Source organism: Myotis brandtii, unplaced genomic scaffold, assembly GCF_000412655.1.
Source record: "Myotis brandtii unplaced genomic scaffold, ASM41265v1 scaffold26, whole genome shotgun sequence".
Lineage (NCBI taxonomy): Eukaryota > Metazoa > Chordata > Mammalia > Chiroptera > Vespertilionidae > Myotis > Myotis brandtii.
This window is the reverse complement of record NW_005359880.1, coordinates 2,747,203-2,819,291: the sequence shown is the minus strand read 5'-3', so window position 1 is coordinate 2,819,291 and position 72,089 is coordinate 2,747,203. Positions and strand designations below refer to the sequence as shown.

At 45.9% G+C, this 72,089-nt stretch overlaps 1 long non-coding RNA gene across 5 annotated transcripts; it reads left to right on the top strand.

Moving 5' to 3' along the window:
• Nucleotides 1-36,201: 36,201 nt before the first annotated feature.
• On the top strand, nucleotides 36,202-42,207 carry LOC106726391. Of its 5 annotated transcripts, XR_001362461.1 has the most exons (6): nucleotides 36,202-36,287; nucleotides 37,227-37,510; nucleotides 38,491-38,873; nucleotides 39,203-39,231; nucleotides 40,382-40,562; nucleotides 41,032-42,207. It is a non-coding gene; the product is annotated as an uncharacterized LOC106726391 (long non-coding RNA). The 5 variants fall into 5 exon arrangements; XR_001362462.1 differs by lacking the exon at nucleotides 37,227-37,510; XR_001362459.1 differs by lacking the exon at nucleotides 36,202-36,287 and having other exon boundaries at nucleotides 37,071-37,510.
• The last annotated feature ends 29,882 nt before the right edge of the window (nucleotides 42,208-72,089 follow it).

Sequence of the window (72,089 nt, the reverse complement as noted above, 5' to 3'; positions counted from 1 at the left end):
ACAGCATTCGCTCCGAGTTCTTGCTTTATAAACGCAGAATTTTATATCTGGGAAGGATATTAGTGACCACCCAGTCCAACATCCCTGAACTAGTTCAACCCATTGTTTCCCATGTGCGACTGAGGTCAAGGCCTGGGAAATGACTTACTCAGAGAACATGGCCAAGTTAGCAGAGCCAAGACCTGCTCACAAGGTGTCTCCTACTTTCATTGCCTCGAGTGGTAAGTACTCAGTAAGCGTTAGCCATCATCATCATCCTCACTTACTATTAGATGCACTTCACACACCCTGTAGCAATTAGATAGTCTTCCCACTTTGTGGATGATACAGAAACCAGGTAATTTACTGAGGGCGACACAGCTCACCAGTGGAGCAGGCCTGGAACCCAGGTCCGGTTCTCTCAAAGAGTTCTTTCAGTCCACACACTGTCTGTCCTGTGATCTGTATATGGTGAAGCTATGGGCCTGAAAGGCCCCATGATCACTGACTCTAGAGAATAACTCTGCTGACGCAGGGCTATTGGGATGCTCCTCCTGGGGACAAAATAAATAATATCCTCAGGATGGGCATTTTCTTTCTCTCTAGTGAACAACTGGGAACATGCTGTAATGCATAAGCAGCTCAGATATGATGCTGGAGAGGTAGGCAAGGGGAGATCACAGAGGGCCCCTGTCCACATTAGGATACTTATATTTGGGGTGACCTGTGGAGACTTTAGTGGGGTCTAAGCAAAGAAATGCCACGGTAAGATTTGTGCTTGAGGTATTTCATGCAGGCAGTTGAGTGAAGGGTGGATTTGAGAGGGTTTGAGGAGAGACAGGGAGAAGTGAGAGGAGGCAGCTGCTTAGGTGAGATGATGGGGGCTTATGCAATGGTTTTAGGACAGCAGTGGAGGGGCAGATTGAGGTCAAGATGAGTAAGAGGGATGATCCAGGATGAGTCTCGTTTTGAGCTTTGATGGCTGAATGGAATAGAGGAGAGGAAGATGCTGGACTAAAAAGAAAGATTGTGAGTTCTGGTTTAGAGAGTTTGAGATAGAGATGCCTAAGGGGTATTTTAGCCTGGATTTCCCCCAAAGCAAGACCTGGGCAAAGATTTACATGCTGGCTATTTGAGAAATGATCCCAGGGAACAGGAGTGAGGGATCAGGGAGGGTGATATAAGGCAGGATAGAAAGTCAATCAAGAAAGGTGAACACACAATACAATATACAGAGGATGTTTTATAGAACTGTACATCTGAAATCTATATAATTATATTAACCAATTCACCCCAATAAATTCAATTTAAAAAAGCAGTCTTCCCAGTTAGCTAAACATTTCTCACAGATGTAAGTTCAAGGGAAAAGCAACTCCATAGTCCAAAGGTGTAACCAAAGCTTTCCCCTGGGGGCATCGTTCCATTGTCTTTGTATGTATACATGGAAGTGTGTGCTGAGTCTTTAGTACAAATAGTAAATATCTACTTTAAAATACAATACTTGGTCAATAAATTATATGTTTAAAAAAGAATGTGTATCAGGTTGGCCACCCTCATGGGACCTGGCACTGGATCCCTCTGGGGCCTCCTGGGGAGCCTTCACACTGCATCTCAGGATTGCCCACCCAAGAGACAAAAGGGAGAATGCTATGTGCTGGTTCTTATACCTCATTGGTCCAGGGCTTCCCATGGAGTGCTATGCCCACCTCCTGATCCTCCCCATCCCCCTATCTGGGTTGCACATGCATAAATGTCAGCTACTTCTGCAGGCATCTTGTATAAATCAATAGGTGTCCTGGGGGCATCAGAGAAACCCCAAGTCATGAAGCAAGGTATAAAGTCACTTGCCAAGGTAAGTGATACAGAACTGCCTGCCAGAGCTGCTTCAAGACTCAGGGGTGAGGCCAAGAGGCTGCGAGATGATGTACAAGAGGCGTCCCATTCATGGGATCTAGGTGGGGCTGTTCAGTTGGCAGGTATATAAATAATCTAAAGCTCTGGAGGGAGGTCAGGGCTGGAGATAAAGGTTTGGGAATCGTCAGTGTACAGGTGGTGGCTAAAGCCACAGGGAGAGTGTGTTGAGTGCAAAGAGCAGTGGTCTGAGAAGCTTATAAGGAGTGGGTAGAGGAAGAGGAGCCTATCAAAGAGCAGGGAAGGCCAGGGAGATACAAGAAAAACCTGGAAAGTGTGGTTCCATAGGACCAAAGGGGTAGCAAGTGCCAAAGAGATTGGATTTAATGTTCACAATGTGTCACATGCCATAAAAAAAAATCACATGCCTCCAGGCTTGGCAATCAGGAGGCCTTGGGTGCCATAACAAGAGGAATTTCAGCAGAATTGTGTTGTTGGAGGCCAGAAAACAGTAGGCTCAGGTATGTGCAGAAGGTAAGAAACTGGGAAGAATAGGACAACCTGCATAATCACAAGGATTGTCCTCAAAGAGGGCAAGGACAACAAAGAGGTGAGAACAGAATTGATGTCAGAGAGTGAGGAGCTGAGGGAAAGCAAACAAAACAGCCTTAATGTTCTTGATGAAACAAGATTATGTGATGAGACTGTGGGGGATACGTTCCCTAGAGCTGGTCGCCCTCCTTCTTCCACAGGGAGCTTTGTACTTGAGGGTCACAGGATGAGTTTGATCCAGCATTTAGTCATTGCTATTAGTAAGTCAGTAAGTATCGACTGAGCAAGAACAATGTACAAGGCCTTAGTCAAGTAACTGAGGACAATACAAGGATGACTTTAATTTAGCCCCTACTCATAAGGACCTGGCAAACTTAGAGCCTGGGAATTAGCTACATTCCAGAGGAAGTTAGAAACTGGTCTGGGTCAGCAATACCGATCTGGTGTCCACGAGCCTATTCATTGATTTGACAAATTTACTGAGGGGTTGTTATATGCCAGGCACTGATCCCAGTGCTGAGAATACCTCAGAGAACAAAACAGACCAAAACCCTGCTCTCATGGACCTTGTATTCTAAGGGGGGTGACAGACAGGAGAGTCCGATTTATCTGTAAAACAATGCTCCATTTCATTCTCCTTCACACGAAGCCCAGTGTGATTCTCCAGGGCAACTGCCCTCCATGCAGTGACCCAGGAGTCCGGAGGGCTTCTCCACCTCCGCCTGAGGTTCCTTGGTTGCTCTGGCAAAGGAAAAGAAAGATGGGAGAACTTGTCCTGGGCTTGTCAGGACTGCAGCTTGGAAATGACCCACCACACTTTCTCTCGACTAGTCATGTGAACTCACCTAATGACAAAGAGGCAAGGAAATCAGAGCGGGGGAGCAAATGGAGTATTTGGTGAGCATATCTGTTATGTGGGGGCAAATCTTCTATAGATTTGATGAGTAGATGTTATGTGCTATAGAAGGAAGTGGGAAGTGCCACAGGAAGAGAGCAGAGCAGGGCAAGGAGGACAGGCAATGTGGGGAGGAAGGGAGGGAGTATAGGCAACATTTTAAAAATCTATTTGTATTGATTTCAGAGAGGAACGGAGAGGGAGAGAGAGATAGAAACATCCCTGATGAGAGAGAATCATTGATGGGCTGCCTCCTACACACCCCACACTGCGGATAGAGCCCGCAACTAGGGCATACGGCTTGACTGGGAATCGAACCGTGACTTTCTGGTTCATAGATTGACGCTCAACCATTGAGTCACGCCGGCCGGCTTAGGCAGCATTTTTAAACAGGGCGGTCACAGTGGGCCTCGCTGAGAAGGTGGCATTTGAACAAAGCCCTAAAGGAGATGAGGGTGCTTTTGAAATACCTGGGAGAAGAGTGGTCTCAGCACAGGAACAGTCTGTACAAAGGCCCTGAGGCAGGAAGATGTTGTGAGAAGAGAGTGGCAGGAAGTGAGGTTGGAGAGATGGGGTGAAGGGAGAGAAACAAGGTGCAGATAGAGTAGGGCCTGCAGGCCATTTGTCAACATGCTCACTCTAAGAGGAAAGAAACGGCTGTAGAATTGGGGCAGAAGAGTGTGAGCTTTAATGTGACTAGCCTGGCTCTTCTGTAGAGAATAGACTGTAGGGGCAGGGCGATCAGATAGAAGACCATTATAGTCATCCAAGTGCGAGGTGATGGTGGCTTGGACCAGGATGGGAGTGCTGGTGAGAAGCACTTGAATTCTGGAAGTTTTAGGAACTCTGTGCCATGGGGTGAAGTTTCTGGAGCTTCCATGCTTCAATGACTCTGCAGCCCAGAGTCCTGGGTGGGGTGGGGGTTGGGGGAAGAGACAGTGGGGTATCCAGTGCCAGGGCTGAGAAATAGGCAGATTCTGAGCCAGGTCCTGCACATAGAGCCTGCTGACAAATGTGCCTCCAGAGCACGGAACCTCCCCAGGAGTGATCATAATTCTGCAGCCTAGCCATATGTCTTCCATCAGACAAATCACTCAAATACACACTGAAAAGCTAGGTGAAGCGACTGAGGCCTGCAGAGTCAAGATGACCTAAAAAGCCAGAGTCAGAGTCAGAAAGGGAACCCCAGTGTCCTGCCTCCTAGCTTAGAGCTGCTGCTTCTTTCTCCTGCTCCTCTCCCTCTCTCTTTTTAAAAAGACATTTTCAATGATGTCAGAAAGAGGAAGGGAGAGAGAAAGAGAAACATCAATGATGAGAGAGAATCATTGATCGGCTGCCTTCTGAATGCACCCTACTGAGGACCGAGCCCACAACCCGGGCATATACCCTGACCAGGAATCCAACAGTGACCTCCTGGTTCATAATTTGATGCTTAACCACTGAGCCACACCAGCCAGGCCTCCTCTCTCTTTTCACCCATTCTTACCAAGATCAGGAGAATTGGGGCAGGGGTCTGAGATGGGAAGGTGAGGCCTTCTTATTTATTCCCGCTCCTCCACCCCACTCCTTTGCACTTGCCACAGGCTTTGGGCATCTCCACACCCGCAGATGGTTTAGGTCCAATGCTATGAGGTCAATGGAATATATCAGGTGGTATCGCCAAACAGCTGCAGTCTGTATCAACTCCGGCATTAGAACTGTTTCCAATTCCAGTTTTGTCACAAATTAGCCATGGTCCTTTGTAAAGTCACTTTAACCTCAATAAGCCTCAGTTCCCTCATCTGAAAAAATGGAGATAGTGATCCTACCTGGTAGGATCGTTGTAACAGATGTAATATATGTAGAATGCCTGGCTCAGAATAAGAGGGTGTGACAGGTCCTGTGAGTTGGTTCACTCAAAATGTATTCTCAAGTGTGTTGTTCTTAGCCGTCCTCTTCTGGAGAGGGTAGAAAAGGAAACAATACTCCAACTTCCAGGTCCCCTTTAGCTAGGCTGGCCACAAAACCCAGTGACATCCACTGAGGTGTAGATAGAAGTCCTTGACTTTTCCAAATAAAAAGGCGGAGCTTCTGAGCAGCAAGTCCTTACCCTTCTCTCCACACCTTCTTGCCTGGAGCTCAGCTCTGAGGGCAGAGGCAGAGAAGCCATCTTGCAGTCATGAGGTAACCAGCACAAAGATCACAAGTGAAGGATGATGAGGTGGCAAGACAGAACGCACTGGGTACTTAATGACACTGTGGAGCTGCTATTTTAGTCCCTGGCTACCTGCCCAGAAATGTGTTGTTGCGCGAGACAAATATCTTCTTACTGGTATTTGCCAATATTTGTTGGGGTTTCTGCCATGTGAAGCAAACACAATTAATAACAACAGCTATCATCCTCCTCCTGATCATCATCCACATCATCATCATCACCATCATCATCACCATCAGCAGCAGCAGCATCATCATCATCATCATCATCATCATATCTGTTCTCCTGCAACAACCTCCATCTCACAGCTTTAGATTTTATTATCTAATTGGAGATCCAATTATGATTTTTTAAGTAAACCTCTAAGGTATCATTTCCTAGGGAGTATTCCAAGAAACATTGATTCTTCCAGATATTAATAGGTGTTCTGAGAAAAGAAAAAGCTCTATTGCCAAGTGAAGAACTGGTGATACTTGGCGGAGATCTTTGTAACAGTGGTTTCAAGTTGGTACACTATTTGAGGTCTTTCCAAAGGATAATGTGTGAAAGGATAATTTTAAAGAATCAATTTCAGATCCTTCACTGCCATAGGTACTCTTTCCAAAAATTAACCTGAGGACTCCTCATATGATCCCCTCTCCATCCTGTTCTTTCCTCACATCCATCCTCCCACCTTACAAAAGACAGGCACACCACCTGCCCAACCAGAAACTACCCTGGGGCATTGCTCAGCAGGGTAGAAACCTCTGTGCTGCAATGGGACAACTCCAAATATTGGTGTTTAATCGGATTCTAATGACTGAAATAAATCCTTTTGCAAGCCGTGTGGTCTGCAGTTCTTTGCTTTCAACAGAGTTGAAGGATGTCCAATTAAACTGTCAGCTGGTCAATCATTAGAAATATTTTTAATGGTAACTATGTGATGTCTTATACCTCTGAAGTAGGTTAGACGTGAGTGGCAACGCTATTAAATCCATTCTCACCTACTTATTTATGTAAGCACAGTTTCTCAATGCCTGTATCTGTAAAAATAATAAATAGAATAGAATGAATGTGGCACTCTGTCTCATTGTAGTAATAAATAACTCACCCATGGATATAAGAAACAATTGGGGGGAAAGAGAGCTACTCAGCTTATTAATTAATGCAATCCCAATACAAATTTGCTCTTGCTGTTTAAAAATTATGCAGCAAATTTGCAACATTTGTCTGTTGTTTTTTTTACTAATTTTGTGCTAATGATAACTAAATCCAAAAGAAAAAAATTTAAATACTTGGCAGCTCTCAACTTACTGTGTGTGTGTGTGTGTGTGTGTGTGTGTGTGTAGAGAAGTATGGGAGATCAACAAATAAAAGACTTTCAAGCACTAAAACATGATTTTAGAATAAAATTCTGCTGGCAAAATAGATGGTGAAAATGTTTATTAAAGAGAAGCTTGCTCGTGTACTTTTTAACGAGACAGTGATGGATATCAATTCATGGCTATTGGTATCAAATTGCTGTGATGTTTAGAATTCCTTGAGAAGTATTTAAGAGAGTAATATAAGAGTTTTATTTTTAAATGGCAATATTTATCATATGTCATAAATCACATTCTTTGCAACTATTTAAACTTACCATGAAACTTTTAAAATGTTTACTTTATGATGGATGAGGGATATGTAGTTTTTAAAAAATTGGAGGAGTATGCAGGCAAAATGTGAAGATCATTGCATTAGAGGGTCTGCATTCATAAAGAGATAAAAACGGCAAGTAATTAAGAATGATATTGTGGAAACAGTGCTTTCACAACCATTTGTTCTTCTTAAAGAGGCTAATTAAACTCACTGCCTGTATATTATACATGTGTCCAGCAAACCTTTACACACAGATAATGCAAAGATAAACTTTACCTCCTGTCTCTCTCCTACTTAATCACAAAAGACAGGTGTTTGGAATCCAACGTTATTCATTTATTAATATTCCATCTAAGCTATGAACAAGAAGATAATATAGTCCACGATCAAGTAGCTTAAAAGAGAAATACATTTGGAGAACAAAATACAAAAAAAAAGAAAGAAAGAAAGAAAGAAAGACAGGGATAAGACTCATAACAGAAATAGTAGGAAAACTGGGCCGTGCATAGGGAGGACAGTGAAACCTTCCACCCCAATTGTCTTTTGTAGAACACATTGTCTGCTTTTATGTGATACATGCTTCCAGAATTTCTAGAAAGAGAAGGAAAAGGCAAAGAACAGCAGTCAAGAATAATGAAGAGCTGATTTTATGGAAAGTTTTGGATACACTTTAAAGCAGTATATTTATTAAAAGATGTGTGTTTCTTGCTAAATGTAACAGGAAGTCAAATGGTAACCCAGGGGCTATTTTAGAGAGAGTCAGGCTTCTCAGAAGAAGGGAATTACTTGGTGTGTGTGCAGGAAGCATGAACACATTTCGTGAAGGGATTGTTTACTTTGGTAAAGAATCTTTGGCAATCAAAACTCCTGCTTAGATGTCTTCCACTATGTAAAAGGGAAAATGGGATAAAAGTAAAGAAAATAAAACTTCAGGTTAATGTGGCGGCACCACTATTGTGAGATGATCAAATTATAGCTTGAATTTACTCTAATAACTAAAGGTAAGTTTTGGTAAATAGCAATAATAGATGTTGTAATAACCCCATTTGTTAGTTAATAATTAATACTAATAACTGAATAAATTATTCTGTTTCACACCTAATTTTCAAGCTTCACTTAAGCCAGAAATCCTAACACCCCCTTCAGAGTTGTAAATGATATGAAGAGAGAGGAGATGTGGGAAAGACCGGACTGATTCAGCCTGAAAATAAGGAGCCAAGTGAATAGAGCAGGAAAGTGGATTTCCCATCCACCCTACTGAGAACAGAGGGCCTGCCTTACGAAAACAAAACAATTCCCTCAAGTCCAACCCATGCCACCATCACACATCGCGTTGGGGACTGTCATATGAAGAAGAACACTCTTGCCTGGCCGGTGTGGCTCAGTGAGCATGGACCTGTGCACCACGAGGTCGCCAGTTTGATTCCAGGTCAAGGCACATGCCCAGTAGTGCAGGAGGCAGCCAATGGATGTTTCTCTCTCATCAATGCTTGTATCTCTCTCTCCCTCTCCCTTCCTCTCTCTCTAAAAGTCAATAAAGACATATTTTTAAAAAAAGAATGAGATTCTTCTGCACCGAATTTGCTCTTCCTTCTGCATGGCCCTGCTTGTCATGAGTCCACAAGCTACACACCTGCACATGGCAACCCTGATGCACTCTATGCACTCTCCACCCATTTGCCTAAGCTGGAAGCCTGGGAATCATCCTTGCTTTCCTCTAATAGTTCCCTCCTCCACTTCTCTCCCTCTCAACTGCTGCTCTCCAGTCCCTGAGCTGCACCGGGAATAACAGAGCTTCTCTCCTAGCAAAGAAGTCAATAGACACATGTGAAGTAAATGACCTGATTTGGTATGATGTATGACTGACCTCGTTACTCAAGGACTGAGTGCTCTGCCACGAATGAGAAGATGCATACAAAAACTCCTTGTTCTTCGGGCTCTTTAGGTGCCACCTCCTCCAGGAACCCTCCTAGATCCTCTCTCACCCATCAGACTGGGGTTTATGAGCCTCCTCTGATTTTCCAAAGCACCTGTGCTTACCGTTACCAAAGAACTTATCATTCTGTCTTGCAACAATTGATTTCTTTGTGAGTCTCCTCCCCGCCCCAACACACACACACTAGTTAGGGACTTTCATACCTAAGTCCCCAGTGCCTAGCAGCATATCAGTGCAAAGTACAAAACAATAAATGCTATTGAATGAATGGATGATACAGGTATAAGTACAATAAGAGGTACACATGCAGTAGTCCTATAGGGAGACATATAGGAGCAGCTAATTCTGTTACTGGGTGAGTGACAGTGAAAATGCTTTTTAACTGGTCTTGAAAGATGAGTTAGTTTCCCTAGAGATAAAGGCAAGGAAGGGTATTACAAGCAGAAGGAATAGCATGAGCAGAAGCACGTGCGCAAGAAAGCACATGACGTTTTTAAGACGGTGGGAGCCTGCCAAAGCTCCGAACAGCTTTGAGTGGGAGGAAATGGGGCAGATGGGGCTAGAAACACGTTGTAAAAGGCCTGGAAGGGATACGAAAGGGTTTGAAGATTATAAAGTAGAAGTTTTAAGCAGGGTAGTAACATGATCAGACCTTTAAAGAAAAAAAAATATTTTGTTTCCTTTTCTGGGGAACTAAAAGCCATAGATCTCACTTTCCCCATTTTTATACTTCTTATGCTTTGTGAAAATTGGAAAAAAAAAAACCCACAAAGGCACACAAAGACCAGCTGAAGTAATTCTTCTTTCCTTGCCTGGTCTGAACGAGGCATATTTTTTTCTTTTCCTTGTTTTCTGGCCAGTCGTTTGGTGAAGTGAGTGCATCATACAGCTGGGAAAACACGAGCTTCTCTTCTCGAGTTTGTTTGGCTTCAGAGCTATGTGGGTGAGCGCGAGTCTGGGCAGTGTGTCAGCTCCTTCCTGAAAGTCTGGGTCAAGGAAGTGCACAACACAACCTTGTTTATTTGATTTTGCTTTCAGTGTCGAGAACACGGATTCTGATGACTGCAAAGGTGTATGTGGTCGCCGCTGGCTCCCAACCCTGTAATTCCTTTGAAAAGCTGATCTGATTGGGACAACTGGGACCTTCTTTGAATACCTCACTTCCTTTTGAAACACTCGGATGAAAAGTGATGCGTTATTTTCCCAGTGGCTGTTGTTCCTGGCTAAGCATGATAGTGTGTTGGGTCACTGGGAGAGAGTCTGCGGGACTGGGTTTGCTGGGCTGGCAGATTTGGAGGGGTGGACAGTGAATGACAAGTCTGAAGCAACTCCTCTGGCCCAGACTCTAATAAAGTGTCAGTTAATCTACAGCTGTTTACTGAGTACTTGTTATGGCCAAGCTCTGTACCGGGCACTGAGATACCAAGATGTACGAGACAGTGTCTACCAGAGTCTAGTAACTAGACTGAAAACTCTTCAAAGGTAAAAGCCAACTTTTACTTCTCTTCACATCTCCCAAAGGGCCTAGTGCAGTGTCTAACTCAAGGCAGAGCCTCCGTGAATACTGAGTGTCTGAGTAAACAGGTATATTTCAATTGCACCCAACAAATATTTACTAAGCACCTGCTATGGGCTGACATTGTGTTAGGTAATAAAGAGACAAAGATGAGAAAATAGGGCCCATACCTTCTAACTGCTCACGGTCTGGTGGGGAAGACAGATGTTAAAACAACTTTTCAGCCTGTACAAATCTGAGCCTGAAGGAACCCTGGAACCCTGAAAGATCCTCTTGCCACCCTGTCCCTCCTCTGGAACCCCCAGACCTCCTTACAAAAGGGGTGATGGCTGGCATAGAAGAGAGAGTCCAGGATGCTGTCCCAGCACCATGTCCCCTCTGCCTGGTTGATTCCTTTGCCTTTTCAGTTGATAGCATTTTACTATCATTCCTGCAAGTAGTAACAGAGGCACAAGCCACTCAGATATGAGGATCAGAGGATGGAATAACCTCATGATATGAGAAAGGTGCCTGATTACATCTGGAAGGGAATTGTGCAACCTCCAGCATAACCCAACACAGCAAGTGGTGTTATGTTTCTAGGAGTCTCAAAACACCTGCCCCCACAAGCATGAGTAGGGACTCCAGAGTCAAGGAATTGTGCAAGGGGGCACATGACCATGATTTCATGTTAATGATTGTGGAGTCCACATACAGGAAGCCATTCTGAAATGGTAGTATGAAGCATTTTAATTTTAAAAGTTAATTTAAATAGTTGTATTTTTTTCCTATTCTGGGCCAACCATTATCCACAAGCTTACTTTTGTAGCGCTCTTGGTTCTAAATAATCTTGTTACCTGCTGAATCGTCAGACTCACTCATGAGCAGTAGTGATCCAGACCAGAGGACCTTCCAAGGGCCAGGGGAAGAATCTTTAGAGTCAATCCTCCAGGCAGGGGAAGAGGAGTGCTTTCGGTTCCTTTAAATCCCCAGCAAAGCTGATGCTTAGAGCCCAGAAACATTATGGAACCTTCAACGTTGCAAAGAACTGAAAGAAAGAGATGGGGAAGGAGTGAGAGGAAGGAAGGAAGGAAGGAAGGAAGGGAGGGAGGAAGAGAGGTAGGGAGAATAGAAAAATCCAATGCTTCCCAGACCCCTCCTCAGATTTTCAAAATACAGGCTCAAGAAATCCTAGAGCTGGAAGGGCCATTTTCAATTGTGAAATCATCAAACATCACCTGGGCCAGTTTTTCAATAGGAACCACAGAAACATGTCAACAGTTTGTTCTCCACTCAATTTTTATGAGCAAAAACAATGAAGCAAATTCACTTGCCTATGTTCTCTAGATAATTAAATTTGGCTTCTTAAAATTTAGGTGTTGGACTATTGAGAAGAACATGCTAGTTCCTTTATTAATTATTTTGTTTTCACCCCCTTTCACTCAAAACAGAAGTTTATAATGTTGATTATTTTTAAATAAATCCCCGGTACCAGACTAGACAAGTAAGTCTCTAGTCACTTCTCCAGCCTCATCTGTCTTCACCTCTTGCTTTGCACACAAGCTGAAGTGCTCCGTTCCCATGCAGACACCACACCATTTCACCACCAGCCCTTACTCATGTCCCCTCTCCATGGAATGACCCTCCCCCAATTTTCCCTGATGGCAGAGTCTTCTCCAGGATGACCTTCCTCCTCTCCTTCCTCCTCTGGATAAGGAGCCCTTCCTTTGTGCTCCTCTCTCACACTCAGTATCTCCATCATTGCACTTTCCACATGTGTTGTAAGACCATGTTTGTGTAGACACCTGCCTCGTCCTCTCCCCAAACACAGTACCTAGACATCACTCTTTTTTCACCTTCTTATGGCCTAGCACACTACTGAAGAGTAAATACTTGCATCAGTTATCTATTGCTGTATAAGGAATTACCTCAAAATTCAGCAGCTTCAAGTCACAACATTTATTATCTCAGTTTCTGTGGGGCAGAAATTCAGGAGCAGGTGGGGCTTCATTGGGGGATTGTGGCTCAGGATTTCTTACAAGGCAGCACTCCAGGTGTCACCCAGGCTGCAGTCACCTCAGGGGTCAACTACAGAAGGATCTGCTTCCAAGCTCCCTCATGAGGCTGTTAGCAGGCCTCAGAAAATCCACTGTCACCTCAAGCACGTGGTTGTCGGCAGGTTTCAGGTCTTTGTGGACTGTTGACTGAAGACATTATTTACTTGCCACATAAGGCACTTCATAGAGTTACTCAAAATATGGCAGCTGTATTTTTCCAGAGTAAGTACAGAGATAGGAATATATATATATATGGAGAGAGGGGGGTGGGGGCTCACACACAGAGAAAGGAAGTATTCTAGCAAGATGGGAGTTACAGTCTTTTTTGTAACTTAATCCCAGAAGTGACCTTCCATCACTTTTGCTGTATTCTATTTGTTTGAAGCAAATCACTAGGTCTAGCCCACAGTCAATGGGAGGAGATTGCACAAGGACATAAATTGCAGGAGGTGGGGGTCATTGGGGCCAGAGGCTGCCTAGCACATTGCTCAATAAATAGATGAATCCCTGTAGTCAGAATGAGTCTTTTCTTCCCTGAAGATCCATAGTAATAGAAATCCTAATAGGAAACACAGCACATGTGACTTTTTAGCTGAGCATATGTTCCTAACTACCAAGGAATTATAAGCAGCGGTGTAAAAACAGTGCCAAACATATGACTGGCACTCAATATATAATTGTTGATTGGATAACTAAATGAAAGAAAGGTTGGCAGAGTCTAGTACATATCCATCAATATTTGTTCTTCAATAAATAATTTTTTTATTTTTAGCTAGGCACATAAGCACTCCATTGGGGACTATATTTCCCAATATCTCTTACAACTAGAGGTGGCCACATTACCGATTTGTGGCTAGTGGGATGTGAGTGGAACGCCGGGTAAGCATTCCTTTCTCTCTTATCCTGACTGGGATACAGAGATTTGGGTGGGACCCTAAGAAGGAAGATACACAATGAATGTGGCAGGACCATCCTAGCAGACTATCTTCCTCTGGACCAGTACATGAAGCAGAACTAAACTTCTATCTTATCAAAGCCATTGCACTTTAGGGTCTTGCTATAGGATCTAAGAGTATTACCTGTCTGATACAGGATTTAAACGGCAGCAAGAAAAAAGTCTCCCACCACCCCTTCCCCACCGCAGAGCTAGCCCCAGTCTTTCAACATGCTGTAGGGGCGCTCCTTAAATATCTGTTGAATTTAATTGTGCCTGTCCACCCATTGGGCTATGTTGATAAATAAGAAGAGTATTGAAGTCACCACCTTTCCCCTTGGCCAGGCAAGTACAGGCTTCTTGGGTCACCTCTTATAAAAGGCAGAGCTCTGAGGCTTCTCGGAGAAGCAGCCCATGGCAGCAGGGAGTGGCCTTGACTGTCAAAAGTCCGAGGCAGAAAGCCACCCCAGACAGGCATAAGTCAGAATGAATTCTGCTCAAGGAAAACCTGTCCAGACCGAGGTTTCCTCGCAGGAGGTTGACTTGTTTTCCCCAAAAGGAGGAGAGATCTCAGCACAGTCCCTGCAAAGGGCCAGGCCCGCAGCTCCTCCAAACCCCTGCAGCTGCCGAGGGCAGGTGTCCCACTGGGCAGCAGCGGCCACCAGTCGCCTGCTCCTCACTCCTGATCTCTCAGGGAGCCAGCCTGCAGGCCCATCCCGCACAAGCAACCCTCTGCCTTCATCTGGACCTGGACAGGACCCCTGGCCTAACCCTGAATGTTTTTGTTCAGTTTATGTTCTTTTACAGTACACGGATAGGAGGTTCCCACCAACACCATCCTCAAATGCCAAAATAAAACGCTCCCTAGCCGAACCGGCTGTGCTGTGGCTAGCTCACGGAGATGACAAACTCTTGTCAAAATACAGGAAGGAGATAGGAAGGAAGTGGGAAAGCTTTGCTTGCCTGGATTGAAAATCTGTTAATTGGATAGCTATATGTGCCAAGTGTGGGGTAATTTGAAGATATTTATTTTTCATGGGAAGGTGAATTTGAGAAAAGGGGAAGAGAAAAAGGGGTGAGGAACTCCAGGTTAAAGTCTGCAGATGTGGTTGTCTTGGAACATGGGGATGTTTGAAAACACCTACTATTCCTGGGCCTGCAGGAAGCATACAAGGTACAAAGAAGACAACCATGTCCATTACCAACAATGATCCCCTGGGAAAATGTTTTCATGCTGTTGGTGCTTCAGGGGGAGGCAGTGCATCGGACTGAGGGGTGTTTCATGGAAGGGGCTTGAGGACTAAGATTTTCCACATGGTCACACAGGCGTACAGAGGAGGCATGTCAGGCAGGGAGCAGCATGAGCCACACCTCAGAGGTCTGGGAGTTCAAGGCATGTTTCTGGAATTCCCAGTGACCTGGGAGAGTAAAGTCATAGGGCACTCGAACCCAGTCTCCGATAAGAAAGAGTAGAGATGACTTTGATTAAAAATACAGATAAAATAGTGCAAAGGAGACGGATGAGGGTAAATGGAGCAGAGAGCAGGAGATATTCTGTCCCGTGGAACCCAGCTGTCCCAGCAGCACAGGGCTCCGCAAAGCAGCTGTAGAACTTGGTGTAAGTCACTCTTGAGGCAGCCACGGCATTGGGGTCCCAGGGCTGTCGTAACAAAGTACCACACACTGGGTGGCTTAACCATCAGAAATGCATTGTCTCACAGTTCCGGAGGCTAGAAGTCTGAGATCAAAGCGTTGGCAGGGTTGGTTCCTTCTCAGTCCTTTGAGGGAGAATCTGTTCCATGCCTTTCTCCTAGCTTCTGGTGGCTCGCTGGCATCCTTGCCGTTCCTTGGTTTGTAGATGCATCACCCTGTCCTCAGCCTTCATCTTCCCACAGCGTTCTCTCTGTGTTCAGGCCTGCATCTGTGTCCAAATCTCCCCTTTTGGGCCCACCCTAATGACCTCATTTTAACTAGATTACCTCTGAGAAGACCCTCTCTCCAAGCCAAGTCACATTCTCAGGTCCTGGGAGTTAGGGTCTTAATGTCTTTTTAAGAGGACACAATTCAACCCCTGGCAGACATGGAAGTTTGAATCCCAACTTGGCCACTTTACTGGCTGTGTGGTCTTGGGAAAATTACTGGCTGTGTGGGCTTGCAAAAACGTCTTCATGTCTCTCACCCCAGGAACCTGTCTAAAATGGGATGAAGAGCACCCTTGGTACAAGGATTAGCACAAACTAAGCGCCTAATAAACATGGGTGGTTACCAGGTACTACTGCACACAACAGAGGTCAAGCCCGGCATCACTTCTAATTCAGGAATGCAGACAGAGGGGCCACTGACAGGCCCCGATTTGACTCATCTTGTCTCCACCCTCCACCCCGGGTGCCTAGCCCAGTGCCAAGGATCTTAGGGACTCGGTAAATATTTTCAGCAGCTTATGACTCTGTAACTCGACTTAATGTTAATTTTCAGCCACTATACCCCCAGGGTGAAAGAAACTGACACTGTCAATTTGGGGTTTCCCTCTCCCTTTTCCTGGGGTTGTGGCGACATTTTAGTCAATCACATCAGGCCAGGACCTAGAGCAGAGGCCTGGAAGCTGGTTTTTATTTCACTGGCCCACCAGGCTACTGATGGGACCCCCCAGTATCCTGATTGGTCCTGAGGCAGCAGGCCCCATAGACCTTGCTCCCCTCCGAATGCCCCCCAAGGTCTGGCCGGGCTCTGTAGCAGCTCCAGGCCGCTCCTGGCACAGGACCCCTCTGTGCCCTGAGCGTCAGGCCCAAGCTCTGAAGTTTCTCTGGGTCTGTCTGAGGCTTCTCTCTGCAGCCTCCCCGTCATGGGGGCTCCCTGTTTCCCCCAGGCCTGTGCCTGGGAAGGAAATGGGGCACCCCTGCCTCTGGGATTCCCAAAGCTTTTGGAGGACCCACAGCCCACCCCACCCCCATCCCACCCCTTCTCTCATGAGCTTCCCCATCTACCTCTGCACGCCCAGCCGGATTGGAGGAATCTTTTAGCTCTCGTTACTGTATTTCCCCAGACATTTGGGGGGTGTCCCAATCCTCTCCGTTCCCTTAAGGCTTAAGGACTCCTCAGGTTTTGGAAAGCAAAGCCAGGAAGACACCTGCCTCAGGCTCTTAGGGTCTTCCTCCTGTACTTCCCCTCCCCAGGCATGGACCCAGACCAGTCTATTGCCTCAAAGGGGAAATACCAAGAAAAGAAGAAGAAAAAAGGTTAATATTTAAAAAACATTATCCCAGCTTGTTTTGGTGAAAAAAAAAATACATGAACACATGGTACTTAGGGGAGCTCTGGGGAGATCCTGAGCCAGCTTCCTGGAAAACCTCTCTCCTGAGGTGCCACTAATACGTGTTTCCCCTCCCCCCTCCCCCCACTTTCCCACCCAGAAGTCTGAGCTCCTGCTGCAGCGTCTGAGGGGAGAGTGCGCCGGTCCCGCTGCCCCTCGTGGGCCCACAGGTTCCCTCCCCTGCTCCCAAGCGTGCCTGGCGGTCCTAACGAGCAGTCAGCCCTGCTGCCTGGTATGATTACAGTTAATATTTTACATGACTGACCTCCTTCCTCCCTGGAACCAGTTCTTACTCAACCTCTGCAGCAAAGTGAAAGCTTTGCCACCTACTGTCCAGGTGACCTTGGGTGACGCACCCGGCCTCTCCCAGCCTCGTTTTGCTCATAGGTAAAATGGGGATACGAACACCCACCTGCGTGATTGCTGGGAGGATGAAGTAACATGACCTAAATAGAGCCCCAGCCTGTGGCCTGACAGGCGGCGGCTGCTGCTGTGAATAACTGTGGTTGTGGCCTCACCTGTGCAGAGGGCGCGGGGGCCGTGCCCACAGTGCGGACTCTGCTCGAGGGCCTCACCCTGCAGAAGGGCAGGCAGGAACACCCACCCCTGCCTGAACCACCCCCGATCGAGACCAACGATGGTCCACTCAATAGCTAAGCACTTGTGACACATCAATTATGAGCCCGGCATTTTAAAAAAAATATATGTTTACTGAATTCAGAGAGGAAGGGAGAGGGAGAGATAGAAACATCAGTGATGAGAGAGAATCATTGACCGGCTGCCTTCTGCATGCCCCACACTGGGGATCGAGCCCGCAACCCAGGCATGTGCCTTGACAGGGAATCAGTGACCTCCTGGTCAATGCTCAACCCCTGAGCCACGCAGATCGGGCGAGCCTGGCATTTTAATACACCTGAACGGGGCTCCACAGGGAGACAGACACATCAGAATAATAATGAAATGAGCTAAAAACAGCTGGGTTTACAGAGCTATGGAACTTGGAGGGAAATCGTTTGCTTACAGTCATTCCTTTATTCACGCCACCTTCATAGCCACCTGTGTTTCCAGATAGGATTTAAGGAACCTTACCCAAGAGGTCCTCTGTGAGCTTGGCCCCGAAGGCTGTCACTAGGCATAGCAGGGAGGACAGAGGCTCTCCAGGACCAGGGGACAGGATGTGTAAGAGCGTGGCCGTGTGGACACACCAGATCCAAGATGCTGCTTCTCCAGATAACTGCACACCTTACACCCTCACCTCTTTCAATTTTCTGTCAAATGTCATTTTCTCAACAAGGCCTTCCCCAACCACCAGTGGTCTCCTGGAGCCGGCTAACAGCAGCTCTCGAAAGCTGATGGCTAAATTTTCATGGAATCTGTGAGCCAGATCATATACACAGTCACTAAGGAAAAGTTAAACTGTGTAAACTTCAAATTTTAAAAAAACTGTAGTAGAAACCAAGATTTAAAATACCCCAAGTCATCACTTCTTGATTATTTTATATTTACCATCATCTAGGTTATTTACATCTACTGTATCTGTATAGTAGATTCATATAAAATGTTGTGCTACTGTGCACTTCTTCCCAATTTTATGTTTAACGATGTTACATTCGTTGCTTGCAATCTGTCGTGACAGGAATATTTACACCATTGCAATTGGCCATGTTACAAATCAGGTCATCCCTCACCAACACCCTCCCCCCTCCCCCACCAGAAAGTCGTTCCACATTTGCAGCACACCCCTCCCTGCTAACTACCCTATTTAAAATTGCAGTCACTTTCTCGTTTCCAGTCCCACTTATTCTATCTTTTTTTTTCATAGAACTTATTGTTCTCTAACATATTGCACAGTTTGTTTAGGATCATTATTTTCTCTCACTGCATCAGAATGTAAGATCCAGGAGGGCAATGATTTGTTTCCTATTATGTCCTTCATGTATTCCCACAGCCAGAACAGTGCCTGGCACCTCGCTGTTACTCACAAATCTGTACTGAATATTAATTGTTGGTGATATAAATGTTGGTGAAGGCTAGAGTCTCTGTGGGTAAGACTGGTGGGAGCAGAGGCCCCTCCCACCCCTTTGCCTTCATACGGGGTTGTCTTCCTGACAGTCAGGCCGACCTGACTTGAGGTGGCCCTCTTTCTCCTCCTCCCTCTGTCCCCCTGTCCCCACAGTCTCCTTGCTGCCTGAGCCTGAGGGAGAGCCTGTGTAAATGTGTTCCTCTAGGGCCCCATCTGGGGATTTCTCTTCACGCTGCCAGCTCCAGTCACTGGCCAAACTTACTCAGCATGACCCGGAGACCAGTGCTCTGCCACCTCCAGGACAGGGGTTCCCAAGCGGCCCTGGACTGGCAGCACCAGCAGCGCCTCATTGGAAATGCCCATCGCAGGCCCCACCCCAGACACACCGAATCAGAAATTCCGGGAATGAAGCTTAGTCTGTTGGGGTTGCTATAACAAAAAGCCACAGACTGGGCAGCATACAAACAACAGACGTCCGCGATCAGAGCACCAGCAGGGCGGGTGAGGGCCTCTCCCGGGCTGACTCCTCACTGCACCCTCACATGGTGGGAGGGTGGGGGAGCAATGTGGGGCCTCTGTATAAGCTCACTGATCCCACTCAGGAGGGCTCCAACCTAATACCTCCCAAAGGCCCCTCCTCCTAATAATATCCCCTTGGGGGTTAGGTTTCAACGTAAGAATTTGAGAGGGACACCCTTAGGCCCTAGCAGAGGCCCAGCAGTCTGTTTCTGAGGTTACAGGGCAGGAGATTCCGATGCATGCTAAAGCGTGCAAACCACCCATCTAAGCCTTAGAGCAGCGGTTCTCAACCTGTGGGTCGCGACCCCTTTGGCGGTCGAACGACCCTTTCACAGGGGTCGCCTAAGACCATCCTGCATATCAGATATTTACATTACGATTCATAACAGTAGCAACATTACAGTTATAAAGTAGCAACGAAAATAATTTTATGGTTGGGTCACAACATGAGGAACTGTATTTAAAGGGCTAGAAGGTTGAGAACCACTGCCTTAGAGCCAGCAGCTTATAATAACTGACTTGCTAACCTCGGACAGTCAGCCGTGAGGAAGACAGATGAGACTGGAGACCTGCTTCCTGCAGGATCCCCTGGCCGTGGGCTACAGACACTTCAGCGGACCTTTACACGCCAGTGTGTAAAGTGTTACGATCAGGGAGATATCAAAGAGCTGCTCCCAACATCAGGGAGGACTTCCTGGAGAAAGTGGCCTGTGTGCTGAGACTTCAAGGCAGAGTTAGAATTAATCACGGGAGGGGTGGATAAAGGACAGTTTTCACTGTGGAGCACTTCCTCTGTTTCAGCCACCATGCTGAGTACGTCACCAACACTATCTCATTCAACCCCTGAAACGCCTTCCAAGGTTGATACTCTTGTTATCTCTGTTTTACAGATGGGGACGCTGAAGCCTAGAAACACTAAATAATTTGCCTAAAGCCACATATCTAGGACACATTAAAGCAGGATTTGAAACCAGGGCCATAGATTCCAAAGCCTGACCCAAGGTGATTGCTATTTACACAAGGCAGTGACTGGGAATTTTTTTTTTAAACACAGTGAAACCTTGCATTATGGGCCGGATTGTGTCCCCCTAGAATGCATATGTTGAAGTCCCATCTCCAGTAAATTGGACTATATTTGGAGATAAGGTTCTTATAGACATGACTATGTTAAAATGAGGTCATTATGGTGGGCCCTGATCCAATATGATGGACATTTGGACACAGAAAGAGACACCAGGGATGTGCACGTAGAGGAAAGACTGCATGAGGACACAATGAGAAGGTGGCCCTTGCACGCCAAGGGCAGAGGCCTCGGGAGACATCAAACCTGCTGACAACTGAATCTGGGACATCTAGTCTCCAAGACGTTGAGGCAATAAACTTCTGTTGTTAGGTCTCCCAGTCTGAGGTATTCTGCTCTGGTCGCCCTAGCAAAATACTAATACCGCACACCTGTTTCTCCTTTGGGGCCATTGCTTTGATGGTGGGAAAACTTCAGGCCTGTTAATTGTGTTTTGTTTTTCTCTGCTGTAGAATGAAAGATCTGGCTCTGACCCACTGTATCTCTTGCCTCAGGGCAGCTGCTGGACCAAAGCTGCTAGGAGACCATTTCTCTTCCTGGCTTTTGTAAGAGCCAAAATATATTGAGGAGATTGCAGAGTGTGTCCTAGTGTGGGGGCGGGGAGGGGGGAGAGATGGGAGGGCCTTATGTGGTAGAGGCAGATTCTCTGAGGTGAAGAGGTGATGGCAATCTAAGGGTGCCACCAAGGGGCACCCAAGCCTCATTTCCTTGTAGCAATACAGGGAGTGGCCGTTGGGCAACGGACATGGCTGACCAGGCCTAAATGTTCACGCAACAGAGCACTGGACCCTCAAGCACAGAGCATGGGCACTGCAGCACCTGCCGGTACAGACCCAAGACTGCGGGCAGGATCCACAAGCAAGTGTTCTCTGCTCTGGGGCCTTAGAACTGATATGTTCCCCGACCACCTGGATGCAGGTAGCTCCAGTACAAGCTGCTATTGAAGCTCCCATCAGCTCAGAGAGTGAAGGGCCCATGTTAGACTGAGCTGAACTTAAAGCTAAAAGGAAAACAGCCCTAACTGGTTTGGCTCAGTGGATGGAGTGTTGGACAACAGACTGAAGGGTCCTGAATTCGATTCCGGTCAAGGGCACATGCCTGGGTTATAGGCTTAATCCCATTGATGTTTCTCTCTCTCCTTCTCCCTTTCTCTCTGAAATCAATAAAAATATGTTTGGGGGGAAAAATAAAAGGAAAACAACGTGATATTTTTTCACACCCAAATGTGTGCCTTGAGATTCAAACTGACTACGCATTATTTCCAGACTTAGGCTCGGCAAAGCTGAAAGCACTTCTGTCAGCAGGAGAGACAATGAGCCAAGGAGAAGGAGGAGGAAGCTGCCCAGTGTTTTTCTTCTGGCTCTGCCGCTGTCTCCCGGCTCTGTTTTGTCTCCTGGCTAGACCTAATTATGCTTGTCATCTGCATCAGAAGGATGGGGCTAAGATTAACAAGTTAATGTGGGTAAAAGCTCTCGGAGCTCAGTAGATGAAAGGAGATCTAATTAGCAAGGCCAGCAATGACCGCAGGCAGGGCGGACTCGCCCCTGAACTCACCAGAGAGCTCGTTATAGCTCCTGGGAGGGGCTTCTGCGAATCCCACCCAAGCCTTCAGCAGTGGGACTCAGAGTCTTCCACATTTTCCTCCATTATTCTATGACTCCTCCTGGGTGGAGGAAAAGATGTGTGCACCTCTCTACTCTGACTGAGAGAAGGAAAAGGTGCAACTCTCATCCTTTTCATCACAACACAGGCTGATCTGCATGAATACACAGTGAGGCAAGCGGTGTGTAGAGGTCATTGAGTTCCGCCGTGGGGCGAGAGGGACATAGGTTCAAATCTCGACTCTGCATTTACTAAGTAGGAGAACTCTGGCAAAACATCCACTCATCTCGAGACTGGTTCTTCCTTTGTCCAAATTGGAATAATACTTCCTGCCTCCGAGTTGTAAGGCTTAAATTTGTTTGCTCTGGACCCCAATAAGAGCATGTTTTTATTAAAGTTAGTAATACCGCCTGGCACATAATAGCTGCTTAAATTATTGGTTGGATTGAACTCTTTTATTCAACAAATAGTTATTGAGCTATCTATTATGCACCGGAGAAAATGGGCACTGTGTGTCCTGGGGGTACAATGAGCTGTAGACACAGTTCTGGCCTCGCAGAGCTGAGGTGTCTATCAGATGAAAACCTCCATAAACTCACAGATTCCTTCGACGCCTTGCTTCTGCTCTTAAAACACATGGCTTGAGAACTTTTTTAAAATAAAAATAAAAATACTAAAACCTGCTCACAAGAATGTTTGCCTGGCTCTGGCCGGGTAGCTCAGTTGGTTAGAGCCGCGTCCTGATAGCCAAGGTTGCGAGTTCCATCCCCCGTCAGGGCTCAAGCAAGAATCTACCAGTGAGGGCATGAATAAGTGGAACAACAAACTGATGTGTGTGGGTCTCTCTCTCTCTCTCTCTCTCTCTCCCTCTCTCTCTCTCCCTCTCTCTCTCTCAATAAAAAAAAAAAAGTTTGCCTAAAAGAAAAACACATTTGATTCTACTCTAAGAATTAAAGGGGATGGTTAGTTTAGAACACCCCAAATTAGCCAAGAATTTTAAAGTGAAAATGCTGGAATAAGTCTTTTAACCTTCAAGTCCATGGTGCATTATCCCCAGTTGTTGTTTGACCTGTTATGTAAATGGGAGCCAGGCGCAGTGGAAATAAGGGAAGAACTTGCCCTGTTCCCGAGACTGTGAGAAAGACCGGTTCCTACCAGCCTTCAGCACTCACTTATCACCATTGCCCCTGAGCCAGGCTTGTGTAAATATTTAGTGCATGGCTGTCTCCCCATCCTGCCCCAGGGTGACCTGAGGAGGGCAGGGGCCCTGACGGCGGGGTCCCGGTTGAACCTCCAGAGCCTGGTGCTGCCTGTTGTGCCTGGGCTCATGACAGGCGGGATGCCCTGAGATCCTCCTGCCGCCACCCTCTGCAGCGGGACTCAGCACTGCTTGACCGTATGGGATGTGAGGCACGGCAGGGTCCCGACTTGCTGGCATTCTATAGCTAGTGAGTGGCAGGGCCCCTCGGGCACACAGTCAGGCTCCAGTCCTCTCCTCGTGGTCACCCATCCGCCTGCTGCCTGGGCAGATGTTTGTAGATGAGACAGGTGGGTGGGAGGGGAGCTGGCTGAGGAGATAGGTGCCCGGGTGCAGCAGGGGTCACAGTCCAGGCCTGTGGCTGCAGCTGCGAGTCCAGACCTGCCCTGAGAACAGAAAATGTGCAGGCTGGTCACTTTACAGATTCTCTGGACAACCTTGGGCAAGTTACCTCCTATTCTGAAACCTCAGTTTCCTCTCGTGCAAAATGGTGATTTAAAGAAACAAACCAGGAGATCAAAACTATAATAAATATCACCTCACACCCACGGGGTGGAGGGGGTCATTGGGGAAAACAAACAAACAAGCAAACAAATAAACAGAAAAAACATCTGTAATACTTTCAACAATAAAGATACATTTTAAAAAAATATCACCTCATACCCTTTGGGGTGGCTACCATAAAAAAAGAAAACAAGATTAGCAAGGATGTGGAGAAATGGGAACCCTTGTGCACTGTCCTTAAGAAAGTAAAATGGTGCGGCAGCTATTGGAAAACAGTTTGGCTGTTACTCAAAGAACTAAAACTAGAATTATCGTGTGATTCAGCAATTCTACTTCTGGGCATATAGTCCCCAAAAATGAAAGCAGGATCTCAGAAAGATATCTGTACACGTATGTTCATAGCAGCATTATTCAAATAGCCAAAAGGTAAAAGCAACCTACAGTAAGGAAGTGTCCATCAAAGGATAAATGGATACATTAAAAGTGGTATATACATACACTGGAATATTATTCAGCCACAAAAAGGAAGGACATTCTGATACATGTTACAACATGGATGTAACTTACAGATATGCTAAGTGAAATAAGGCAGTCACACAAAAAATACTATATGATCCCACTTATGTGAGGTACCTAGAGTAGTCACATTCATAGAAACAGAAAGTAGAAGAGTGGGTGACAGGGGTTGAAGGGAGGAGAGAATGGGGAGGGTTTTTTTTAATGGAAATATAGTTTCAGTTTTGCAAGATGAAAAGAGGTTTGGAGATTCACTATGTGAATGTACTTCACACCACTGAACTATACACTTAAAAATAGTCAAGACAGCCCTGGCCTGTGTGGCTCAGTTGGTTGGGCATCATCCACTGCCCCAAAAGGTTGCTGGTTTGATTCTCGGTCGGGGCACATGTCTGGGTTGCAAGCTCAATCCCCGGTAGGGGGCGTGGAGGAGGCGGCCGATCAATGTTCCACTCTCATATCGATCTTTCTCTCCCTCTCCCTGCCCCTCTCTCTAAAAATCAATAAGAATACATTTTTTAAAATGATCAAGATGTAAGTTTTATTGTATTTTATCACAATTTTAAAAATAAATAAAAAGAAACTAATTTAGTTGGAAGGACTGTTGTGAGGGTTGCATGAGATAAAGTCTAGCACATAAACTATAATTGCATTGAGGGTTTAACCTTAGCATCTCCCTCAGACTCTGCACTTTAAGAGAGGGTTTCTATACCTTCAACCCTAAATAAGTGATGAACACTGCAAGACTTTTATCCAGTGTGGCAGGCCACCCAGAGAGGTTTATTGTTGGTGGTAGTTGGGGTTTTTTCTCTTTTTAAAATCAGGGAGAACTTTGGGTGCAATTGCCAACTTCAAAGCAGACACCTCTTACCACCCACAGCCCACAGGCTCAGTGAGTGTTTGGAACCAGCCTCCAGGCAGGGTAGGGCAAGAACGGGGCCTGATGGGGTGAGGTCCCATTTTTATGTCTCCGCCAGACACTGGTGCCAGTTTGCTACCAGCTGCTGGCATCTTTCAGTGCTGCCAATAAAAGGTTCAGGAATGCTCACCAAGCCAGAAATGCCAGGCCTCCATCCTGGTCAGCACCCAGCACAGCCATCTGCACTAAATCTTGCACTGTCTTCAGAGCAGAAACAATAGACTCCATTTAGGGAGCCCTGGTGTGTTGCATGTATTATCTCATTCAATCTTCACAACAGCTTAATAGGGTGTGTGTGTGATCATATCCATTTTTCAGGTGTGAAAACTGAAGTTCAGAGAGGTGAAGTGACTTGCCCAAACTAGTAAGTGGAAGAAACTAACTTGAACTTAGGTCTGTCTAAATTAAGCCGCTCTCCGTTTCATTGTGCTACATTGGGGAATGAATGAATAAATGACTGAATGAATGAAAACTGTGGGGATTGCAATTTGCAATGCCTTTCACTTGAGGCTTTCAAAATTGAGAATTCAACAATAATTTGTTGAATATCTACTCTGCAGGAAGCACGGAGTGCTGGTTTCATAAAGCCAGGCCATGGTAGCTCTTGTCTTTAGGGAGTTTGCAACCAGTTGGGGAAACAAACATGTGGTGACTAGTAAAAGCTGACATTTACTGACCCTGCTGGGCCAGCTTTCACAAGGGTTATTTTATTTAATCCATACAACTATACCTGTGAAAGAGGTACTATTATTATAACTCCATTTTTCAGATGAGGAGACTGAGGCTTAGATGGGTTGAAAAACTTACCTACATTACTGTAACTCAATGCTACGCAAAGTGTTGTCCTTGGACCGAATTGCTACAAAGTGAGTACAGAAATAGAGTAAAAATGTTTCATAGCAATTGGATAGAGCAATTCTATGTCAGTTCAATAACATTATTCTTTTTACGTTGGCCTTGTATTTCATATGTTCATTTCTTTTTAGTTCATCTCATGTTTTTAAGGTAATTCACTTACAAAAGCAGTAATCTACAATGGACTGGGAGGAGAACAACTCCTTTGCCCCTGGTCGCTGGAGAAGCAATGAAACAGCTGGCATAGCAGGCCTGAGACTTGACCTAGACATTCTCTCTCCGGAGCCTGTCCCCAGGTAGAAAGATGGCTGCTGCCCCTCCAGGCTCCATATCTGCATTCCAAGGAGGAAGAAGGGAAGGTAAAGGGCAAAAGGCACAAACCAGCCTAGTCCCATGCCTCTTTGCGGCTTGTCTGTCCTGGCAAATTGATTCCCCCAGCTCACTGTCTTTGTTCTCGGTATTTCTTTTCTCCAGATACCACCTGGCTTGCTTCTTCACTTCATTCAGATCTGCATTTGGATGGCACCTCCTCAGTGAAGAGGCTCTCTCTGGCCACCCTGTCCAAAATAGGCCCTTTTACTTTGTGCTGTCCAACATAGTAGCCACTCCCCCCTTGTGCCTATGGCGCTCATTTCACTGACTACCAGTGAAAGGTGGTTAGTCCCATGGAGATGAGCTTGAACTATAAAGTACACATGAGCCCGGCCAGAGTGGCCCAGTTGGTTGAGTGTCGGCCTGTGCACCGAAAGGTTGCCGGTTCAATTCCCGATTCCTGGTAAGGGCACATACTTAGGTTGCTCTCTAAGCATGTCCTCAGGTGAGGATTAAATAAATAAAGCCTTGACTGGTGTGGCTCATTTGGTTGGGTGGCAACCAAAAGGTTGCCAGTTCTATTCCTGGTCAGGGCACATGCCTGGTTTGCCGGTTCAATCTCCAGTAGGGAGTGTGCAGGAGGCAGCTGATTGATGTTTTGCTCCAGCATTAACATTTCCCTCTCTCCCTCCCCCCCACTCTTTCTCCCCCCTTCTTCTCTCTAAAAATCAATTTTAAAATATACACTAATGTAAACTATTTCAATAACTTTCATATTTATTATATGTTCCAATGATAATCTTTGGATATAGTATATTAGGTTAAATAGAATATATCACTAAAATGCATTTTACCTGTTCCTCTTTATTCTTTTAAATGTGGCGACTAGAAAATTTGATGTGCCTTTCATTATGTTTCGCTTGGACAGAGCTATTCTAGCCCCTGACACTGCTCTGCTTTATTTTCCTTCATGGGAGCGATCACCAGCAAGCACTAGATGATATATTTATATTTTATTTGTTTATCATTAGCCTCTCCCACTGGAATGTAAACTGCATGATGTCAGGGATTTTATTTCCCGTCCGCCACTCTAACTCCAGTGCCTGGAACAGTGCCTGGCATAACATGAGAATTCTGGAGCTGTTATATGAAAAGATGAATAAATGAATAAAAATTAAAAAAACACCAATTTGACAAGAGAGTCTCCCAGACCCCTTTCACCTTTGTGGTTGTATCATTTTGCATGTTTGACAATTTGCTTAAAATCAAGTTTTTGTGAAAAGTAGAATGCATGTGTGTACATTACCTTTACCCTCAAGTCAGTATTTAGAAATCCAGGCTCTAAGGGAAACTGCTTAAGCTTTCAAATATAGAAATCTATACTAAGGGGTTGTTCATTAGCCTCAGGAATGTCAAAAATTATTCTTCATTGCTTCAGAAAGAGCCACATTCCAGGTAGCTTAGCCAGGAAGACTGTACAGCTCAACTTGCTTACAGAAGGAGGTAGAAAAATCAGCCAATCTGGCCACATGGACCTTGGAGCCGTTCTCTTCCAGCAGGACTTGCATGCCTGCCCTGTCCGTGTGAGGGGTTGGTCTATCTTGGAGTGAATCTTTCATCCAGGGTGCTTTTGAGATTGCCCCTTCCTGCCCCTCCCTCTTAGAACTGATTATGGGTTTGTGCCTAATTTGCTAATAAATACAACTCTGGCAGGATTTGGTCTAAGATCCGCTTTTGTAAATAACAGCACATCCGCAGGTAGCTCGGTGAGGGGATCGGATGTATGCCCCAAATGGTCCCCATCCACCTCTGATCGCTGGAGGCCGCTGATACTTATGGAAAGAAACTGATGGCTGTTAGACAGACAGGCTGTCTCAGGCCTGTGAGTAAGAGACTGTTAGACTCTGCATCCTAGGGGCTGCTCCTTCGTCCATGCTTCGCCTTCAAGCTCTCCCTCCCAGCAACAGCAGCCTGACCCCGGCCCAGACGCTGCCTGTCTGTGCTTTGGCTGCAGGGCTTCTGGTCTCCTCCATACCTGTCCCAACACGCTGCTGCCAGGGTGGCAGGCAGCACTGCACAGTGTCAGAGGCCAAGGTGGATGGCTCAGTCGGAGCCAAAATTTCAGAGGCAGCCGCATTCCCACCGCCAGGCCTCTGCCATAAGCCTGGGGCCTTCGTTCCTCCTTTGGCGAACAGAGAACTTCAGTTTTTAGAAACTCGGGGTAGGCCCCACCCCTGGCTCCCAGCCCGGGGGCTACCCACCCTTGGCTATCTCAGGGTATTGCAGGCAGAACCAAATCCACAGCCACACCAAGCATTGCCCAGGGACTGAAACAACAATGTTTCTCACATGCACACACCATATTCTGTAAGCTTATAGATGAATAACATTCTCTTGGGTTGTGTTACTAACTTCATAGAAACCTTTTGTCAATACTTGAATCACTAGATCCTGGAGGAACCAACGCTCTCCCTCGGAGCCCCACACTGGAAGGCTGGGTACTGCTGAGCTTATAAACCTTTGAGCTGGAAGAAGAGTTCGAAAGCACCAATTTTTAAATTGAGGAGGGGGGAATACTGTCTTTTCTAAACTATTTTTTTCCCAATTTTAAAAAGAGAAAGAGCAATAAAAGTCCCAGAAGTCTCTCTACATGAGCATGTATGCAAGGGGCTGACTTACCCAGATCTGAGTCAAGATGCCTTGTTACATGTGCTCCACAAATGTCAGCAGGCAACGTACCCTTCAACCTGGGCCCCACGACCTCTCCTCTGGAGGAGTCATCCTTTATCCTACCATTTGACAAACATTTATGTACACCCACTGTGTGCCAGGCAGAAGGATGGCAGGCCCTGAGGAGAGAGTGGCACATAGCCAGCCAGCTTCGTCAAACCAGGTCACAGAGGCAGCGTGGCACGGCTGGCAGCCCCAAGAGTCCAGTGTGGAGCCTGTGACCCCGAGAAAAATGTGGCCAGTGAAAGCTTTCTGTGGGAAGTGAGGTCTCAGGTGACACTTGAAGGTAGGTGGGTGGGTGGAGGAAAGAGTTGGGGTGGGGCCAGCAAGGATGGTGTATTCCAGGCCAAGGGAATGGCACGCATAAGGAATAATTATTACAACCCACAAAAGAGAGATCTAAGTACTTTTGCATGTCTACCACCCTCCCAGGTAGGTATTATTATTTGCTCCATCTTGCAGATGCGAACACTAAGCACAGAGCAGTTAAATAACTTGCCCAAGGTCACAGAGCTAGCAAGTGGCAGAGCCGGGATTTGAGCCCAGATTGTCCTGAACCAGAATCTCTGTACTGCCTAAGATATCAGAAGAACAGAGAACAAAACAACAACAACAAAAAACAATACGGCCGGGTTCAGTTCAATGCTGTGGCCGACTCAGAGGGAAGGCTGAGGAGGCAGGAATGCTACCTGAAAGCAGTTTGGCACTTTTTTCTCCCATCATGCCGGGCTGGCTGTGTGCCTTGCTTCCCATGGCCACTTCCAAACCATTTTACTCCCTTCTCCGTCACCGCCTTCCTTTGAAGTTTCTTTCATCAGACTGTGTCCCATGCCTTCCTGATGGCTGCCCACCCTGTCACCCCTCCCACTAATGAGTTTAGCATCCTCTTGTTTCCTTCAATCGCCACCATTCTTTTTTAAAATACTTTTAATGATTTTTTTTAAAGAGAGAGGAAGAGAAGCATCAAGGTGAGAACCACTAATGAGTTTAGCATCCTCTTGTTTCCTTCAATCACCACCATTCTTTTTAAAAATACTTTTAATGATTTTTTTAAAGAGAGAGGAAGAGAGGCGTCAAGGTGAGAGTGGAACCTTGATTGGCTGCCTCCTGCACGCCCCCTACTGGAGACTGAGCTGCAACCCGGGCATGTTCCCTGACCGATTCAAGCAGCAACCTTTTGGGGCAGTGGAGGATGCCCAACCAACTGAAGCACACGGGCCAGGGCACCACCATTCTTTTTGTAATGAAATTTTTTCATCATATATTTTATTTAGGCCACCCTTCTTGGTGACTTCACAATTCAGATGGCTTATCCATCCAATACCAGAAGGCTGCTTATTCTCACACTGATGGCCTTTCCTCCTTCCTACCTAGCTGTCTTCTTCCTTAGTCAGATCCTTTCAAGCTGTTAACCACACTAAATGCAGCCCCTCCGAAACTTCAATCCCACAGACCCCGGTCTCTGTGCGTGCAGCGCACTCTCCCTGGTCCTCCAGTCCAATAAGTTTCCAGCCTCAGAGGAACCTTCCATGATTATGAACCCAGCGCTTTCTCACCAGTCACCTCACTCTCATCTCCCTCCGCTCAGATTCACAGTTCTTTCTCACGGTCACTCCCCTGCAAACTCCCTCCGACAACCTCCCCTGCCAGGCTCCAACCTCCCACCACTGCACCCGCACAGCGGCGCTTTCTTGCAGAATCCACTGATTCTGATGATGGGATTCCTTTTATCTTGACGGGCACAAATCTCAAGTGGGCACTCTCCACTGACTGGCAGGTACTTCTCTGGTATCTCCACTTCCCACTCGCTCCAAAACTACTGCTCACCTCTCTCTCCTCGAACTTCCCACCTTGCTCCTCCCCCGACTCTTGGCTGACGGAGACACAACCCATAGAAACTGCCACATCTTCTTTCTGAGGAAACTTCCACCATAACTTGTGCCATATCCTGAGCCTTCCCCCTGTTTCACCCGGGGGCACCTCCCTGCTCCCATCTCAGGGTGCAGATAGAGTCCCCTCTTGCCTTATCTTGAGCAGCACTTCTCTAAGTATCTCTTTCCTTTCCTGCATTAAGAGGAAACTTCCACCATAACTTGTGCCATATCCTGAGCCTTCCCTCAGTTTCGCCGGGGGGCACCTCCCTGCTCCCATCTCAGGGTGCCCAGATAGAGCCCCCTCTTGCCTTATCTTGGGCAGCACTTCTCCAAGTATCTCTTTTCTTTCCTGCATTCCTTCCTTCCTTCCTACTGGATCACTCTATTTGCCCTCCCTCCTCCTCCTCAGAGTGTCAAGGTTCTCAAACAGAAAAGCAAAACTAAACAAACTTTTCTTACCCCACATTCTCAGAGTGTCAAGGTTCTCAAACAGAAAAGCAAAACTAAACAAACTTTTCTTAGCCCCACATTCCCCTCCTGATATGGGTCTGAAGCTCTACCCTATTTTACTGCAAAACCTCTTAGAAGTGGTTATCTATAGTTGCCATCTGCCCTTCCCTGCCTCCTATTCTCTTTTCCACTCACTCCCTCTGAGCTATGTCTCCCCTCCCTCTGAGATGACTCAGGGAGATGGCTCTTGGCATAGTGACCATGACCTCCGGACGACTGGACCCAATGGTTACTTTGCTGTTCCTGCTGGAACTTTGCAGGAATATCGCACAGTTTGCCAGACCCTCCTTCCTGAAGGACTTTTTTTTCCCTTTTGTTCTGTGACACCCAAAGTCTTCATTTTGTTGGCTGGCTCTCTCCTCCTTGACTTTAAATATTGGAGCTCTTTTCTATATTTATTCTCCCCCTTGGTTGTTCAAGCCCACAACTCGAGTACCATTTTAAACCGAGGCGCAGTGTGGCAGCCTTAGAGAGAGGTGTTTCCTTGTCCTCCAACCTAAGCAATCACCCCACCACCATCACCATCACACACATGCATTTGCCATCACACTATCTTATTATATATTCTTCATAGCTGGCGAAGAAGAAAAACACCACTCGTCATTTTTATATTTATTTGTTTACTTAGTGTCTGTCTACCTCCCTCCCCCACCTCCACTACATACACACTCTAGATTACAATCTATACTTTTTCCTGTTCACTAGCCTAGAAGAGTACCTAGCACTCAAAAGCATACTTGTTGAATGAATGAATGAATGAACTATAAACTGTGTTCCACATTCCAAAGTCTGGAATCTGTCCCTGTAGCTAGGTGTACTGTGAGAGGAAGCATGAGCAATTAAGAGAACAATTTTTCAGATAAAATATAAAAATGCATTTCAAATAATTAGGGCTAAGAATGTATTGGGTTTTCTGGAAAGGCATAAAAGTCAAGGAACTGCCCTGACCGGTTTGGCTCAGTGGATAGAGTGTCGGCCTGCGGACCAAAGGGTCCCAAGTTCGATTCCGGTCAAGGGCATGTACCTTGGTTGCGGGCACATCCCCAGTAGTGGGTGTGCAGGAGGCAGCTGATCGATGTTTCTCACTCATCGATGTTTCTAACTCTCTATCCCTCTCCCTTCCTCTCTGTAAAAAATCAATAAAATATATATATTTTTTTTAAAGTCAAGGATAAAAAATCAATAAAATATATATATATATTTTTTTAAAGTCAAGGGACTATTACATAGAACCTATCACAAAAGGCTGTCTGATCCTCACAACAACCATGCAGGGTACCTATCATTATACACCCCGTTTACTTATGGAGAAACAGGTTCAGAGAGGTTAAGTAGCTGGCCCAGGGTCACAGAATTGGAAGCAAGACCTAAATCAGGAATGTCTAATTCCATAGCCTGTGCTTTTGACCATCACACTCACCCGGCCCCCCTATTCCACCTCCTCCAGCTCCAGGACCCTCGGCCATAAAATGACAGGCATGCTTCAGCGCTCGTGGTAAGGGCCGCAGGAGATAATGCACTTAGAATCCTTCAGCCAGTGCCCGACACATGGATACACTCATTACCTATTCGTCATTATCAGCACCAGTGTTGTCCAATGTTACACAATTCGTGAACGGGGAGAGTTAAGACATGAAATCTGGCAAACTCCAAAGCCTATGATTTCCCCACAGAGTTGGGTGAGAACGAGTCAGATCTGCTGTGGAAGAGAAGATCCTCAGGGATGGATGATCCTCAGAGGCCCTCCCAACTCTGAGAGTCTATAGTTTCTGCCTTTATCTTCACGGGGCCAATAGCAATTAGAGTTAGGCTGCAGAGGGAAGGCAGTCCTTCATCTGCCTCTACTTCTGAGTGGCTGTGGCATTATGGGAGCACGGATGAGGCCACCTGGTATGATGCTCATTAGCCAAACCCAGCTGGGTGTGGACATGACTCCTATACCGTTTTGGGTGAGCAGGCAAGTTTCTTTGTCTCCTGAGGCCTCAGTTCTTTTCTCTATAAAGTGGGGATAATAATATGACTTATCCCCATGGATGGGAAGGATTAAAAGGGTTAATACACATAGAGTACCTGTCTTGCCTGGCAAATGGTACAGCAGCCTCCTCTGTGTGGTGGGTGGTTAGGGTGGCTATTCTCACCCGAGCCCAGGGTGAGCAATGCACTGTTTAGGGGCCCCGGGCAGCCATGTTTCTGCAGAATTCAACACCTCTTGTTGGGCCTGTGGGATCTGTAATTGGCTGATGAGAATGTGCTTACACATGTGAGAGCCAGGACGCGAGAAGGGCCGGATCCCTGTGCAGCACCTCTAACAAGGCAAACAGGTTACGGTGTTCCTGTTTTGGAGCCGCAGAGAAAGACCCAGGGCTATTTTTAGCTGTGGTAGGTTTGGGTGGTGGGGAGGGCACGGGGACCGTGTTTGTTACTTTACGTTTTTACATAATGCAGTCACCCAGCTGGAAGGATCTGTTTCAGGTTGTTTTTAACATTAATCAGAGAATGTTATTTTTTCCCCAAGTTGAGATCTTCAGACTTACTGGGCAGCAAACATACAGTACCCGATACACAGAGTTAGCCTAACAAAAATAATTCCTTTGTTCTATCAAGTTTCCATGAGGTATCCTAAAAACAGGAAAAAAATGGCATAACTATAGCATTGCCTCTGCTTGAGTAAGCCTTTCTTTTAGGAAAAACATATTTTGAGATTACACTATTGTATATCTCGTGCAAATAAACTTTGGAAGAATGTTCCCTGATTCAGGAATGAAGTATGGGCAAGACCTTCCCCTGGAAATATTTCCAGCTCTTTCAGATGCAGACAAGATGTCTATCTTTCTCCTGAGATGACAACAAGCTCAAAGGGGCAAGGGGGAGGGGGCACAATTACAGCAAGGGCAGATTATTTGGGTTTGAGGAGTTAGAAACACAATGCATATTGCTGAAATGAAAGAAATGATGCCCTCCCAAATCAGACCCAGCAATTCACTTAAGAAACATTAGTTGGTCTGGCCAGTGTTGCTCAGTGGTTGAGCATCAACCTATGAACCAGGAAATCTCAGTTCAAGTCCTGCTCAGGGCACATGCCAGGATTGCAGGCTCAGTCCCCAGTGAGAGGGAGGGGGTGGGGGGGCGGTGAGCATGCCGGAGGCAGTGATCAATGATTCTTCATCATTGATGTCTCTCTCTCTCTCTCTCTTTTTCTCCCTCTCTCTCTCTCCCTTGCTCTCTAAAATCAATAAAAATATATTAAAAACAAAAACGGTAGTTGAATGCCTAGGATGGACCTGCCACTGGACATACAAAAGGGAACAAGATGGATTTGGCCCTTCTCCTAAGGCAGCTTATAACTCAGAAGGGAAAATAGATAAGAAAACAGTGTGACGGTGCTCTGATAGAGAAACGACAACTTCCAAGTTGCTTAATATTCCTGAACTTCAATTGCATCATCTCTGACATGAAACTAAGAATCCCTGTTGAAGATGGGAGGTTAAACGGTGCACATATGATCAAAACAAACAAAAATCCTCCTCCCATGTCCTCTTTCCCACGCTCCGAAATGAAGAGTAGCCTAAGAAAGAGGAAAACATGTGACCCAGAACTAAGAAGCTCCAGCCTGAGAGAGAGGTGCAAGAAAGGCCCGGGCTGACGGGGACGGGTCCCGCGACGACAGCTGGACACCAGGCCCAGATGCCACCTGTCCAGGTCAGAGCCAGCGGGAAGGCCCCAAAGAGGTTGCTCTGAAAAGATGAAATTGGTAACATGCCAAATGTGTTTGAAAATATTTGGAAAACATTTTATGCAACTGCAGACAGGTTTGAGGTTGAATTAGAGATAAGTACACAGAAAATTAAGCCTGCTTAAAACATAAGAAGATACTTCCAGGGGAAATAAAAAATAATTATGCAGGAAAATAATGCTAGATGGCACAGCTGTGAAAATACTGATGGGGCATAGATCGGAGAACAGGGGAAATGTGTCTGTAAGAGTGTTGTAGGTGGGGTGGTGAGTCGATGGCAACGCTAAATCCTCATGTTCTAATGGTGGGCAGCCAATAGATAATGCCTAAAACTGAGAAATCACAAAGTAGCAGGATAAGCATGTTATGGAGAGATATGCAAGTGAGTAACAGAAAAGTCTGCTCACATGTTACAAGGGGTTACAAGTCTGGACCTTGGGAAATTGCATTGTGTGGGGTTGGGGAAAGAGTGGGGAGCAGGGAGGTAACTAGCATCCTTTGTGTCAAAGCACGCAGTACTTTCTGACTCTCCACGCACATATCACTTTGATCATCATAAATCTAAACTTAAAATAATGGCGACACAAGAACAGGGAGTGCTGACTGTTCCTGGCTATGTTTGTGACCAAGCACAAAAGCCATGTGCACATCACATGAAGATTTTTCTGGGAAAGAACTGCCATCACATGGTGGGCCAGGCTGGCTGGCCTTCATATTATGTCTCAGATTTGCAAAGTTGACTTGTTGGTAAAAACATCATTTGCTTAAAAATGGGAGTCTCTCCCCCCCACAAGGTTGTTGACTGGGTCAGACGAGAAAAGGCATGTTCTCCGCAGAGAGCTCTGTAAATCTGGCACGTGGCCCTCTGCTCCCCACCCTCTGTTGTAACTGTATAATGATCTCCGGTGGGGCGGGGCTTCCTCTCTCTGCTTCCCCTTCTACCACCGCCTTAGTCATCTCTGGCTGCCGGAAGAGAATACTGTCGACTGGATCGCTTCAACACATCTTTCCCACAGCTCTGGAGCCTGGAAGTAAGGGACCAGGGTTTGGTCTGGTTCTTGGTGAAGGCTCTCTTCCCGGTTTATAGCCAGCAAGCCATCTTCTCATTGTCTGGTTGCGTAGCAGGTGTGTGTGTGTGTGTGTGTGTGTGTGTGTGTGTGTGTGTGTGTGGAGGAGGGAGGTTGAGGGAAGGGGAGGAGAGGGATGGGGGAGGAGGAAGGAGGAAAGAAGGGAGATGGAAGGAGAGAAATAAAGGAAGCTCTCTTGTGTCTCTTCTTATAAGGGCACTAATCTTATCATGAGGACTCTACTCTCATGATCTAATTACCTCCCAAAGGCCTCATCTCCAACAACTACCACATTGGGGACTAGAGTTTCAACATATGAATTTGAGGGGAGGGGGGAGGGTTTACAAACATTCAGTCCATAGGAATCACCATCCTCGCTGGATGGCTGGGTTGTCAGATGCGGTAGTGAGCCATCTGGGACCATGCCAACAGGAGCCACACCTGAGGATGGTGAAGCAACAAGACAGCAGGAGATGTGACCTGCTGCCTATCCCCCAACTTCTAGTTTATTCAATGAGAAAGAAATATACTTCTGCCGTGGCCAGTTTGGTTCAGTGGATAGAGCGTCGGCCCTTGGACTGAAGGATCATGGGTTTGATTCTGGTCAAGGGCATGTACCTCGGTTTCAGGCTCGATCTCCAGCCCCAGTCAGGGCGCATGTGGAAGTCAACCAGTGGATGTGTCTCTCTCACATTGATGTTTCTTTCTGTCTCTCCCCGTCCCTTCCACGCTCTCTAAGAAGCAACGGAAAAATATCCTCGGGTGAGGATTAACAAAAAAAAGAAATACACCTCTATCTTGTTTGAGCCCCAAGCCACCATATAATACCCTAATGCCCCTCTTAATCTCATTAATATGCTGAAGTAGTAGTTCTAATAGTAACAATTATTATGGTGTGCTAAGGAGGGACACCTGTCTCCAACCTGAGGAACTGAAGTCCCAACACATATGCAAGACTGAAGGCACCATTGGGCACCCAGGCAAAGTGAAGGGCTGGATGTTCTGGGCACAGAGAACAGCACAGACACCAGCAGTGAAGATGCAGACACAGGGCTGGGCATAGACACCAGCACTGAAGATGCAGACACAGGGCTGGGGAACAGAAAGAAGTTGAGGAGGGAGCGGGAGAAGGAAGTTGCAGAAGTGAGGCCAGTGAAGTGAGCGATGTAAAGGCCTCGCAGACCACGGTAAGGAGTTTGGGTTTTCATTCCAGGGCAATGGAGAACGACTAAAGGAAAGATGATTTTTAACTGATGGTATTTGTGGTGTGGAGAATGATTGGAGATCAGAAAGAATGGAGTCAAGGAGACCTGTGAGGAGGCAGTCTCAGTAATCTGAGCAAGAAACAAAAGGGGGCCCTAGCCAGTTTGGCTCAGTGGATAGAGGGTCAACTTTCGGACTGAAGGGTCCCAGGTTCAATTACGGTCAAGGGCACATGCCCAGGTTGTGGGCTCAATCCCCAGTGGGGAGCGTGCAGGAGGCAGCCAATCAATGATTCTCTCTCATCATTGATGTTTCTATCTCTCTCTCTCTCTGCCTCCCTTTCTGAAATTAATAAAAATACATTTAAAAAAAAGAAAGAAAAGGGGCCTGGACTATGGCAGGGGCAGTGGGGATAGAGAGAAGATGACAGATTTGGGCCAACTTAAATGACAGGAGGTGGGATCAGCTGATTCAACATGAAGGCAGAGGGAGAAGAGAGTTGAGAGTTAGGCCCAGGTTTCTGGCTATGAGCCTGGAAGGAGGACCAGGCCAGCCATGAAGGCAGGGCAGGGGAGGAAGAGAGGGTTTGAGGAAGAACCTGGAAGAGGCTGACCTCAGTCCAGACATGCTCAGTGGAGCATGCTCAGTGGAGGAGCCTGAGAAACATCCAAATGCTGCAGGTCAGGGCGCAGCTAGATACTCAAGATCATGGCGGAGGCTGCCGTGGATTCGTGCTCCATCCGGGTTTAGTCTTTTCGAGCATTTTTAACAAATGGACCAGGCCCACTTCTGAATGGTCACTTTCGGTTGGTGATGGGGTAATCGCCAGGTACAGCAGAGGAAACTGAAGTCCAGAAAGATCCAAAACCCTCACTCCACAAATTAGAGGCTTAGTTCCTTAGTTTTCTTTTCTTAAAATTTAAATCTACATCATACAATTAGACTCAACCCTGGATCTTTGCAGAACTGCTACTCTGTACCCTGAGCGCATCCTCTAAGTCAGCCACTTACTCACCAACAGCAGCCGAGGACCCAGTAGCTGTGCCTGGATGGGCCTAGGAGCTGCGAATTCAAAAGATGAACAAGGCAAAGTCCCACATGAAGGACTTCTTTTACTGGACCGGCTATTCTGATTGGGGAAGACGAACCACCACCTAAAGCGAATGATAAATACTACAATGAAAACAAAGCGAGTACGATCGAGAGTGACAGGGAGACACTTTAAACTGGATGACCCAGAAAGACCTATCTGAGGGTGTGTTGTGAATAACCAGAGCCAACCATGCAAAAATCTCCAGGAGAAGAACATGCTAGGAGGGAGGGACCTGCCGGTGCAAAGGCCAAAAGGTGAGGTTGAGCTGAGTGCGGAGGTGGTGAGCAGCCCATGTGGCCGGAGTGGGGTGCACAGAGAGCCGCAGGAGAGGGGCTCAGGGAAGAGGGTGGCAGCCAGAGCAGGGCGTCTTGCAGGTCAGAGCTCGGATTTTACCCTAAGCACCATGGGAAGTCATCAGAGGCTTCAGCAGCAGAGTCACCGCGGTGCCTGTTGACATGACCAGCGTCTCTGGCTGCTGCCTGGAGGGCAGATCTGGGCCAGGGGAGCCGGCAGGAGTGGAAGCCGGGATGAAGAACACAGCTCCTTCCCGCTCTAACCCCACCTGTGCTGTCTTTCTTTGCAGTCTCCACTTCCTCGCGACAACCCTGAGAGGTAGGAGTTAATACGCCCAGATGTCAATGAGGGGCCTATTTGTATACTTTCCACAAAGCCCGCCACAGTATGGGGCTTGCAGCTGTCCCTTTAATAACATTAGATGTTTGATTAATAAGTTAAACAACCCATTGCTTCCATGTCTTCAAAGAATCGGACAAATCAATTAAAAGGCCTAAAAACAAAGGCCAGACGGAGCAGCTGTTGGCCGGACATGGTCAGTTGCTTGACCGAGAAGGCCTGTCAAGCCCAATTAATGGGGCAAAGCCAAGAGTTCCCAAGGACTCAGAGTCCCCACCGGCCATGGCTCTCTGTCGCCAGTGTTCAGCCGCGTCTCTGTGCTTTCAGGAATCTGAAGGAAATTAAAACACCCTTTTCCAAACCGAGTTATTTTCAAGTGTTTAGTGTTTGTTGCATGAGGTTGGATGTGGATCAGAAGGGCAGATCACACTTTATATGCTTCCTCCCAGATTCACCCCTTGACGCAGGCCCTTAGGGCTTTCGTCCCAAACTGCCTGAATCACCCAGAAGCCTGGGAAAGGTGTGGTCATACTTCCTGTCCTAGCTCCTCGGTTCCTGGGCCAGGCGGAGACATGGGAACCCACACCCGATCACTGCTACGCTCGCATAAAAGGCTCAGGGTGCCAGAGCCGCCTGGCCCCCGCAGCGCCTTCTGGGGAACCCTCACCCAGCCTGTTGAGGGAGTATAAGATTCCATGGCCTGATGGTCCAGGATGAACCCCGACCCAAAGGGTTTCCTACATGGAATGGCCTTTATGTTGCAACTCAGCATGAAAAGATGAGTGCAGTCAAATGTCTCCCCTGAGATTTGGAACTAGAAGCAGAGGCTGATAGTCTAAAGTGGGCCCTGGGCAAGGAGGCGAGGCAAAGTGGAGCTAGTAACTGTGGTGGGCCATGTGCGGAGGGTGCAGAGGATGGGGCGGGGGTGGGAGAGAGAGCAAAAGAGAGAAAGACAGAGAGACAGAGACAAAGAGAGAGAGAAGCAAAGTCTAGAACCATGCTGTATAATGCAGTAGCCACATGTGACCATTTAATTCTATTTAAATAACTTAATCAACTGATTGATTTAAGTTACCTTGTTTAAATTCGAATTCTTTTATTTGGATAACATTAGAAATTAACATTTCAGCTCCTCAACTGTGCGACACAGTTACAGAACATTTCCTTCACCACAGCCAGTCCCAGTGGACAGCGTGGGTCTAGGAGACCCGCTGGGGGAGAGAGTCAGGAGTCTTAGCTCCAGGGTTCAATGCCTGATTCCAAGTCACTGAAGTTCAACTGCCCATACCTCCTGCCCCATATGCCATGAGGTAATTTGCATTCCTTATAATTTGCATTCACCACCTTACTTCTCCCATCACTGCCTTTTTCTAGAGCTAGAGTGGATTTTAGTTCTTATTTTAGCTTTTTCTATTCAAAAGAATTTGCACTAAGAACATACATTGAGCCCAGCCAGCGTGGCTCAGTAGTTGAGCATCGATCTATGAACCAGGAAGTCACAGTTCAATTCCTGGTCAGTGCACATGCCCAGGTTGCAGGCTCGATCCCCAGTGTGGGGTGTGCAGAAGGCAGCCAATCAATGATTCTCTCTCATCATTGATGTTTCTATCTCCCTCTCCCTTCCTCTCTGAAATCAATAAAAATATATTTTTTTAAAAAGAACATACATTGACTGATATTAATAATAAAAATAATAACTACTACAATTTATTGAGCGCTTATGTGTCTGAACACTGTGCCTTGGCATTTTATATGCATGTTTTTATTTATTCCTCACAGGAAACTCATAATATAAAGTTTGACAGCTGAAGACACATGTGACAACTGAAGACACAGAGAGGTTAAGCAAGTTGTCCCAGGTCAAAGAGCTGGTGGGTGGTAAAGTGGGAATGGAATTCGTCTTTCATCTTCAATGACTGATGCATAGAAACTTGGCCTGGCTTTTACACATGCATGAGGCTGTGCAAAGTGGCAGACACCCTGCGCTGGGGCACGGTAAGGAGGAACGAGACGCCTGAAACTTCCTTAAAGATCTCCAGCTCTGGGACACCTTCTTAGGACAGCTGGTCTGGTTCCAATCGCTGCTCTGCTCAGTGCTTTTCTCTCCACTAAAGAACAGGAAGCTTGACAAGTGACAGGCCTTGGGCACAGGCTGACCCTGTTGAGAAATAGCCCGTCAGGAGCAAAAACTGCATGTCCTGTGAACTCGGGGACCTGCCAGCAAAATTCCCTGATGCCGGAACTTTGGTTAGAGAACCTAAGTGGTGTGCTGACTGGCACTCGACGCCAAGTTTGGGGGGGGGCGGGGAGTCAGCACATACTTCTCCGCTGAACTCCATTTCCCATTCGGTTTGGCAGCTTGTTTTTTGTGAAATAAGGCCAATCCAAGAACTCCATGTCAACATCGCTTCTTTTACGGGAACCACAAATGCAGCCTCCTGGGACCTGGCTCTATCTCTGGGCAGACAGCAAAAACAACTCCTTTTGACTTTGAAATCATAACAGCCTTCCCCGAGCTACCTACTTCCTTGCTTCCTCTCCCCCCTCCCCCCTCCTCTCTGAGGAAGAAAATAAGGGACAAAGTTTGTGGGCTACAGCATCCCAGGATTTACTGTTGGCAGGGAAAGCTCCGGAGCTGGCCAGGCTGAGGGGGTTCTCTGGACCCCGCCGTCGGCTTTCCCTTTCTTGTGCTTCCAAGGCCTGGGGTTCCTTCCTGCCTGTCTCCCTCCGGGACCAGCTGGGTGAGTAGGCACGGCCTGGCCCCACCCCCTCATCTCCCTGCCACAGCTGCCCTGGCGCTGGGACTCCAGGGGGGTGCAAAAGGTGCTGTGGCATCCAAAATCCTTTCCTATCAGTGACGAAAAGCTGACATGCATGCGTCAAATCTTCCGCAGTTCTTCAGAATCGCTCTGCTTTGGGGAGAGGGGCCACGTTTAGCTGCTCAACACTTGAGATCCGCCCTGACCAGTTTGGCTCAGTGGATACAGTGTCGGCCTGTGGACTGAAGGATCCCAGGTTCGATTCCAGTCAAGGGCATGGCATGTACCTTGGTTGCGGGCACATCCCCAGTGGGGGGTGTGCAGGAGGCAGCTGATCGATGTTTCTCTCTCATCGATGTTTCTAAATCTCTATCCCTCTCCCTTCCTCTCTGTAAAAAATCAATAAAATATATTTACAAACAAACAAACAAACAAAAAACCACTTGAGATCCCAGCAGGGGTGGCGATGGGGGTGAAGGTGGGAGGACAGGAGGCATGTTTTGAGAAAGAGAATAATAATGGTTATCGACCTGTGAGCAGTTACAAGCGGATTTGTGGGCAAGAGGTATGTACTGATGGGGCGTGTGAGCAGCAGGGTTTGCAGGTCCAGGTCCTCAGCCTGAGAGAGATGGGAGAGGCTTTGCATGGCCTGTCCCCTGGGGCATGGGATGGCCTGGCTCGGGGTCGCCTTTCTCCAGGAAGGCTTCTGCAACCCCTGAGCTGCCGGAGATGGACATGTTGGTCCTCCATGTGTCCCATCACCAACCTGCGCTTCTCTCCTGGGTGGCTCTGACCACCCAGGCACTGCCTCCTCACTTCCCGTCCTCCCCACCTAGACTGTCCTCCTCCCTGCGGGCTCCTGTGCACCCAGCACCCTGCGTGTACATCGCGGAGGCTAGCCAACACCTCCACTGTGTGGAGTGGATGAATGACCGCTGGCTGCTCCTTGCAGGAGCCGGCGAGGGGCTGGCGGGGCTATCGGGACTCTTAACTAAAGTTGAGGCTCTGATCAGGGACAGCGTAGGAGTTGGGAGTAGGCCTGGAGTGCGAGTCTGGCTCCAGCGCTTACTGGCTGAGTGCTTGGGCACGCTGTTCGACCCCTCTGCACCTCCGTTGCTTCTTGTATGAAATAGAGGTAAGAATACCTATCTCATGTTTTTTATAAGAAACAAATGAGTTAATGTATGTAAAGTCCTTAAACAGTCTGATACATTGTAAGCTCTTAATAAATGTCAGCTTAGGAACTGTTTAGAAACACTACAAGAGTCAGCTCTAAGCTGTCAGCATTTGTTGCTGACTTCTATTCCCACCTCACTTCCTGTTGCTCTAAAGTGCTGGCCCATTTGTGCCTCAGGGCCTTTGCACCTCTCTTTTCCTTGCCTGGCATGGCGTCCCCAGGTATTCACATGGCTTCCTCCCTGACTGCATGTAGGAAGTATAACTTCCTCAGACGCCTTCCCTGTAGGCCCTGCCTGAAAGAGCACACCCTGCCCGGCTCGGGGTTTCATCATGACGCACTTACAGTATAGAGCCCGATGCAGAAGGTGTACATCACTTTATTTGAGTTTTGTTATGTCCACAGTAAAAAGCCATCTCCCTAAAGACAGGACCTTTGTTTTACTCACTATATCAGTAGGGTCTGCCACTTAGCAGGTGCTTAGATTTAGTTGTAGACGGATGGATGGATGGATGGATGGATGGATGGATGGATGGATGGGTAGACGGACAGATGGATCCACTGACCTCTTCTGGAAGACTTCTGTGTGTACTTTCCCCAGCCTTCCACTCCTTACTCTCCCAACCACATAACCTCATGTGCAGCTCTTCCTCCAACTCCCACACTCAATGCCCAAACTTGCTCTCTGGGTCCCTTTCCCCTCAGATGGCTGAGTTTGCCAAAGCCGTGCACTGCTCAGGAGGCGGGGTTCCAACAAAAGCAGGGGGATTTGCTGACTAGTCCAGAAAGATCAGCTGCCAGTGTCAGCTGTTAAGAAACACAGTGAACAAGACAGACAGTCCAGTGGGAGAGACAGATGAATAGAGAGACGATGACATCGGCATTGGAGCTGGGTCAGAGAGAAGCCAGGGAGAGGCCCGAGGAGGGGCCGTAACCCACACAGAGGGCAGGATCCCCAGTAGACCCCAAGGAGCTCCATCACAGACCCTCATCCTAAATAGAGCGTGTGTGGATGACACATGGCGAGGCTGCCTGACTTATCCCGGGCTGGAAAAGCACCTGGAGCGCCCGAGTCTTATGAAAACGAAAGCTTTTTATCAGTCACAGCAGCTCGGATTTGATATCATCAGAGAAATATTTTCAAGGCTGCGGGGAAGGGCAGGCAGTGTGATTAGCAGTGAGTAGAGAAACTCCTGTGTTTAAAGGTGGAGAGAAGTTGGGCTCCAGATGCTGTGGGCCCCGAATTGGGAGGAGGGGTGACTCTGACATTTCCGGCTGGGAAGGGAAAGTCCCACCAACCTTGTTGAACTGTAAGTCCCATTCTCAAAGACTGTGTTTCTAAAATTAAGTTTTACAGCCCCAGAAGACTCCTGCTGGTCATGATTTCTTGATGTGACTTTCAAAATAATTTTCAACATGAGAGTGTTATGGATTGAGTTGAGCCCCCTCCAAAACCCACATGTTGAAGTTCAAACCTGCAGGACTTTGGAATGTGACCTTGTTAGGAGATAAGGTCTTTACAGGGGTAATCGAGTTAAAGTGAGGTCAAGAGGGTGGGCCCTAATTCAATATGACTAGTGTCCTTCCAAGAAAGGGAAATTTGGACCGGGACCGGCACAGAGGGACGGCAATGGGAAGAGACATAGAAAGCCGTCTGCAAGTCAAGGGAAGAGGCCAGGGAACAGATCCCTCCGCATGGCCCTCCCGGGGAGCCAGTGCTGCAAAAACACCATTGATTTTGAACTCCCAGCCTCCAGAACTGTGAGACAATCCATGTCTGTTGTATAAGCCACCAGCCTGTGTGGCTTTGTTCCAGCACCCCTAAGAAACCAATGAAGAAAGAAACAGCAACGCTTCTTTAGACCAGGAACAAAGGACCCCATCCAGGTCTTTCCTAATCTTTGGGGAATTCAAGTATTTCCCAGGACAGCTTAGTCTCTCTGCGTATATTTATATGTATGATGGGTACAAGATAGAGAGTAACCAAGACACTCAAATGCTTTTTTTAAATATATTTTTATTGATTTCAGAGAGGTAGGGAGAGGGAGTGAGAGATAGAAACATCAATGATGAGAGAGAACCATTGATCAGCTGCCTCCTGCACGCCCCACACTGGGGACCAAGCCTCAAGCCGGGCATGTGCCCTGACCAGGAATTGAACCGTGACCTCCTGGTTCATAGGTCGATGCTCAACCACTGAAACACACTGACCGGGCCGACATTCAAATTCTTGAAGAGTGTTAAGCACATAGATTTCAGTTTAGGTTAAATATTTATTGATCCTATCATGTGCTAGGCACTGGGCTGGAGATCTAGAAAGTACAGTCCCTGCTTTCAAGGAACTCACAATCAGGTAGGAAAAGCATGAGTGTGTAATTAATTACACCTCAGAGAATTGAGCACAATAATTGAAAGGCATATAGAATGGCCCAGCCGGTGTGGCTCAGTGGTTGAGCATTGACCTATAAACCAGGAAGTCATGGTTTGATTCCCAGTCAGGGCACATGCCCGGGTTGTGGGCTCGATCCCCAGTAGGGGGCGTGCAGGAGGCAGTGAATCAATGATTCTCTCTCATCGTTGATGTTTCCAGCTCTCTCTTCCTCTCCCTTCCTCTCTCTGAAATCAATAAAAACATATTTTAAAGGCATATAGAGTACAAAGGTAACACGAGGAAGAAGTGACCATCTCAAGGAAAGGGGGCCATTCAGAGAGGCTTCTCAGAGGAGGGTCTGAGCTGAGTTAAACCTGCAATCTTCTCCTCGAGGTGACAAATCAGTGAGACCTGCAAACCTACAAGTCAGTGAAGCAGGTGGCACTTATACACTCCATCTGAGTATGGTTTCGCGGCAGAAAAATAATTTGTGGGTCATTGCAGCATTGTTTAAATAACAAACAAACAAAATCAGAAGCGTCCCAAATCTTTATCAATAGACAGTGTTAAGTAAATGATGGTCTGTTCACACAATGGTCACAGCCAGGGGAAATTATATTCCATCATGGAACAATCTCCAAGGGGTATTGTTAAGTGAACAAACTAGAATACTGCACATAGCATGACACCATTTATGTTGTAAACGGAAAGATATAAAAGTAGTTACTTATATTTATGAATGCATAGAAAGATCTGAGAGAATAGGTAAACACTGATAATATTAGTTGTCTGGAGAGATGGAGGAGCAAAGTCAGGGGGAGAGGGAGAGGGAGAGGGAGAGGGAGAGGGAGAGTATTCATTTAATCTTTTACAACAAAGAAAAAGTTTTTAAGGCAAAAACAAACAACTTTTAAAAATATCTCTGATACAAATGGCTAGTCCACCTCTCTGGGACGGGGCCCTGAGCCCTGTGCCTGACCTGACTATTGAAGAACTCATCTCCCAGAGAACTCGCTTCCCACTCTTCCTCGTGTTATGTCCACCTGCCAACGTGGCCTGGCCCCAGCCCCCACAGGCAGCTGCCTGCTGTTTGCTTTGCGAGATTTGTAGCTAAGACCTTTGCATTCTATGGCAGGCAGACTTGACTTGAAATCTCAAACTTTTCACTTACTAGCTGTGTGACCTTGACAAAAGTATCCTTATCCTCTGAGCCTCCGTTCTCCCACCACGGGGTGATTGTGAGAGTTCACTAAGACAATGCCCGTTAAAGCCTTAAAAAATCACAGCTTGAAAAGAGATAAACAACAAGAATCTGCTGTTGACTATGTTCAACTTATCCCCATTGACATCAGCCCAGCCTCAGGTTACCCTTACCTGTGCCAGCTGAACTGTCTACCTCATCTTAAGTGACTGGACTTCCCCAGTTTTAGTGAAAAGTTATATGAACTCAAACCAAAAGGAAAACAATAATGGAATTTGAAGATTTGATCAGGAGTTCTCATTTTCAATAAATCGTAAATTTCACCTTCTCCCTGTGTCCTCTCCATGCCCCCCACCCCCAAACACACACACACACACACACACACACACACACACACACACACACACACACACGCACACACCTGAAAGCCACAAGAAGGCTGGGCGGACCTGTTCCCAAGGGAAGAAAACCCAATATGACACTATCCAAATGTGCAAATTTGCCATGTCTTTTATCAGAGCATTCATCAAGAAGCTTCTTTAAAATAATGCTTGACCTAAAATAGTCACCATGTATTTATAGAATAAATGCAATTCCCTACATATTTACTCAGTCATCGTGTTATTAGAAATACTAGCACAGTGGATTCATCATTTCCAGCTCCCCAGCATCTGAGGCTGCTGCCTGTTTTAGGTATTTCTCTCATCCCATGAGTTCTGGGAAGAAGCAGGGACCGTTTCCCCTCCACAGAAGCCAGAAGAAAGCAGGTGTGTGTGTGTGTGTGTGTGTGTTTTCATCTCATTCCCTGGCAGCCAGGGCTCCAGCCTGGATGCTGGGCTCAGCCATTTGGATGCCTCCACCCGGAACTTTATATCTGGAGCAAGTGGTACAAAGACAGGAGGGTGGCCCGAGATGATCACAGGCACAGGATTTGGTGTCTGGCAGCAGCAGCACCAGCCACAGGTGGTAACCAGACATTCCCTGGGGCAGAGCCGGGGCTGGCTTCTCAGCTGCCCAGTCTACCTTGGCTCCTGCCCATTTCCCACACCTGGTTCCCTAGCCTTCCTGTTGATTCTGTGAACCATCCAATATCCTTTCAATAACTTCCTGTTCTTAAGTTTACCAGAGTTGATGCCTACTTATTTGTAACCATGAACCTTGACTGAAACTAATCACTACAAATTACTGAGCAGCAACGAGCTAGGAATCATTCTAAGCTCTTTACATGGAGTATCTCACTTAACCTTCATGAGAATGGAACCTGTTATGCCCATTTGACAGATGAGAACATTGAGGCTTGCTGAGGTTAAGTAGCTTGCTCACAATCAACAGCTACAAAAGAAGCAGAGTCAGGATTCAAATCCAGATCCATCTGACTCCGAGGTCCTCCTTCTAATCAAGTCCCCAAGTATTTGTGGATTGGTTTACTACTTATTCAAAGTGCATGTAATCCTCACAAGCCCTTGAGGTTGAAACTTTTTTAAAAATATTTTTTATTGGTTTTTTAGACAGAGAGAGAGAGAGACAGAGAGAGAAACATCGATGGAAAAGAAACATCGATCGGCTGCATCCTGCACGCCCCCTCCTGACCAGGAATTGAACCAGTGACTTCTTGGTTCATGGGTTGACATTCACCCACTGAGCCACACCGGCCTGGCAAGATTGAAACTTTTAATCCCCATTTTACAAATGAGAAGACTGAGACTAAGAGGGATTAAATGGGACTTGCTCAAATGTCTATCATCAGTCTTAAAACTGCACATACCCTTTGATCTGACAATTCCAGGTCTGGGCATTTATCCTAAGGAAATAATCAGAAGTATGATCAAAGACTGTTAATTGGATTGTAATTTTTTTCAGGGAAAAATTAGACACCAACCTTATGTTCAACAGTCAGGAAACAGCCAAGTTAGGGCATATCATATGATGGAATATTATGTGGTCATTAAAAACCAGGCTGTAGAAGCAGGTCAGAGATTGCTTGGCCAAGGGGTAATGTGGGGGCTGACTTCAAAAGAGTATTCAGGCCCTAGCTGGTTTGGCTCAGTGGATAGAGCATCAGCCTGTGGACTGAAGGGTCCCAGGTTCGATTCCAGTCTAGGGTACATGCTCCGGTTTCAGGCTCAGTCCCCAGTAGGGGGCATGCAGGAGGCAGCCGATCAATGATTCCCTCTCATCATTGATGTTTCTATCTCTCTCTCCCTCTCCCTTCCTATCTGAAATCAATAAAAAAAAAATTTTTTTAAAAAGAGTATTCAGGAACTTTGGAAAATGATGGAAATGTTCTAACTTGATTGTGGTAATGGTTACATGAGTACACACAGTTGCTAAAACTTATCAAACCATACACTTAAAATGGGTGCATTTATTACACCTCAATATATTTTTAAATCCTCATTTAGAAAAGATTTTTATCAAAAACGGTATTCATAAGTATTAAGTGAAAAAGTTTACAAAACAATATTTACAATACATTTATTTCCATATGTGTTACATTCATAAAGAAGGGATAAGAAGGAAATAGTGGTTTATAGCTGTGTGATGGGACCTTCTTTAGACTTTTTTGCATTCTTTAGTGATCAGAAGAAAAGAACACTAAAAATGTTAAGGACCTATGTCACACAAATATTAAACAAGAGAGAGGAAGCTAAAAATGAGGACTTGGCAGCCAAGTTAACTGTACCTTCTCCCATGCCTCAGAGTTTCTACCCTGGACCAGGACTTGCTATATTACACGCTTTGGAACATTGCCTTTAATACATGTTCTTGCCTGCTAGGAACTTGAACTCTACACGGAAGGATACGGAGGGTGTGATTGCATCTGGTTAGGGAAACCAAAAGAGGCTTCATGGAGGTGGATTCTAAAATGAGCCAAGAAGGAAGATGGGCCCACATCACGCAAGGACTGGGGAAGGGGGGTCAGAGAGTGGCATGTCTGTGAGAACAGTCTTCAGTGCGGCCTGGGGGAGTTATGTGGAAGGTGCTGCTGGGTGGTGAGGCTACAGGAAAAACTGGAGGCACCTTAGGGGGTGGGGGAGACCTTGAATGAGACCTGAGCCGTTGGGCCCAACAAACCACTTTACAGGACAGAGGCACCCACAGCTCAGGGCTGCATAATCCCCGTTCCCGATAGAGATACTCTGAGTGATAACATAAATCTAGGAAAATATAAAACATGGTACTAAAACATCTGATTTAGGGCCACTTTGGGGGACACAGAGGATGGATGTGCTTATACCACAACCAGTCCAGACCTTCGGAAAAACATCTAGAGGTAGGTGTCACTCAGCCACCTCTCCCCCACACACCATGGGGACCCCAAAGGCAGCATCAGGGGCTCCCTGGTGGAAAGGGAGGGTACCCACATGTGCTGAGCATGACTAAGTGCCAGGCAGTGTGCCCTGGGGAATGGCACAGAGCAGAGGGTCAGTAAATCGCTGTGAAATTAATTATGGAGACGATTCCATCTTTAAAAGAAATGTAAGAGCAGAGGTCTGTGTATTTTAGAGCATGGACTCTGGAACCAGACTGCTTGGCTCTGAACCCGGGTTTGCCCCGTCCTGGCTGTGTGGCCTTGGGAAGTGACTGAACCTCTCTGTGCTTTGGTTTCCTGGATCTATTAAATGAAATCGTGAGAATGTGTGCCTCCTAGGGTTGTTGTGAGGATTAAATGTGGAATCAGACAATCGGGTTGGGAATCCTGGCTCCATCATTCATCAGCTGAGTGACCTAAGAACAGTCACTTGCTGTCTCTGAGTTTTAGTGTCTTAATCTGTAAAATGGGGGTAAAAATACCCTATTCACTGGGTTGTCGTGGGACCAAAGGAGCTAATATATGAGAGACACCAGAAGATCAGTTAAGATCCAGTCTCTCTCTCCCTCTCCCTGTCCTCTGGCCCACCAGATTGAAGAGTTCTTTAATACCTCTATAGTGAGGGACAGGTTATAACTGGAGATAGAGAACAAATCAAATTAAATCATTGGGAGAGTTTACAATTATCTTCTCCTGAGACCAGGCTTGCTTGGTTTGTTTTTTGTTTTTCTCTTGGCAGTGGGAGGAGGGTGTTGAGTATGGGGGGTGGAAAAGCTTTGGGAAAGGGTGTGGGGAGAACTACAGGGAAAAGCCCCAGAAAGGGTGAGAAAGACGCTGAGGACATTAGGCATGGCCAGTCCCAAGCAGGGTACCGGCCCTCCTTTGGTAGAAAGGGAGGGTCCAGCGTGTGCTGAGAGTGACTACGTGCCAGGCATTGTGCTCCATGTGGGGATACAGCCCTGAGAAAATCCAGGCTTCGGATAAACATGAACAGGAAAATAAAGCGTTAGAATCCAAATACTTACAACAAGATAACGAAATAGCATAGAAAACAGCATGATTAATACTACGAGGAGGTCACAGGGAAGGTGGTTTTTTAAAGGATGAATAGGAGTTCAATTCAGGGAGACAATCCAAGGAAGGGGAGATGGCGTAAGGCTCAGCACTGCTACCGTAAAAACGGTGTGAAAACGAGTCTGAGAGACGAGGCCGGGGAAGGAAGGACGAGGAGGCTCGATGACGTTGGGGCATATTAGCCTTTATCCTGGCGTGATGGAAGCAAATGAAGGGTTTTAAATGGAGAACTGGGTCCAACTTCTAAGTTAGAAAGACCCTCTGGCAGCAGAATGCAAGGTGCCCCGGGGTCGGGGCGAGCCTGGAGGCAGGATGCTGGTGGAGACACAGGCTCTGTGGTCCAGGGGGGAGGAGAAGGATCTACACCAGGAAACCACGTTTTCTCCACAGCTCCGCCAGCACGTGCAGCCTGTCCTCCCTACACCCTCTGCGTGTTTGCCCCACGCGTGGCACTGTGATCCTGGGCCATGTGCTGGGATTATCTGCATATTTGTCTTCCCTCCGCTGCCAGGTTGGGAGCACTTCTCCCTCTCTGCTTCCCAGGGCCGGGGAGCTGGGTCACAGTTGGCACAGATGTGTTCTGAGGGTCATGGGGTCCAGGAAGAAGGGCATGGGGTGAACACAGCATGTGGTCGGGCTCATGAGTCAAACAAGACCTCCAGGCCGTTTGCTCACTCACATCCCTTTCTCTATGTGTCCTTAATCAAACTGTGCAAAGAAATGTCTTAACTGCCTTCTGTATTGTTTTATGAATCAACAGTGGAGTCTAGCATGTTTACCAGCCAGAGCTGTAAGGAAATAACACATAATCAGGGGAGGAAAGACCAGCTGGTGGGGGCTGGATTTGCATGCATGCTTGTTTGTTTCCCCTCTCATAGGAGAGCTGATCGTGGTTCACAGAATAGGGCATTTTCCAGAGGTGAATCGGCCACTCCACAAAGGCACTCGCATGCAATGTTATTTTCCCCCTCACTCTTCCATGACCTTCCTTTTGCTGCCTTCGGTTGCATCTGCGTGGGTACAGACAGGGCACTTGCAGGTTAACTGGGGCCCTAAGGTTGCTACCACCCGACATCTGGGCCAACAGCTTATGTAAAAGGAGCCGATTCCAACAAGCACGTGTCCCAGGCAGGAGCCGGCCCTCCACTGGCATCCTCCAGGCGCCTGAGAGCTGTGCACGGCCAGGGGCCAAGAACCAGGCAGCGCCGTGCGGTGTGGGGGGGTAGCAGGAGCTGCCTCTGAGAGGGGCTGGGACATGTGGGCAGAGAAGTCGGGCGGAGAGAACTGCGAGTCCCGGGCAGCACCTGTTCCCAGGGAGTAAATAATACTTTGCCCTTGTGTCATAAGCCTGCCTGTCGCCCAGCAGGCATCCAGTTCATCCTTCATTGTGGGCTGCCAGCCTTGCACCAGGTTTCAAATGTGCTTTGGAAAAGAAAGCATGGGTCCTGATGGCTTCTGCTCCCTGCTCAGCTCAGTGTCCCTCCCAAGCCCTCATTCCACAGCTGCTGCCCAACTGCAGGGCTCACGGGGTGGGCCTGCCAAGTATTTGGATCTGGTGCCCCCCCCACCCCGCCCCCGGCTCTGGAGAGAAGCGAGGTGACTGGGGCAGAGAGCCAGAGACTGCACTCGGCCATGGTCCCAGAGGACAGGTGCTGGTGGCTGTGGAATCATCCCATCTCCCCCACCCCCTTCCTCGCCTCCCCCCTTCCCGCCTCTCTGTTTACAGTCTATTCACAGGACAATATTTGAAGTATTCGAAATATGGGCGTCATAGCCCAAGACTGAATGCCAGGCCCATTGTGCAGAAGGAGAATTAACAAGTTTAGAGACTGGGAAGACTAATCGGTCTGTTTGGGAATGAATCAGAGTTCATGATTGCTCTGTTTTGAAAGGACATCGTTTATTGGTTTGAGTAACAGTGCAGTGGTTAAGGACTCAGCTGCTGAGGGAAAACAGGCCTGGGTTCAAATTCCAGCTCGGCCACTGGCCCGCAGCAGGACTGCATTTGGGTAAATTCCTATGCCCCCGCTCGTTGCATGTGTACGGGGAACCCCCTCACTCCTGGACACACGTAGAAGAGGATAATGACCTTGCTTAGCTTGTCCATGGTGACGTCTCACCGAGTAAGATGCAGACAGTGTTTATCATGGTGCCTGGCACACAGCGAGCGCTCCGCCAAGCAAGCTGGTATGATGCCCTTGCTGGTGCCCAAAAGTCTGCACTGGGGCCCTTGCTGGAGCTCAGAGGACACAGCTGCAAACAAAACTGCCGCTGTGCAAACACGGCAGTGTTTATTATGGGAGCTAACCCCGTAAGGGAGTGTTATCTCTGTTTTACTGATGAGGAAATCAAGTCTCTGAGGGGTAGGACTAGCCAAATGTTAACAGCTAGGAAGAAAAGGACCTTGATCTTGAACTCAGTCTCCTACACCAAGCCCTGAATTCTTTTTTCCTAGGCCAGTCCACCTCCCCCAAGGCAATTCCCACTACATCTTGAGTAGTGCATAAGCCTTTTCTCAAAAAATATTTTTATTGATTTCAGAGAGGAAGGGAGGGAGAGAGAGAGATAGAAACATCAGTGATGAGAGAAAATCATTGATCAGCTACCTCCTGCACATCCCCCACTGGGGATCAAGCCCACAAATCGGACATGTGCCCTTGACCAGAATCGAACCTGGGGCCCTTCAGTCCTCAGGCTGACGCTCTATCCACTGAGCCAAACTGGCTAGAGCAAGTACTGCGTAGGCCTTTGATGAAGAGGCCCCTCTTCTGGGATGCCCCTCCCTCACTGCCCAGGCCTTTCAGCCCTCCATCTCTTCACCGGGCAAAATCCTCCTCTCCTCTGGGACCCAGCTCAGGAATCACCTTCTCCAGAAGCCTGTACTGACCCTTCTCATGTGTCTCTGGTCCCTCACAGTATTGTAATAATTCACTAAGGGATTGTCTCCTGTGAGCCCCTGGGAGACAGGGATTGTTTCTCTCTCCGGCTCCGCTGGAGCCTAACACAGGTCCTGACACATACCAGGTGCTCCATGGAAGCTGTGGACCTGAATTGAATTCACTGAGGTATGCCTTGGTTCTTTTGTATTCAAGAATGTTAGTAGCTACTATTAGCTGAGTGCTTATGATATGCTAGGCACTCTGCTGAGCACATATAGTATATCATTTAATCCTCACAGCAAAGTCATGCGGTTTGATCAATGACAGATAGATAAAGCTCAGAGAGGTTAAATAACCTGCCTGAGGTCACACAGCCAGTAAGCAACAGATTCTATCTCTTAACCACTGGGCTCTTCTACCGCCAGTGCCTCACTCAGTCCCTTGCACACATTAGGCGCTTGGTACTAGTTGACCAGTTGGATAGATGGTGTGGGGTAGGAGCTGGCAAGCTCTCCACAGACGTGCAGCACTGAGCTCAGGTTCATTGCCTTGGGCCCTCGTGAACCAGCTGTGGGGTGTTTTCAGAAGCTGTCAGCTCCCTGGGCTGGCACGGAAAGCCCTTCCTAATTCCAGGGCTCATTTTCATCCTCCCAGGGCAAGGTGAGGTCCAAGAAAGCTGAGGAATGCAGCTAAATTGTCTTCAACAAATTCTTTGCCGATAAGACCTGGGGGAGTTTCCAGATAGTTTCCTATGACTCTTCCAGCTAAAAACGTTGGGCTAAGCTACAATGACTCAGCACAGGGAAAACCAGGGCCGGGGAAGGTTCCCAGGAAGTCAGACTGCTGTGCACATGTTCCTCCAGTCAGGGCGGAACATCACAGGCAGCCCAGGTCCGCTGTGCCTCCTAATGGACCGCGCGGGCAGAAGGGTCTGACGAGCGAGCACTGTGGCCGGGGTGAGAGAGGCCAGTTGGGGAAGCACTGTCTTCCCTTCACCATGGCTTCTGATCTATAAGAAACCTCAGGAGTGGACTTGGAGTGTGGGTCCCAGGTTAGAGTCTTAGCCAGGGAGGCAGCCTTTCTGAGGTTGGGGCTCCTTTCTGCAAAATGGGGAGAGAACAGTACCTAGTTCAGAGGGCTGATGTGAGGTGAAAGGAGCCACACGCCCACACAGTGCTGAGCAGGCACCGCGCCGAGTAGGTGCTTCACAGCAGTAGCTATTGTTTTGTGAGTGAAGGAAGGAAAAAACCGAGTGCAGCTCCGGGCACCTGGGGTGGCCAGGAGCCCACCCGATTCCCCGCTGCTCACGGGCCGAGCGAGTCTGCTCGCTGGGGCGTCGTGACTGCCCCCGGGCTGGGCAGCACGTACTGTGTTCCTCTGGCCAACAGCTCCCAACACGTGTTTTCTGCAGGCTGGTATCTGCAGGAAGGACTGTTAGCCCGAGCCCATTGTGTTTGCAGCAAGCGTTTGGCCTTGGCAACTGCAAGTGCGTGCCCCCACGATGTTGTCCCGAGGGGACTGTTCCTCCCGAGGTCAGGCTGGGTCTGCTTTCTTACCCAACAAGGCCTTGGCTTTGGGAAGTTTCTTCTGCACACATTGCACGAGGGCGCAGGAGCTCCTCGGCCCCCTTTCTCTCGTCCCCTCACCATTTCGGGGGGTAGAAGTGGGGAGGGCAGAGCCCGAGGCCAGCGGAAAATGTGTGCACAGGTGAAGAAACATGTGTCATGTCTTAGATAATATCTCTCCTTCTCTGACTTTGAAATGTGTCCAAGGAAAGCCAAATAGCCTAAAATTGATAATAAATAGCCTGTTAAGTGTGGCTATGTCTTCTTGTCAAGTCAGCAAGTATCTATTAAGTTTTTGATAGTGTTTGAAGTTTATAAGTGATTGAAGTTTGAAGCTGTAAGTTCACGAAGACTTAAGGGACAGAAAGGCCAAGGAACTGATGTTAACAGCTAAGAAATGAACGTCTCAGGAGGAAAAGTGACATTATGAAGATTACCAGCCAGCTGGGGGGATTTAAAACCAAGACCTTAGTCTTTGGTGTAATTCTCCCTCCTCCTTTTTCTCCTCCTTCTAACACCACCCCATGGAACTGCTGGTGTGGTAAAGGGCAAAAATTAACAATTAAGAATTAAGGGGAACATGTGTCATGTCTTAGATAATATCTCTCCTTCTCTGACTTTGAAATGTGTCCAAGGAAAGCCAAATAGCCTAAAATTGGTAATAAATAGCCTGTTAAGTGTGGCTATGTCTTCTTGTCAAGTCAACAAGTATCTATTAGGTTTTTGATAGTGTTTGAAGTTTATAAGTGGTTGAAGTTTGAAGCTGTAAGTTCATGAAGACTTAAGGGACAGGAAGGCCTACGGAACTGATGTTAACAGCTAAGAAATGAACATCTCAGGAGGAGAAGTGACATTGTGAAGATTACCAGCCAGCTGGGGGGATTTAAAACCAAGACCTTAGTCTTTAGTGTCATTCTCCCTCCTCCTCCTTCTCCTCCTTCTAACGCCACCCCATGGAGCTGCTGGTGTGGTAAAGGGCAAAAAATAACAATTAAGAATTAAGGGGAACACCTGCCTCTGAGAAACTTTCTGCCTAGGAGAGGAGCCAGCAGGTGAAATGATGAGCAGATGATCCTCAATGGCGTGCTCAGGAGAAAGAGCAAAGACGTTCATGCCAGACCGGCCATATTCTGGTTCCAGATCCCGGGAAGGCCACCACTCACCATCTGCTCAACACGTCACCTAACCCCCTGCAGCCCCGGATTCCACGTCTGTAAGACTACCTCTTAGGGCTTCTGTGAAAGCGTTTAGTACACAGCCCGGAACATTAAATTAAATTTAATGGAATGGAAGCAAGTTAAATCCACATCCTACAAAAATGTCACCTCTTCCTCTTAGGCTTCCCTGTGGGTACCCTGTCATTTACAATGTGGATTTATACCTGTTTCCCCTTTAGTCCTCATAAGAGCCTTCCAAGATAACCAGGAAAGATTCTGAATAGATATTCATTAAATAAATGGCGACATGGGTGCATGAATAATAAAACTCACAAGCACAGAGCACTTACAATATTCTTAGCACTTTACCTGTTTGATGTAACTTATGTAACACATACATTATACCTGCACAACAACTCTATGAGCTGAAAACTACAATCATCCTCATTTTACAGATAAGGAAACTGAGGTCCAGAGGTATTAAGCAACTTGTCTAAGGTCCTATAGATAGTATGTAACTTAACTGAGACTGAAGCCAGGTAAGCTGGCTCCAGAATTTGGGCTCCTACCCAGAACAGTGTGCTCACTGACTGACTGAATGAATGAATGATGAATGGATGAAGTGAGGCAAACCCTTATTTCACTGATACTGAAGCTGAGGCTAATAGGACACAACTGGCAGGTCACATAATCAACTCAGAAGTAAAATGGCCATCACGTGGCAGATTCCACTTCCCTGCTCCCTTTGGAATTAGGTGTGGTCATATACAGATAGCACTTGCCGATGGAAGCTTTAAGACTTTGCCACATTTCTTAGAAGCGTGCATTGAAATGAAGCCTCTTCCTGCCTGGGTCACTGAGTGACTGAAATAAGCAGCCCTCCTGCCTACCAACGACAACACGAAGTGAGAAAGACGTTTTTGTTGTGCTGAGCCACTGAGTTTGGGGAGCTCTGTTATCACAGCAGAACCTGGCTTTCTCGAACTGATATAGGTGGACTAAGAATGACAGCTTGATGAAATGCCTCATGCAACTCCTCTGCATTACCTAACCCCGGTCAACATGCACGCTCGGGAACTTTACCTGCCAGCGACACCCCCGCCCCAGCTGAACTAGTCTCAAATGAATGAGCAGGATCATGTATGTCATGAAGGGAAGGCAGCTGCAGAATTCCAGCTCCTGACAGAACAGACACCGACAGCTTGGCTCTGCTGGTTTGACTTACCAGATACCCCCTCCCCAAAGTGCTATCTTGTGTCAGTTTTTCTCAATGAATAGAATATTGTAGAGACAGTGAGCTTTTTATAAAGCAATCCATAATTGTTAAGATTAGCAGCAGACTCCTAAAGCTAATGATGTAAACTCGGGTTTAATTAACCAGATTTGTATTTGACTGATTTAAAAAAAAAAAAAAACACGTTGTAAAGAGTTTTAAAAATAATTAGTTACATAACCAAATAGGCTTATCACTTTCTACTTGGCAGATACATTAACAATGAACCAACTGATACGCAAACTAATTTTTCAAAAACACTTTTGATTGGTTAAATGAACCCAACTAGAATTTTTAAAAGCCAGTTTCTATATGTAGAGAGTGTCCCTTATGTTGAAATAATGAGAGATTATACAAAAGAAAAGGGATCAAGATTTTAAAGACAGAATTATTTATTTATTTATTTATTTATCAAAAATGTTTGTACTTGGCAGATACATTAACAATGAACCAACTGATACGCAAACTAATTTTTCAAAAACACTTTTGATTGGTTAAATAAACCCAACTAGAATTTTTAAAAGCCAGTTTCTATATGTAGAGAGTGTCCCTTATGTTGAAATAATGAGAGATTATACAAAAGAAAAGGGATCAAGATTTTAAAGACAGAATTATTTGTTTTTTTATCAAAAATGTTTGGTGACAAACACCAAAATGTTAGTATTGTCTAGGTCTAGATAAACTTTACATTTGCCCTTATATTTTTTCTGCAGCCTCTAAATTTTATTTATAGGCTTTATATTCTTTATATTTTTCAGTAACTTCTGAATTTTTGCATATACTGGTCTTATAATCAAATAGAACAATCAAGGTTTGATTTTTTTAAGTTACAGTAAAGTTATGTCTCCTTTCCTGAGACTGTCTGGCTATCTTCGGGGTGAATCTGAACGCTGCTGTGTTGTCTAGTGAAGACAAACCCAGAACCTCACCCGGTGGGGGCTGGATGAGAGCCTGGGGCATCCTGGGTGCAACCTCTCCATTTCAACTATGAGAGAACTGAGGCTCAGAGAAGGGATGTGCCCAGGGCCACACAGCTTGTGAGGGGTAAGCCAGAACAAGGACTCGAACCCAGGTCTATCTGATGCCAAAGTTCATGAACCTTCCACTGCTCCCCAGTTTTGAGGAGCCTGTAGGCCTCTGTGCTTTGCATTGTTCCACCAGGTGCTCTTCTGAGACTTAGGTAGGTACAACCTCATCCCCCGGGTTCCGAGACCATCTGCCATTTGCATTGTAGTTTACAGTTAAGGAATTTTAAAATGTATTATCTCACCTGAACCCATAGCAACCTGTGGGTCCCTCTTTCTACATTAGGATGCTTCCTTACCTTTATATATTCAGGATGGAAATTGTATGGCACCATTCATATCTTAGTGCCTCTATTTCTTAACTGTGTAGTTTAGGGCAAGTGACTTAACCTCCCTGAACCTCAGTTCCCTCCTCTGTAAAATGGACATAATAATGTAAGTTGTTGAGGTGATCAAAGACAATAATACAGGTAGTATGCCTGGCCCTCATTCCTTTTCATGTTGCAGCTTACCAGATGCATTTGACCAAAAATGTCATGGCATTCCCCTTCTGTTCCCTCCTGTAAGGTCTTCTCCATGTCATAGGCTGGTGCCTTCTGCCTCACCAAACCCTGATCCTCCAATGCAGTGTCACCTCCTCTGAGAAGCCTGCCCTGACTCCTTCAGCCAAACTGAGTGATCCCACTTTTGAATCTCTATTGAATGTGTGGGTCTTGCAACTCTTTCTTGTGCTTTAGGCTCGTGCCTTTTCTTTCCAGCATCCGCTGTGCCACACCAGAATCTAGGATGTTTCATAACTGATAAAGCTGGCCTTTAACTCAGGCTTGCAAATATTTTACACATCTATACCTAGACCTAGCTATCTAGGCACTAGCTTTGAAAAGCAAAGATAAAGAAATGTGCGAGTGAAACAGGGGTAGAGGAAGTGGGAGGGAAGTGGGAAGAAAGCTTGAGACTAGAGAAGGAGAAGGAGAATGGCTAAATATATTACCTCATTTAATCATCAGAAGAACCCCGTTATGATTTCCACTTTACGGATGAGGAAATTGGGGCCTGGAAAGGTTAAGTGCCACATCCAAGGTTGCAGAGCCAGATTAGACCCTTGCTCTGTCTGATTCTGAAATTGGTGTGTGTGTTTTTCCTGAACAACTAGGCTATGTCCTCTTGCCAGGTGGTGTGGGTTACAGGTTAGGTGCACACACTGTGAGCCAGCTTTATCAGTTATGAAACATCCTAGATGTTTGAAGAAATAATTTTGAAGAAATAAATTTGAAGAAATAATGAATCCTGCTCCTGCCACTTACTAGCTGTGTTGTGTGACCTTGGGTGTGTTATCTAACTCTAGGCCTCAGTTTTACCATCAATAAAATGGGAGTGATAAACAGAGAATGATCATTTACTGTAAATGTTATGAACATTAAATGACCTCCAGCAAGTGACACACTTAGAAAAGTCCCTGGGGCAGAATTCCGCCTTTGTGAGCATTAGCAACGATCACTCTGCCAAGTGCCCTACTAAAGGAGCAATGATCCTGGCAGAACCCAGCAGGTCCCAGAGGAGCCCACTTCCTCATTACTCCAGACCCAACTTCTCCTTTGCCCTCCTTCCCCAAGCTCAGGACCCAGCCAGGATCATATCATTACAGCAGAGGTTCCTGACCTTTTGCAGGTGACTTCCAACTAGGGCATAGGTGGAGTTTTGATGACACGAAATAATATTGTAAAGAGCAAATCAATACAAGCAAAATGCCTCCATATGCTCCATTTTACCAAGTTCTTCTCTTGGGTTTTCAATTCATACACTAACAGCATCCGTTTCTGCTTCACTTTCCTATCTTCCATAGTTTCTAATGTAGTTAGAAATTGCCTGGGATCACACAGCTCCTAAACGGGAGAACGTGGATTTGAAGACCATCTAATTACAGACCCTGGTCACCGCCTGGCCCAGAGGCCAGGGCAGCTTGCGTTCCCGGTCCCATGGGACTGTAGTAATCAGGGTCCTCCAGAAAGGAACTCATAACCCTGTCTGGCACCCTGATTTGAGGCACTGCTGCCAGGGCCTGGTGACCAGTGGGGCTCATGCTCATGGGTCCCTCAGGACTATAACAAACAGAGAGAGAGTTCTTAGAAAGCCACATCCCCCAGGGCACTAGGAGAGGCAACAACCCAGGAGCTCAGGCAGTCTGTAAAGGAGGCCTATTAGCTAATCATCCTGACCCGTGGCCAGAGGGGCGGGCTTCTAACTGCACACATTTCAGGGTTCACTGTAGTCCTTTCCAGAGACCTCGGAGGGCGGGGGCTGTCTTCACTCACCCCTGTCATGCTCCGGAGCACGAGTGTCTCCTGGAGGGGAGCTTTCAGGCATCTGGTGCCCTGGTGTTTATGTCTGGTGCCCCAGTTTTTGTGACTGCTGCCTGGGGGACGCCCCTTGATGGCCTGGTCTGGCGGCTGGGGTGGGGCTGGCATTCCTGGGCCCCAGAGGACTGTGGCAATCCAGAAAAATGGTTCTTGGCAGGCTCCCCTCCCTAGGGCACTGCACAGACAGCAGCCTGGGGCACACCCTCGAGTTTTTCTTTGAAGGAGGCCTCTTTGCTTGTCCTGGAGCTTCAACCTCAGGGACAGGCTTCAGGCTTGGCACGTATTTAGTGGCAATGGAGCTGCTTTGAGGGAATGCAGGCTGTGAATGCCCCCTTGGTGCTCTCTGTCTTGCTCCAGCTTGCCAGTATCACTTAGAAAAGAGCTTATACATTTGTCTGAAGCCTCTTTTTTTTTTCTTTTTTTTTTTTGTACAACTGCCACCTATAGGGTACCTCCAGATCTCCTGGCTCTGGTGGCCAGAGGGCTTATGTTTGTGGTGCCACAGGAATGGCTTTCAGTTAGCCTGAAACTAGGCGCTGAGATTCTCCCCTTTGCAACACTGACAGGTGTTGGCATACCCTCAACTATTGGAAGCTATTTAAATTATGCTAGGCTGCTTAAAGAAGCACAGAGGTTTGAAAGACAACTAATAGCTGAGACAAGGTTGAATGATAAGGTTCATTTCCTATATGCAGTTATTCCTTCAAGAATGGGAGAGTTGGTTGTTTCATCTATAGAACCCAACACAGTCAAGCAAAATTAAGTAACAAAGGAACATGTTCCAAATGAAAGAAGTTATTCCTTCAAGAATGGGAGAGTTGGTTGTTTCATCGATAGAACCCAACACAGAGAGTCAAGCAAAATTAAGTAACAAAGGAACATGTTCCTAATGAAAGAGCAAAATAAAACTCCAGAAGAAACCTTAATAAAACAGAAATAAGTAATTTACCTGGTAAAGAGTTCAAATTTGGTCATAAAGATGCTCACCAAACTGTGAATAAGAATCAATGAACATAGTAAGAACTTCAACAGAATGACAAATTTAAGAAATTACCGAAGAGAAGTTGCAGAGCTGAAGAACAGAACTAAACTGAAAAAATAGAGGGGTTCAATAGCAGACTCAAAGCAGAAGAAAGAATGAATTAACTTGAAGACAGGGCAGTGGAGCTCACCTAATCAGAGCAGCAAAAAAGAAAAAAGGATTAAAAAATGAAGATAGTTAAGGGACTTATGGGAAATCAAACAGACTAACCTTTGCATCATAGGGCTCCCAGAAGGAGAAAAGAGACAGAAAGGAACACATATCTTATTTGAAGAAATAATGACTAAAGATTTCCCTATCCTGGGAAAGAAAACAGATAGCAATTCAGATCCAGGAAGCCAAGAGATTTTTAAACAAGAATAACTCAAGGGACCCACACCAAAACACATTATAATTCAAATGTCAAAAGTTAAAGACAAGGAGAGAACATTAAAAGCAGTAAGAGAAAAACAACTTGTTATATACAAGGAAACCCCCATAAGACTATGAGCATATTTTTCAGCAGAAACTTGGCATGACATATACAAAGTGCCAAAATAAAAAAAATCTAGTGAAGTATATTATACCTGGCAAAGTTATCACTCAAAAGTAAAAGAGAAAGTTTTCCAGACATGCAAAGGCTAAAGGTATTCATCACCACTAAACTAGCCTCGCAAGAAATGTTAAAGGTACTTTTTTATGTTAAAAAGAAAAGGTGCTAATTAGTAACAAGAACACATATGAAAGAATAATTCTCATTGGAAAGGTAAATATATAGTCAAGCCAGTTGACTGATCACTTGTAAAGCTAGTATAAAGGTTGAAAGACAAAAGTAGTAAAAATAACTATGATTACAATAATTATTTAAGGTGTACCTAAGATAAAAATACATATAATGTGACATCAAAAACATGGGGGGTAGTAATAATGTTGAGCTTTGCAATGGAATCAAATTTAAGTCGATATCAATTTAAAATAGACTGTTATACGCATACAAATTGTATGTATTGTTATCAATTTAAAATAGAGTATTATATAAATTGTTATATATAAGCCTCATGGTACCTACAAAGCAAAAACTATAGTAAATGCACAAAAGATAAAGAAACATAAGCATACCACTAAAGAAAGCCATCAAACCACAGAGGAAGAGAGCAAGAGAAGAAGAAAGGAAGAGAGAGGAACTATAAAAGCAGCCAGTAAATAATGAACAAAATGGCAATAAGCACAGGCTATCAATAATTACTTTAAATGTAAATGGATTAAACTCTCAAAGCAAAAGACATAGCCTAGATTAAAGGACAATTAAAAAAAAAGATCCAGACAGTATGGAGTTTCCTCAAAATGTTAAAAATGGAACTCCCATTTGACCCAGTGATCCCACTTCTAGGAATATATCCCAAGAAAACAGAAACACCAATCAGAAAGGATATATGCACCCCTATGTTCATAGCAGCACAATTCACCATAGCTAAGATCTGGAAACAGCCTAAGTGCCCATCAGTAGATGAATGGATTAGAAAACTGTGGTACATCTACACGATGGAATACTATGCTGCTGTAAAAAAGAAGGAATTCTTACCATTTGCAACAGCATGGATGGAACTGGAGAGCATTATGCTAAGTGAAATAAGCCAGTCAATGAAAGAAAAATACCACATGTTTTCACTCATTTATGGATAATTAAGACCATTATAAACTGATGAGCAAAAATAGATACAGAGGCAGAGCAACATCTTGCTGTCAATACAAGCAAAACTGATAGGAAAGTGAAGCAGAACAGACTGTCAAACTACAGCGGTTAAGCAATAAAACAATTTTTAAAAATTTTTTTAAAAAAATAAATAAAAAGATCCAACTATGTACTGCCTACAAAAGACTCAATTTAGATGTAAGGACACACAGAGACTGAAAGTTAAAGGCTGAAAAAATATATTCCATGCAAATGAAAACAAAAAGAAAGCTGTACTTATATCAGAAAAAGTAGGCTTTAAAACAAAGACTGTAATAAGAGACAAAGAAGAGCATTACATATTGATAAAAAGATCAATTCAACAAGAAGATATAACATGTGTAAATATTTATGCACCCAACATAGGAGGACCTAAATATATTAAGCAAATCATAACAGACCTAAAAGGAGAAATAAACAGCAATCCTATATAATAAAAGGAAAATATGCAAATCGACCAGTGGGACGACCGGTCGCTATTATGCGCACCAACCACCAGGGGGCAGACGCTCAATGCAGGAGCTGCCCCCTGGTGGTCAGTGCACTCCCACAGGGGGAGCGCCACTCACCCAGAAGCCCTGAGCCAGCTCACAGCTGGCGAGCGCAGCAGCAGTGGCAGGAGCCTCTCCTGTCTCCCTGTCAGTCAGACATCCCCTGAGGGCTCCTGGACTGCGAGAGGGTGCAGGCCGGCTGAGGGACACCCCCCAGCCCCCCGCGCCCAGTGCATGAATTTTGTGCACCCGGCCTCTAGTACAATAATAGTAGGGGATTCTACTACTCCACTTACATCAAAGAATTATATAAAACTACTATGAACAATTATATGCCAACAAATTGAACAACCCAGAAGAAATGGATAAATTCCTAGAAACTACAACCTACCAAATCTGAATCATGATGAAGTCGAAATCTGAACAGATCTATTATTATTAAGGAGATTAAATCAGTAATTAAAAACCTTTTAACAAACAAAAGTTTAGGACCAGAGAGCTTCACTGATGAATTCTACAAACAAAGAAGAATTAACACTAATCCTCAAATTCCCCCCCCCCAAAAAAAAAAACAGAAAAGGAGGGAACTCTTCCAAACTCATGAACATGAATGCAAAATCCTCAACAAAGTATTAGCAAACTGACTTAAACAGTATATTAAAAGGATCATACACCATAATAAAGTGGGATTCATCCCAAGGATGCCAGGATGGTTCAACATATCAGTCAATGTGATGCATGAATGACATTAACAAAGAAAGGATAAAAAGATCATATGACCATCTCAATAGATGCAGAAGAAGTTTGACAAAATTCAACATCATTTATGATAAAGCTCTCAACAAAATGGGTGTAGAGGGAAAATACATCAACATAATAAAGGCCATATATGACAAGGACACAGTTAACATCATACTCAATGGCGAAAGCTGAAAGTTTTTCCTCTAAGATCACTGACAAGGACGCCCACTTTCAACACTTCTATTCAACATAGTATTTGAAATTATAGCCAGAGCAATTAGGCTAGAAAAAATAATAATAAAAGGCATCCAAATTGGAAAGGAAGAAATAAAACAGTCACTATTTGCAGATAATATGATATTATATATAGAAAACCCTAAAGAGTCTATAAAAAAACTGTTAAATCTTATAAACAAGTTTAGTAAAGTTACAGGATACAAAATCAATACAGAAAAAATTATGTTTTATATACTAACTAGAGGCCCAATGCACAAAATTTGTGCAAGAATAGGCACCGGCTTTCCTCTGGCTCCCGGGACCCAGGCTTCCCTCAGAGCCCTGGCTTCGTCCGGAAGGACATCTGGAAGGATGTCTGGTTTAATTAGCATATTATGCTTTTATTATTATAGATAATGAATTATCAGACAGAGAAATTAAGAAAACAATGCCATTTACATTTGCATCGAAAAGAATAAATACCTAGGAATAAGTTTAACCAAGGAGGTGAAAGACCTGCATATTAAAAACTATAAAAATTAATGAAATTTCTTTAACGAAAGAAATTAAAAAGACATAAACACATGGAAAGATATCTCATGCTCACAAATTGGAAGAATCAATATTGCTAACGTGTTTATACTACCCAAAGCAATATACAGACTCAATGCAATCCCTATCAAAATTCTAATGGCATTTTTCAAAGAAATAGAATAAACAATCCTAAAATATGTATGGAACCATAAAAGTTCCAAATAGCCAAAAGCAATCTTGAGAAATAAAAACAAACCTAGAGGCATCATGCTCCCTAGTTTCAATCTTCATTACAAAGCTATAGTAATTAAAATAGTATCATATTAGCATACAAACCAGACACAAAGATAAGTGGAATAGGATAGAGATCCCAGAAAGAAACCCATGCATAAATGATCAACTAATTTACAACAACAGAACCAAAGATATGTAATGGGGAAATAAATGGTAGTAAGAAAATTGCATAACCACATGTAAAATAACAAAACTGGACCACTATCTTACAGCATTCACAAAAGTTAACTCAAAATAAATTAAAGACTTTGCCCGGCCAGCATGGTTCAGTGGTTGAGCATCAACCTATGAACCAGGAGGTCATGGTTTGATTCCAGGTCGGGGCACATGCCTGGGTTGCGGGCTCAATCCCCACTGTGGGGTGTGCAGGAGGCAGCCGATCAATGATTCTCTCTCATCATTGATGTTTCTATCTCTCTCTCCCTCTCCCTTAATCTCTGAAATCAATAAAAATATTTTTTTAAAAATTAATTAATTTAAAACTTAAACATAAGACCTAGAACCATATAACTCTTAGAAGAAAACATAAGTGGTAAACTTCTTGACATAGATCTTGGCAATGATTTTTTAAAATCTGACACCAAAAGCATACGTGACAAAAGCCAAAATAAACAAGTGGGACTACTCAACTAAAAAGCTTCTGCACAGCAAAGGAAACCCTCAACCAAATGAAAAGACAACCTACTGAATGAGAGGAAACATTTGCAAATCACACATCTGATAAAGGGTTAATATCTAAAATATATAAAGAATTCATACAACTCAACAGCAAAAATAATAATCCTGTTAAAAATGGGCTGAAACCCTCGCCGCTCAGTGGATATCCTATCAGCCCTCGGACTGAAGGGTCCCAGTTCAATTCCCATCAAGGGCACCTACTTCTGTTGCAGGGGTGCGCGAGGGAGGCAATCAATCAATGTGTCTCTCTTACATCTGTCTCTTTCTCTGTCTGTCTCTCTCTCTCTCTCCACGCCCCCTTTCTCCCTCTCTTCCACTCTCTCTAAAAAATCAATGGCAAAATATCCTTGGGTGAGGATTAACAAAACAACAAAAAATAAGTAAATAAAAATAAAATATTTAAATAAATAAATATATATGTATATATATATATGCTGAAGACCTAAATAGACATTTTTCAAAGACATACAGATAGCCAATAGGTACATGAAAAGATGCTCTACCTCATTAATCATCAGGAAAATGCAAATTAAAACCATATCTGTTAGGATGGCTATTATTTTAAAAAAAAAGACAGGAAATAACAAGTGTTGGTGAGAATGTGGAGAAAAGAGAACCCTTGTGCAGTGCTGGTTGAGATGTAACTTGGTGCATGCACTCTGGAAAACAATATGGAGGTCCTCAAAAATTTAAAAATGAGCTGGTAATTCTACTTCTGAGTATTTATCCAAAGAAAATGCAAACACTAACTCAAAAAGATATATGCACATGCACCGCATGTTCACTGCAGCATGATTTATAATAGCCAATATATGGAAACAACTTGAGTTCCCATTGATGGATAAAGAAATTGTGATATATAGATAGATATATAGATATATAGATATACTAGTGGCCTGGTGCATGAAATTTGTGCACGGGGGAGGGGGTGTTCCTCAGCCCGGCCTGCACCCTCTTCAATCTGGGACCCCTCGAAGGATGTCCTACTGCCGGTTTACAGGGATCGGGCCTAAACTGGCAATCAGACATCCCTCTCGCAATCCAGGACTGCTGGATAATATACAATACAAGTTATATTGGCATAAATGGATGACTACTCAAAGCCAAGGATGAGGAGAACACAAGGTGAGGCATGCCTGCCACTGAAGCTCTGGTACGACAGGGTTAGTTAGGGAGTTCTGGGTTGACACATGTCAAAGCATTTGACTCTCCCTGATACCGCATGAGCCCGCCATACATGTTTTTCATGAATACAGAGGAGACAGACCTGTGAAATGCAAGGAGCTCCGCAGACTGGGGCAGTGATAACGGCGAGGAAAGGGCAGGTCCTTCCGGGGCCCATTTTACTGACCTGTGTGTCTTCCCAAATGGAATGTGTCTTGTCCCTACAGCAGGAAGGGACTGCTCTCACTTCCTGATGGACTCTGGGTGACCAGCCTCAGACAAACCCCTGGGTACCTTGTAACACTGTAAGGAACAAGAGCACCCAGGCTGCTGACGCATGAGGAATGCAGAGCGCCTGGCATATTAAGCACTGGCACTTGGAAACTTAAGACTCAAGATTTCATGTCTGCAGCCTCCAACAAGGTGAACCCCTCCTGCTGGCTGCTGCCTCTCTGGCGCCACCGTCTGGTGCCAGCTGGGTGGCACAAGGCCTACAAAACCTGCCAGATCTCTGGTCTTTTTTTTTTTTTTAATGAAGTTTTTTTTTTTTCTTTATCGAGAAACTTAAGACTTGGGTACATCAAATAAAACCAATTTCTAGGGGCGGGAGGGAAATCAAAACTGTCTGGACCATAGTAGAACCCAGAGGATATATTTGTGTAATTGAAAAATTCTAGAGTTTCCTGCAGACCCGGAAGTGAATGGAACTGAATGACAGACATGCTTGGGATTGACTTATCAAGACTGACTTCACCTAAGAAAGGAGCCTAGAGGAAGAGGAAAGAAAGGGGAGACAGAAATGACTCTTTCCCAGATGCTATTGACCTTCAGGGATGTGGATACAGAATTCTGTCAGCAGGAATGGGAATGCCTGCACCCTGCACAGAGGGCCTTGTGCAGGGATGTGATGCTGGAGAACTGCAGGAACCTGCGCTCCCGGGGGAGGATATCTCTGCAGATGTGTGGCCCATGAATTATGACCAAACGAGGATAGTAACAAAGGAGGATTTTTCCAAACAATGATGGGAAGACACAAAAGCAATGACATCAAGGATTTTGATTTCAGAAAAGTCCAGCAAAATATGCATGCTTGTGAGGATACAATGAAGTCCGTGTGGATACAATGAAGCAAATTACAAAGGTATGACTATGTCCATAACAAAAATTTCACTGGTACAAGAGATCAACAGCAGACTGTCGCTATAAGAAAAAGTACTTATAAACATAAATCATATGCAAGGTATTAAAACATACCAAAACCTCTGCAGAAAACCAGAATCCTATTTTCTAATCAGTTACACAAATGTATTTCTAATCTTATTAGAAAATAGAATGAATAGATTAAGGTTTCAGTCCAATCTGGCTGAACTTCAGAAGTTTTGAACTGAAGAGGAAGTTTATGAATGAAATCAAGTTGAGAAGTTTATCAACCACAGTTGCTCTGCTTCACCACTTCAGAGAATTCCTCCTACTGTCAACATCAACATTTGTAATAAATCTGGGGAAATTTTTTAAAAAGAAAAGTTCCAGGTGCTTTATAATTGATTTTTTGAGGCAAAATCTGCAATTTGTGGTCCTTGGTGTTGAGGTTCACAGGACAAGCTAAGAAGTCTTCAAATCTTGAGCCGAATCCCGTAAGTTATTTGGCTTTTGTTAATCCTTACCCAAGGATATTTTTTCCACTGATTTTTAGAGAGACTGGAAGGGAGGGAGGCAAGGAGAGTGAGATAAACATCAATGTGAGAGAGACACATCTATTGGTTGCCTCCTGCACATACCCAATTGGGCTGAGAATCAAACCTGCAACCCAAGTATGTGCCCTTGACTGGAAATTGAACCTGAGGCCCTTTGGAGCATGGTCCGAAGCTCTGACCATTGAGCACACTGGCCAGGGCTATCTGGCTTTTTTTTAAAATTCTTTATTGTTGAAAGTATTACACATGTCCCCTTTTCCCTCCATTGTCCCCTCCTAGCCTGCCCCTGCCCCCAGCCCTGGCCTTCACTCCACCCTCTATTGTCTGTGTCCATTGGTTATGCTTATATGCATACAAGTTCTTTGTTTGATCTCTTACCCTTCCCCACCCAATTGCCACCCCCACCTTCCTGTCCACCCTCCCCTGCCTTCCCTCTGAGGTTTGACGGTCTGTTCGATGCTTCTATGTCTCTGGATCTATTTTTGTTCATCAGTTTATGTTGTTCATTATATTCCACAAATGAGTGAGATCATGTGATAGTTATCCTTCTCTGACTGGCTCATTTCCCTTAGCATAATGCTCTCCAGGCTTTTTCATTGGTTTTTCCTTGTCTAACAGTAGCAACAGCACCCACCTCTAAGCAGCTTCTTTCTTAGCATAGTGAGCTTCATCCCCCTGAGAGGGCAGACATTCAGAGACTGTAGCATGTGCAGCAGCTCCAAGTTGCCAGTCCCCAGAAACATTCCCTTAATCTTTCCAGCAGCTCTGAATGCAACGTTTGGATGCACGGGAGCAAATGTTGTCCCAGCATCTGCTTCTGTTCCTGGGAAAGAGCTGTGGCTCCTGCCCTGGACGTGGTCCACAGGCTGCGGTGCCTACAGAGGCCCTGTTGCAGGAGATGAGGGCTGTGGCCCCTGGAGGCATATTTGTGTGCTGCAAACACGCTGGTCCTGTGGATCCCAGCCAAGCTTTGTTACCTCAAAGTTGATCTCGAGATCAAGTTCTGGGTTCAAGGGTTCCAATCCATCTTCAGTAATAGGAAGTCTTCCCCCTCCCCACATTTGCTACGTGTGTATTTCCTGAGGGTGAAGAAATTAGAGGTGTGAAGGGTTGTTAACTCGAGATTGTTCTCTTGGCAACTTGCCTACAAATGTGTCAGCATCATCCCTACCGGGCAGTTTTTGCGCCTTTGAGATTGAGAGAGACTCATGGATGATTTAGAAATAATAATAAATGCCGATGTGCAAATAACACTTCTCAGCATTCAAAAGCATTTCTGTGCTCCTTGTCTTGTAGTGGAGTGCATAAATGGCAAGTTTCATAGACCAGGGTTCAACTTTTAGCCCTGCTGTGTTCCCTTGGGTAAGTTACCTGACCTCCCTGAGCCTCCATTTCATCATCTATAAAATGGGGATAAAAATGCCATCCTCAGAATGTTGTGTTGGGAAGATTAAAAAGAACAGTAAATGCTAAACCAAATACCCAGCACACGCTAAGAGCTCAGTTAATGTTAGCTAGGGCTATGATTATCCCCACCGCAACTTGGTGAGGCGGGGCAGGCCTGCTTTACAGATGCAGCAATTAGAGCTCAGAGACATGGAGTGACTCATCCATGTGAGGGGCAGAGTCCCCTGGGGCTCAAACTCAGGTTCTCCAGGCGTTGAGTCCAGGCCCTTTCCTCACACTGTGTCCAAAGTGCCTGCCAAGTCTGCAGACACTCAGCTGAGGCTGAGACGACGGGGCTGGAGAAACAGGCACATTAGAGGGAGCAACACAGGGAGTGGAGGATCCACCAGACAGGCGTGAACTGGACGCTGAGCTCAGGGGCCTGATGACCCAGACACAGGGGTGGGGAGATTTACCCCTGGTCCGTGGCAGGGAAAGCCAGCCGGGTGTATGAGGCTGAGGTTGCTGGCATTAAAGGACAGAAGGCCTAACAAGTAGCCAGTTCAGGCTGACTCAGGGAGCAGCACAGTGACATGACAGGCCAGAGGCCAGAGACAGGGAGACAGAGGAAGAGCTCAGAGACAACAGAACTGGAGGGAAGAAAATTTGACTGACAGGCTCCAAGATAGTATGGACTGAGGGTGGCACATGCCTTTTGAGTGTGGTAGGTGAAAA